Source organism: Rhincodon typus, chromosome 26 (assembly GCF_021869965.1).
Source record: "Rhincodon typus isolate 14 chromosome 26, sRhiTyp1.1, whole genome shotgun sequence".
Taxonomy (NCBI): Eukaryota; Metazoa; Chordata; class Chondrichthyes; order Orectolobiformes; family Rhincodontidae; genus Rhincodon; species Rhincodon typus.
In genome coordinates this window covers 31,157,868-31,229,956 of record NC_063357.1, presented here as the reverse complement: position 1 = coordinate 31,229,956, position 72,089 = coordinate 31,157,868, and the positions used below count along the sequence as shown (strand labels likewise).

General features: G+C 40.2%; 2 protein-coding genes across 5 annotated transcripts in view; both read right to left on the bottom strand.

Moving 5' to 3' along the window:
* The window catches only part of LOC109916765 (caspase-1-like), a 28,222-nt gene extending 26,334 nt beyond the window's left edge, over nt 1–1,888 (bottom strand). For 2 of the 3 annotated variants that reach the window (XM_048612683.1, XM_020516502.2), the window contains exon 1: nt 1,583–1,888. In XM_048612683.1, coding sequence (XP_048468640.1) covers nt 1,583–1,595 — 13 coding nt within the window. In that variant the 5' untranslated portion in view covers nt 1,596–1,888. The remainder of the gene's footprint in view (nt 1–1,582) is intronic. The other variant, XM_048612680.1, reaches the window with a different exon arrangement.
* Nucleotides 1,889–13,779: 11,891 nt separating this feature from the next.
* On the bottom strand, nt 13,780–59,675 carry LOC109916763 (nucleophosmin-like). 2 transcript variants are annotated; one of them, XR_007264826.1, is made up of 4 exons: nt 59,539–59,675; nt 31,058–31,131; nt 18,783–18,980; nt 13,780–14,186 (listed from the first exon to the last, which is right to left on the bottom strand). XR_007264826.1 is itself a non-coding variant. In XM_020516498.2 (3 exons), the coding sequence occupies exons 2-3, from the start codon at nt 31,107–31,109 to the stop codon at nt 13,858–13,860; spliced, it is 381 nt and encodes a 126-aa protein (XP_020372087.1). In that variant the 5' UTR covers nt 31,110–31,131; nt 59,539–59,675; the 3' UTR covers nt 13,780–13,857. The 2 variants fall into 2 exon arrangements, 1 of the variants encoding a protein (XP_020372087.1); XM_020516498.2 differs by lacking the exon at nt 18,783–18,980.
* Nucleotides 59,676–72,089: the final 12,414 nt, after the last annotated feature.

Here is a 72,089-nt window from a genome sequence, read left to right as displayed (position 1 = left end):
TCTATCCATCTTCTATCTGCCTCCCCCTCTCTCCCTATTTATTTCAGAACCCCCTTCACCCTCCCCCATTTCTGATGAAGGGTCTAGGCCTGAAACGTCAGCCTTTCTGCTCCTATGATGCTGCTTGGCCTGCTGTGTTCATCCAGCTCTGCACCTCGTTGTCTCGGATTCTCCAGCATCTGCAGTTCCTACTATCTCTCCTTATGAGTTGAGCAGGTTTGAGCAAAAAAGATTGTTTTCCTCACCCAGCTTCATAATAAGTAATGCATCAACAGACAGGCAAATGATTCCAAATCTCAGTCAGGACAAGGTGATCATCTTGGAGTGAATATCCCACCATGGCACCTTGGTTCATCAACTCTAACACCAGCTGATTCATCTCATGTTATTCCATCTTTGAGGTCCCTGAGGCAGTCCTGAGTGAAACAGGAATTTACTCATAGTTCCCTTTACCCAGTGCACAAGTGTTTGCTGCTCAAGGTGTGGTTTTCTACCAAAGGTAGATCAGGGGATTGCTATGCTGAACAACTCAATTTTTTAAAAAATTTCTAAAATATGCTTTGTTCATAAAATATTTCAGTTCTGTACAAAGCGTGTGAAGAAACAAATAAACAACCATTAGAGTTTGACTCTATCCAGCAAACAAACCAAAGGCATTTCTTAGACAACGAGGTGCAGAGCTGGATGAACACAGCAGGCCAAGCAGCATCATAGGAGCAGAAAGGCTGACGTTTCCGGCCGAGACCCTTCATCAGAAATCAGTAAGGCATTTCTTCCTTGTTCAAGCTCAATCCTGTCTGTAAGGATGACGCTTGCTCCAGTCGTCTGCTACGTTAGTTATCTGACATATGCCACTTCAACCTGCCCTCTTACAGTAAGGGTTATGCCTAGAAGTTTCATTCTTTCATATTTTCACTACTTTTGAAGATTTAAAAGATCTTTTATCTCTCTCAAATGCCATATTTATCTTTATTCCGCTTTCTATGCGTGATTTGACATTGAATTAACCGGACTAACGGGCACTTCTTGCTTCAGACTCTGCTGGATTTATTGGGAGCGCTTCAGCCTGAGTAGTAAAACAGTCACGTCCATCACTTAAGGCCAGCAGCATCAGAGGAGCAGGAAAGCTCAGCTTTCCATCAGAGGAGCAGGAAAGCTCAGCTCCTCTGATGCTGCCTAGCCTGCTGTGTTCCTCCAGCTCCACACTGTTTTCTCAGACTCCAGCATCGGCAGTTCTTTGACGTCCATCACTTCGTCAGGTTCATACATGTCCCAGCACAGCATACCTCCGTGGTTTGATGTTTTAGAATACATTACAGTGCAAAAGCCGATGGGAAGCCTGTACATAAATCTACCTGGAGTGCACGCCTGGCCAAGAAATCAGTCAGATTTCCTGCAGAATAACACCCACGTTCTCAATGAGATGCCCACGAATTTTCTCTCGGAGTTCAAAACAGCATTAACAGATCAGTGTTAGTGGGATCCGTGCACTTATATACAATGTACTAAACTAAGAAACGTGGCGGAGCTCGATTGGGAGAAATCCAAGACCGAGTATAGTTTCTACGCTCGTTACATTTACCTGCTGCCTCCATCCTTCTCCGTCAGCACACTTCGTACCGAGCAATTCGTCTCCTCAGCTCAACCTTTTCCGGTCTCGATGGACAAAGCGAACTTTCGATTTTGCTCCTTTTTCTGATTGGCTAAAAGTCTAATGTCTCAGCCCAAAATATCGGACTCGATCGAGGGCCCAGATTCCCCATTTGAAAAGCCAAACAGGTCACAATATGCGCAGAAGTTGCCTGTCTTTCTCAAAAAGACATTTTTACCACTTTTTTTATAAGCAAACTGTCGACAAAAGAGGGCGTTTACCAACCGGACAAATTTCAGGAAATGAGAAGGAACTTCCTACAACAAAAGCAAAATGAGCATGACTTCTTTCCTCCTTTATGATTACACAGCCCCACCTCCAACCCCAATTTCGCTGGCTTTGCTGGACCCATTCTCTCCTAGTCATTTACACATCTTTTACATGTCTATCGCCTTTACCTCCCTCTGCCTTTTGCTCTAAGCACCCTCACAGTCTGTTCCACTCGCACCAAACCTTTGCTCTCCCAATCAACAGCGTGAAAACACACAACTTTTCAGCCTTTTTAACGTCTAAAGTCGTCAGCCTCCAAAAGCTAACTTTGTTTCTCTCTCCTGCTGAGTTTCACCTGCATTTTTTCAATTTTATTCATGTTCCACAGGACAGTTGCCGATTGAATTCAAGGCTACGAGGCAAAACATAAGAACTAAGAGGGTAGAAAATGTAGCAGTAAGAGGCAATGCCACAGTGAGGCGCCCCAATGTCAGAAAATGCTATTTACCAGAAAGACACAATTTTAAACAGCATGGAAAAAAACCCTTTGACCCATCTATTCTGTACCCATTTTCCAGCACTTAGCCTTTAGGTTTGTATACTACAGAGTTTCAAATCCTCATCTAAATAGTTCCTATATGCCTTGAGGGTTTCCATCTCTATCAGCCTTTTAGGTAGTGAGTTTCAGGCACCCATATCCTCTGGGCGAATATTTTCCCCCTCAAATTCCCTTTAAAACCCAAAGGCACACAGTTTCCATGACGATCTAAGCAGCTACTGGCTGCAATCAATCCTGGATTGGTCTCTGCTATCTTATATATTTTACTGTTCAGGAAATTTGAATCCAGATTTAATCAAAATGTAGATATGTTTTTGACTGATCAGGATCACACGTAGGATTCTGACCCTGATCAGGAAATGTGAGCCAGTGGCTTTATGGAGATCTGACTTACTTACCTGGATAGTTAGCCAGGAAGTGTTAGAGGAAAGACATTTCTAACTCCTGAGTAACGTTTCAACTGAACAGGGACCCTATTGACTCTTGGCACCCTCTGAAAACTCAGCTTCACACCCCTCCATAACCCCCTACTAGTCCAACCTCCCATTCCTTCAAGCCAATTACTCCCCTGCTCCTGACCCCACCCTACCAATTTGACCCAACTATTACCCTGATACAATGACATATCAGCCTACCCTCTCATCCACTTACCATACAAACTTCTCTCCATAGCTTCCCAAAGAGGCTCCACGATACTTCAAACAGTAGAATATGTCAGCTAGTGCTATAAAAAGGGGGCATGGCTTCAACAAAGATTTTTGGCTTCTGCAAAAATCACAGATAAGTAACTGTGCATCCTTGAGACTGATCTGGGTTAGAAATAAAGATTTCAATTGACAATGGAAGATTTGGACCATTGTGTTCCAGAGCTTGGGACTTACACAACTGATGATGTATCTACCAATGGTGGAGCAATTATTAGAAACACAGCAGGAGGAATAGGCCATGAAGCCCATTGAGCCTGCTCCACTGTTCTGTTTGATCATAGCTGATCATCTACTTCAATTGCTTTTCCCATATTATCCCCATAACCATTCACATAATTAGTATTTAGAAATCTGTCAATTTTCAAACATACTCAATGACTGAGCTTACCAGAGAATTCCAAAGATTTACAACCCTCTGAGTAAAACAGAAGTTTCTCCTTATCTCTATCTTAAGTAGCTCCACTCATTTTGAAACTGTGTCCTCTCACCAAGCAAAACAGCTTATAGCATCTACCCTATCTGTCCTTACATATTTTGTAGGTTTCAATGAGATTACGTCTTATATTTGAAAAGTCTTGAATATACAGATCCTGTTTCCCCAATCTTCCTTCATTGGTGAGTCCAACCTTTCTAAGAACAAGTCTGGTGAACATTTGTTGTACTCGCTAAATGGCACTGAAATCATTCTGAAGGAAAAGGGTCCATAACTGTACACAATGTACTCCAAGTGTGGTCTACCCAAGGTTGTGTACCACTGAAGCAAGACTTCATTCCTTGTGCACTCAAATCTTCTTGTGATGAAGGTTAACATGCCATTGTCATTGCCTGCCTTACCTGCTTGTTAGTGTTTGTTAACTTATTTGACAAGAACACCAAGGTCCCTTTCTACATATGTATGTTCCAATATCTTACCATTTAAGTAACATTCTGCATAGCTGTTCTTCCTTTCAAAATGAATAGTCTCATATTTTCCACATTATATTCCATCTTCCATTTTTTTCTCTCTCTCATCTTCCATTTTTTTCTCTCTCACTATGTCTATCTAAATCCCTCTGAAGCTGCTTTGCATCTTTCCCACAGCACGTTACCACTTACCTTTGTGTCATCAGCAAACTTGGAAATATTACATTTAGTCTCCACATCCAAATCATTGATATATATTGTAAACAGATGGACCCAAGTACTGATCCGTGCAGGACCCATTAGTCACAGCCTGCCAATGTAAGAATGACCTGTCTAGTCCTACTGTATTTTCTGCATGTTAGCCAATCTTTAATCCCTGTCTATTACGTCCTATCCCATGTATTTAAATTTTGGTTATTAACCTTGTAGGAGTTTTTATTTAAAGCCTTCAGAAAATCAAAGTATATTACACCCACCAACTTGCCTTAATCAATTTTGTCAGTAAAATACTCAAAACACTGCAACAGGACACTCAAACACGATTTCCAATTCATAAAGCCCTGTTGATTGGACCCAGTCAGATCATTATAATCCAAGTGTTATTTATTATGTCTTTTATAACAGATTCTAGCAGTTTTCCTACAAATGATGTAAGACTAACAGGTCTGTCATTGTCAGTTTTCTCTCTCCCTCCATTCATAAATAGTCTGGTGATAATTGCTACCTTCCAAACTGCAGGGACTATTGCAGAATCTACAGAATTTTAGAAGATAATTACTAATGTGTCCACCATATCCACGGCTACCTCTTTCAATGCTCCAGGATGTAGAATATTATATTGCCCTTTTTAATTACACAGTACACGTAAAATAGCTAATTCTCTAGTTGGTTCTTCAACTTAATCAGAAATTGCTGGAAAAACTCAGCAGGTCTGGCAGCATCTATGGAGAGAAAGCAAAATTAACATTTCAGGTCCAGTGACCCTTCTTCAGATGTGACTGCAGCTCGGAAAAGGTCGGTACATGTGCTGGAGAAGGGGTAGAGGAGAGGGGGAAGGAGTAAACAATATGTGGAGATGGAGCTCAGAGAGGGGGGAAAACAGTTGGGCAGACATAGGAATTGTTAAATGTCAGCCTGGGAGAATGAATAAATGCAAATTGGGACCATGATATACCAACTATTTTCTAACTACAATCAGTTCTGAAACCGTAAAGGATACTGTGAAGATTGCATTTTCTTAATTTATTTTTGATTGTGCACTGAGTCAGGAAAAGGACTTTTTTTTACAAAACAGTGAGGAAGGAATTGCTGTACTTTTACAATGCAAGTTACTGGAATTAATTGTAAGTCTTGTTTATGCTGTTGCTCTGCAAACAGTGAGGAAGGAATAAATAGAGGCATGTCACCGAGGTGTGTATAAAAAGTAAGATTCAGCGAGTTTGTGAAACTGACTAGTTATGAATGGCAGATGATTACTCAAATTGGTTCCTGAGTAACTGAACAATTTATGGGTGTGAACAATGCAGGTAGAAGCCCAAGGACCCTGGGAAGGGCAGGTAGTATCTCTTTCTCCAACAAAATACCAAAGTTGTTTTCTCCCACCAGTTCCTCTAAACAATTGCTTTTAACCAATAAGTCTCAGTTGCTCTGTGCCTCCTGCAAAGAAGTGAAAGAACCCAAAGGAAAAGAAAAGGAACTCTTCCACTGAACCCTGGGGACTGTTAATAATGAACACTTTTTCCCTGGTATTTTCTTTTCCCTTCATCCATAACACCAATGTTTTTTGCCTGTATGTATAAGGCTGTAAGATACAGAAGCAGAATTAGGCCATTTGACTTATTAAGTCTGTTCAACCATTTGATCATGATTGATATATTTCTCAATCCCATTCTCCTGCCTTCTCCCCATAACCATGATCCCCTTACTAATCAAGAACCTAGCTATCTCCGTCTTAAATACACTCAATGACCTGGCCACCAGAGCCTTCTGTGGCAATGAGTTTCACAAATTCATCACCTTTTGGCTGAAGGAATTCTTCCTCGTTCTAATTCTAAAGGGTTGTCCCTTCACTCTGAGGCTGTGCCATCAGCTCCTCGTCTCTCCTACTGGTGGAACCATTTTCTCCACATCCACTCTATCCAGGCCTCTCAGTATTCTGTAAATTTCAATCAGATCCCCTCTCATGCATTGAAATTCCATTGAGTACGGACCCAGAGTCCTCAACCACTCCTCATATGACAATCCCTTCATCCTCAGGATCATACTTGTAAACCTCCTTTGGACCACCTCCAATGCTAGCACATCCTTCCTAAGATACATGGCCCAAAATTGATCACAAATTCCAAATGTGGTCTGCCTAGAGCCTTATACAGCCTCAGCAGTACATCCCTGCTCTTGCATTCTAGTCCTCTTGAAATGAATGCTAACATTGCATTTGCCTTTCTGACTGCCAACTGAACCTGGATGTTAACCTCAACAGAATCCTGAACTAAGACCTTTGTTTCAGATTTCTGAAGCCTCTTCCTGTTTAGAAAATAGTCTTCTTCCAACTGAAGTGCATAATCTCACATTTCCCACATTGTATTCTATCTGCCACTTCTTTGCCCCGTCTCCTAGCCTGTCTAAGGCCTTCTGCAGGGTCCCCACTTCCTCATCACGACCTGTCCCTCTACTTATCTTTGTGTCATCTGCAAACTTAGCAACAGAGCCCTCTGTTCCTTTATCCAATTGTTAATGTATAATATTGCGGTCCCAACACTGACCCTGCAAAACCTCTACTGGTTACCAGCTACCATCCTGAAAAAGACCCACTTTCTGCCTTCTGCCAGTCAGCCAATCCTCTATCCATGCCAGTACCTTGCCCCCAACACCATGGGCTCTTATCTTATTTAGCGACACCTTGTCAAAGGCCTTTTGGAAATCCAAATCGATCACGTCCACTGGTTCTCCTTTGTCTAACTTGCTCATCAACTCCCCAAAGAATTCTAACAGATTTGTCAGGCATGACCTCCCCTTGACAAAGCTGGGCTGACTCAGCCTTATTTTACCATGCACTTCCAAGTACTCTGCAATCTTATCCTAGAAAAATGGACTTATTGCCTCCATAATCTCCTCAGCTATCTCCTTCAGAACTCTGGGATGTAGTTGATCCAGTCTGGGTGATTTATCCATCTTCAGACCTTTCAGCTTCCCCAGCACCATCTTCTCAGTGATGGCCACTCTCAACCCTCTGACTTTCTTGAAGTTCTGGTGTGCTGTTGGTGTCTTCCACTGTAAAGACAGATGCAAAGTACCTATTTAGTTCCTCCACCATTTCTTCATTCCCTATTGCTACTTCTCGAGCCTCATTTTCCAGCGGTCCAATGTCCATTCTTGCTTCTCTCTTACCTCTTATATATCTAAAAACTCTTGCAATCTCCTTTTATATTACTAGCCAACTTACCTCATCTTCTTCCCAGTTACTGCTTCTTTAAATTATCCTGTTTGTGTGTGTGTGTGTTTATGAAGGGATTTTTAGAAGGGTTTACAGTTTTAACTAATGGAGTTATATATCAACAGTTCATTGTTGTTTACCTGTGATTCAAACCTATTTATTTGTAACAAATGGTAATTATTTTCAAAGTACAGAAACTTGGTCCATGTTTTCTGTTAACCTGCATCTATCAGACAGATAAATTGGCAATGTGTACTTCCAACAAAAGTTTTAATTTTTGAGATGGTGGATCTTTAGTTCCAATATGCTACCCCAGTGGAGCATAAGAGAACAAACGTAGTATATTTGGATTTCCAGGAGGCTTTCAATAAGGTGCCACAGAAAGGTTATTGCACAAGATACGGTATTGGGAATAATCACTGGGACCGAGGAATGGTTAACATAGAAGTGACAGTCAAAATTAATGGCTGTTTGCAGGCTGGAAACATTAATGACTAGCTGATGTGCTCAAGGATTCTGCAAAAAACAACCTACTTAGTAAGTGCCTCACAACTAACTTGGTGACATTCAACAAACAGGAATCACAATGTGCACAACACCGAGAGTCCTACAGTCATAAAGTATGGAAACTGAACCTTCAATCCAACTAGTCCATGCTGACCATGTTCCCAAATTAAACTAGTTCCACTTGCTTGTATTTGGCCCATATTCCTCCAAACCTTTCTTATTCATGTACTTATCCAAATGTCTTCAATGTTGTAATTATACCTGCATCCATGGTCATTCCACATACAAAACACTTTGTGTAAAAATATTGCCCCCATGTCCTTTTTAAAACTTCCTCTCACCTTAAAAATATGCCCCTAGTTTTGAACTCCCTCACCCTAGAGAAAAGACCCTTGCTATGCATCTTATCTATGCCCGTCATGATTTTATAAACTTCTACAAGGTCACCCCTCAACCTCCTACACTCCAGTGAAAAATATCCCAGCCTATTCAGCTTGTGTTTATAACTCAAACCCTCCATTTCCGGCAATGTCCTGGTAAATCTTTTCTGAATCGTCTCCATTTTAGAAATATTTTTCCTATACTAGGGTGACCAGAACTGCACACCATACTCCAGAAGAGGCCTCACCAACATCCTGTACAAGCTGGTTTGCTCTTAAATCTATTATAAATACCACATGCGAGGTGACTCGAATTCTCTACCAGGAAACATCAAGACTGATGAAGAGAACAACCAGGATATCCAGGAGCTACTAAATCACAAGGTGCTCCTGAACTAAAATATAAAAAGAAAGCAAGCAGGTCCACACCAAAAATGGTTGAGGTCCAACAAAAAAAATGAACAAAAGAAAGGATGGATGGTTGCAAGAGCACAGGAAACCATCAATTTGCTAACAGCCATCACGTATGTAATTTCTTCAGCACAGTCCGGACAATCTGCCACCTAAGAACATACCAAAGGGCCACTGCCTCAGCACAACACTAACCCAACATGTTTTACACACTAACATCCATATATAGAATGAGAAAGCAAAAGATTGTCTGGGATTTGCAAAGATTATTGTAAATCTATAGTACAGTAAGCAAAGTTGCTGTAGTCCCAAAGGAGCATAGAGTTGCACTCTCATTAAAGAGGCACAACTAGTGGTGAGTTTAAACTGAGGGTGACCATGCCTCAGGCAATACTTGAGGTTGAGAAGATGAGTCCTTCATGGTAACCTCAGCCAGTATGGGAATTAAACCCAGGCAGTTGACATCACTCAATATTGCAAACTAACTGTACTGCCAACTGAGCTAACTGACCCCCAGAGTCATATGCTGAAGGAGCCATTTTTTGCCTGCTTTTAAAATATGGTGACCATACAAAATGCAATACTGCTGCTGCTGTTTATATGAAATAACAGTCAATAACATTACATGGCTGTGACAGGACAGGTTGCAGGAAGCATCTGCATGTGCTAATAACATCACTGCATTCAGTGCACAATGAGTGTCATCAGCACATGTACGGTTGATAAAGGTTTAGAAAGGTGAAGGCTCGGGCCCCAGCTGGAACAGGGCAGAGTCCTGCATCAGGAATGCAGAAGAGGATCTGTGGAAGGAAGGCCAGAGTTGAGAGGCACTACTCAGAGCCAGGTTGAGTCAGCCCGTATTATTCACACTCTGCCATCCCAATTTCCTCGCGTCACTTTTGTGACATTGGGTCACGACAGAATGCAGGTGCACTCTTTGCTCCTCTTGGTGGTGGTAATCACAATAGATGCAACCTTTAAAATATGGAGTAATTACTACAAATGCCAAAATGGCCAATGGGCCCTCTGCATTCGCAGACAAGGTCAGTGACAACAACTGGCCATGAAAGTCACCGATTGCTATTCATTACAAGTAATTACACTCTAATTACAGGTAAACAATTATGAACCATCAGTACATAACTACTAAATACAGTAAATCTCTAACGCCTTTTAACTACAGTGCCCGCATACAGAAAGCCATTCAACCAGCTGCAAGTCAACTGAGCATCCACATTAATAAGAACAATACTTTGAAGTGGAAGTAGAAATCACCACACCCACAATCTGTTACAACTTCACGTTCATGAAGAACTAACCTCCCATAAATTCACCTACATAAAGCTGCACTGCTAACTGGGAATCTTCTGTTTTACTAGACCTGCATTTCAACTAAAACACTAAATGATTTCAGAAATTATAGGCATGCCACAATGGATACGGAGACAATCATAAACTGTTTTATCTTGATCTGTATCTGATCTTTTGTGTGTATTATAGGGTATTTGGGATGAATGAGAATAACAGTGAATTTTAAAAATTCAGCATACATGTGTGTTAACAATTAAACCGTCCATTTGAAAACCCTCAAGAAGCTTGCTGCTGGAAATTATTTGAGATAATCACTCAATGTACTGAACAAAAACTGACACATAGATATCGTCCATGACACTATCACCGTGCTCTGCAAACGATCACTCTGGCTATTAAGTCACTAAAATGTCGGTCATGTTATACATTACTATTTCAAAGTTTTCAATACAGTTAGGATATCACAGCATTTAGGAATGCTTCTTCCTTGTTCAGGGGACAGTAATAACAGCAGGATCTCCCAAGATCCCATTTTAAGATGCTTCATTCAATGTCATTTTAGTGTCACAGTTATAATAGGGCCTGTATGCACACTTAACATTGAGACTTCCATGTAGCATTGTTTTGCACCAGGACCAATGTAGCATGCATAACACAATCAAAAACATTTTGAAGCAGTCCCTCTGCTCTCCAACTCTCTGTTGTCAAAAAATTCCCATCCACTCACTGACTCTCTTGTACTTGCTGGCCCTTCTCTTTCCTCAGAGTTTTGCCAACATCCTCCAATCAGCAACTCTAAATGTAGTCCCTTAAGCTCTCTGCATGCTGGCTTCTCCTACTTCCTGACTTGCTCTCACTTTCTGGAATAAAGGAGGCAATGGGGCCCAGTCCATTGGCTGGAGCTCTCATCACTTCTTTTGGGAAGGTATTGTGCTAATACCAGCCACAGTAACAAGATACGTTTAGCTTGGCATTAACTGCTCACTTTTCAAGAATTCAACTACAGTCTAACCAAGGAGTCATGGTACTCAAGTTCCTGATGAGTTGGAAAGGGTGGGCGTGCAGGACATTAAAGAAAATGTTATTATTATTATTTCAAAAACTGAAAAGGTAATTAATTACACAGGTAATTTAAGTGTTTTGTTGTGAATTACACAATGTTATGTTTGTTGCCAAACTTTATTTTCACTTGTGCACAATACACTGCCTGCAGCCAGCCAGCTCGGAGTCAGTCCCCTCCACCGAGGAGGCCAAACTTATTTTTAAGCTTTATTTTGATTGCCTGACAAAACAAGGTATTTATTAAAATAATTTGTTGAGACATATCTTCTATAATTTCATTGGTTCCATTTTAATTGCCCAATTAAGTGGCTTAATTGGTGATAGGGCATGACCATAGTCTTTGCACTATCAGGGTGGAGACAGGCAGATGGCAGGGTTCCCACTTGACACTCTGCAGCCTGATTAATTTACCCCATGCACCAAACTTACTACTGGGGAGGGAATTAAATGCACGCACTGAACTCTTATGCTCCTCAACCCTCCCACTCACTGCTTGGCTTCCCAACCTTGCCTTGCTCATTATCTCCCACTTATCTCCGCCCATGGGCCGTCACTCACAGAAAAATTTCAAAAGAGGAGTGAGGCAAGAGAAAGGCTATAATCAGGATGGTAGGCCAGTAGGAGAGAGTCAGGTAGCAGGAAAGGAGGCAAGCAGTAGAGATGGATAGTGGATGATAATAGTGAATTTTTAAAAATATTTTCAATTCCATTTAAATTTAGCTTTAAAATGATTTTATTTACAGAAATAGAAATTTAGAAACGTACAGTATTTCAAATTAGAGGGTATAATTTCTTAAAGACTTTTTCTTTGGGTCTTAAAACCTGATTGTAGATTTTACCTTGATTGAAATGGGTAAATCAGATTCATTTATAGTTGTGTCACTTAAAGGTGCTCTTTTCAGGAATGCCATTACAAGGCTAAACAAGGAGTTACTACACTCACGTTCCTGATCCTTTGGGAAGTGTGAAGACACAGGTTTTAAAGAAAGTGTTATTGTTGATATTTCAAATACTGAAAAGATAATTATACAGGCAATTTAAGTGCTTTGTTGTGAATTAAACAATGTTTCTATGTTTGTTGCCAAACTTATTTTTAGTTCTAACACTAGACAAAAAACTGAAAGAATGGTGGATGCTGGAAATCTGAATCAAAAACAGAAATTGCTGGAAAAGCTCAGCAAGTCTGGCAGCATCTGTGGAAAGAAATCACAGTTAATGTTTCGGGTCCAGTGACACTTCTTCAGAACTTGTTCTCCAGAACTCCAGCAATTTGTTTTTGTTATTTTTAGTTCTATTTGATTGACTAATGAAACAAGGTGTCCATCAAAATATACCTTCTATAATTTCATTGACTTCATTTTTTCTTATTAACAGATACTTCTTTATTGGTTGGTTCAGCATCTTCTTGGTACATTTTCATTCAAAGCTTTTGTTCCTGCTTGACATCTGTTGATTTCTTACTTACTCATTTAATTTTTTCAGCCTTGAGAAAATGAACATCATAGGCCTGGACAACATTTATTATTCATCTCTAGTTATCTTGATAATGTGATAGTTTTGGAATTATTTTTTGATGCAAATGAGTAGCTTCCTAAGCCACTTGTGAATCAACCACATTGCAGGGGATTGTAGGTATATATATGCTAGAAAGCAGCTAAAAGATATTAAAGGACAATTTGATAGCTCTAATGTCACATTCACTGATTCGGTTTTTTATTTCCAAATTTTTAAAAATTTAAATTCTGACATGATCATTATGGGATCTGAAATTGTTTTCTCTGATTCATTACTTCATTAACAATCACAACACTAATATACTTGATTTGTTGCTGTCTCATAAATAATGTTTATCACATTTAACTGAGAGGTGCACGTAACATATACAAAATACCACTTGAGTGTGGTGGACTGGTCTGTATATTTTGCCTTCATCTCTGCATCATGCAGTTACTGTTACCATGGCTGTTGTTTCCAGACTGTGTTTTATTTAATTCAGGCAAAATTAACTGCTTTGATGTTTTTGCTTATTATGTGCTCATGAAAGGATTTGCTATTTAATATCAGGAAAGACTGTAGAAGTGATTCTACCATTACATTACACCAGCAGAAGGCTGTACCTGCAAGCAGGACTATCTCTGAACTCATCTAGTCTTCAAGTGTAGCTCCCTGGTGGCACAGGATAGAATTACAGAATTAACCTTACATGGAAATACACATGATGAACAGATTTCTGCCATATTTCTACCTAATTATGTTGAGATCTTCACCATCAAAAATGAATACATTACCCAGCAATCCTTTTGAATAATAGTACCTTACATCAGGGTTCAACAGCATCCTTGAATCCATTTTCTGTTTTGAGCAGAAACTTAATCGATTTCCAAAGTACCAAATCTTCCAAAAGAAAAATGCATCATAGATTTCTATAACATGAACAACTCAAGAGATTTTTGCCCGTAGATGCAGATTAAGGTCCGTTAAGCCTCTCAAGGTACACAACCTGAAATACAAGTACACTCAATTCCAAATGTGTTATCCAATAAAAGTGATCAATTCACCATCAACAGCAACCACTAAGCTTAGACAATTAAATTGTATAACTAAGAAAATCAAATGGACACATGTAGAAATCTTTATTCCCTGTTATTACTTATTTTAGGTAGACACTGTATGGACACGTACATTGTTAACATCTGACAAATCAATGACCACTAATGCTGTAACTAACGCACATAGTCATCAATATCCCTGGCAAATTTTCCACGAGAATAATATTCATACTCCCTTTTCTCCCTTTCTTCATCTAATGCTTTTCTGGTTCTGTACACACGTTGCTTAGATTTAATTTTTGTCTCCTCATAATCAATATCGGAATCTTCGTCTTCGTCATCATCATCCTCATCCTCATCCTCATCCTCATCATAGTCCTCACTGCCATCTAAATTCCTCTTTGCCTTCTCGTGATAACCACCAGCAGGAATTCTTTCATCAACAGCCCTCTTTGTCTTCTCAAAATAGTCTTCAACATCTTTTATGGCTTTCACTTGGAATACTAGAAAACAAAACATGGTGATCTAAAAAACTATAAACAAAGCTTAAATATATTTTATGATTTTAAAAAAATCCTGAAATTTCACATGATGCCGAACATATTTCAAGATATTTTAACATTATGTGTTAATTGAGGGCTTGCATGCTGTGGCAAAGTCCCTCTGTCTGTCAGCATTCTTATGTTCCGAGTCTTTCTCTACCGAAGATGCAGACTTTTAGCAGCTTATAGTTTCACAGGTACTAATCATGTTTAAGTGACAATTTTGACACTTGCTCAGAGTTGTTTTCAACTGGAGAGCATCACAATAAACATCAATCCTTCTCTCATTTAACATCCATACATTCTGACAAGTAATATTGTAATGTTTCAAAGCAGTATTCTGAAAAAGGGTTATCCTAACTTGTTCATACCTTTCTCTTCATACATATGGATCAACCTATAGTGTACTTCTAGAATTTGCTTTTAAGTTACTGAACACATATTCAAATATGCAAATAACATAAGGTCAAAGTCTTGCCACATAACACGAATGAACAATGGTTAAAAACTAAATAACAGGGCAGTGGAAGAAGCATACCAACTAAAATTGATGATGAAAACTGACATTTGACTGCAAAAAGGCTGAAGCGTTTGTAACCCCCTTTATCCAGAATTGCCAAATTAATGGTCCTTTGTTGCATGTTTCTGTGGTCTTCATCATCACAAATACCAGTCATCATTCAATTTGAGTAATCTTGTTGCTCATCAAGAAATAGCTGAGTACATTTGTCATAGAAAAGTCTACGGAAGCTGACATTACTATGACAACTTGCATTCCAGCATGAACCACATCATTAGTTAAGTTGTTCTAGTGCCAATACAACATTGGTAGAAAACAGAGAAATGAAAGACCCAGCCAGATATTTGCCTTCTGAAAAAACCTAACCAGATCAATCACCCTACTCACCACACTGATGGACCTGATCAAATGAATTCCAGAACATTGTGGGAAGCTAGGGAAGAAATTACAAGGACTGATTAGAGATAGCCAGCATGGCTTTGTGCTTGGGGAATCATGTCTCACAAACCTGATTGAGATTTTTGAAGAGGTGACCAAGGAGATAGATGAAGGCAGAGCGGGAGACGTTGTCTACATGGGCTTTAGCAAGGTTCCACATGGTAGACTGATTAGTAAGATTAGATTACATGAGATCCAAGGAGAGCTCGCCAATTAGATACACAATTGCTTTGACAGTAGGAGAAAGAGGGTAATGGTAGAGGGTTATTGTTCAGACTCGAAGCCTGTGATCAGCAGTGTGCCACAAAGATTGGTGCTGGGTCCACTGTTATATAGGAGGCATGGTTAGTAAGTTTGCAGATGATACCAAAATTGTTGGTATAGTAGACAGAGAAGAAGGTTTTCGAAGAGTACAACGTGATCTTGATTAACTGTGCTAGTGGGCCATTGAATGGCAGGTGGAGTTTAATTCAGATAAATGTAAGGTGTTGCATTTTGGTAAGACAAACCAGGGCAGGGCTTAACACAGTTAATGGTAGGGCCTTGGGGAGTTTTGTCGAAGAAAAACCCAGGGATACAGATACAGACTTCCATGAAAGTGGCATCACAGGTAGACAGGGTGATGAAGAAGACATTTGGCACGCTTGCCTTCATCGGTCAGAGCACTGAGTACAGGAGTTGGGGTGTTGTATTACAGCTGTACAAGGCATTGGTAAGACACATTTGGAGTACTGTGTACAATTCAGATCGCCTTGCTATAGGAAGGATATTATTAAATTGGAAAGGGTACAAAAAAGATTTACGAGCATGTTACTGAAATTGGAAGTTTTTAGTTATAAGGAAAGACTGGATAGTCTGGGACTTCTTTTTCCTGGAGCGTATGAGGCTTAGAGCTGACCTTATAGAGGTTTATAAAATCATGAGGTGCATGGTTAGGGCAATTGGTCTTTTTCCCAAGGCAGGGGAGTCCAAAACTAGTGGGCATAGGTTTAAGGCGAGAGGAGAAATATTTAAGCCGGACCTGAGGGACAATGTTTTCACACAGAACGTGGTGTATACATGGAATGAGCTGGTAGAAGCAGGTACAATTACAACATTTAAAATACATTTGGACAAGTACACAGGATAACAAAGATTATAAGGATATGGGCCAAACGCAGGAAAATGGGACTATTTCAGTTTAGGAAGCCTGTTCGGCATAGACAAGTTGGGATGAAGGGCCTGTTTCTGCGCTGTATGATCTATGACTGATCTTCAGCCGTCATTACAGTTTTTATTCAGATATGGATGCAAGCCGAGTTCCAAATGAGGCAAAAGTTTTTGTACTTAGTATTAAGAACAAAGAAAATTACAGCGCAGGAACAGGCCCTTCGGCCCTCCAAGCCTGCGCCGATCCAGATCCTCTATCTAAACCTGTTGCCTATTTTCCAAGGATCTGTATCCCTCTGCTCCCTGCCCATTCATGTATCTGTCTAGATACATCTTAAATGACGCTATCGTGCCCGCCTCCACCATCTCCGCTGGCAATGCGTTCCGGGCACCCACCATCCTCTGTGTAAAGAACTTTCCACGCATATCTCCCTTAAACGTTTCCCCTCTCACCTTGAAACCGTGACACCTAGTAATTAAGACAGCATTCTACCAACTGTGGCACCAAGAAACTTAGTAACACTGAAGTCAGTCAGTAAACTTTATAGATGCAGAAACTGAAAATCAATTCTATCAATCCCAGACAATTGTTCCAGGTGTTCTTCACAGCCTGGTCCTCGTCCCAAATATATTCAGCATGCTTGATGGTGACATTGTAAGGATATATTTGGGGCTGTTCACTGATGAATATAGTTAGGCTCCATTCACAATCCTTCACAACGAAACAGCACATTTCTACATTTGCAAGCCTGGGAAAATGGTGGCATTACCAATGGCAGGCTTCCCATCAACATCCTGAGATTCAGCAGCGGCCAGAAATTCAGCTGTTTAAATGCCCTTACTATATGACCATGGCCTAAGGCTGGGTATTTTGCAGGGTTTTTCTTAACTCCCCAGAGCATTTCTATCAGCTACAAGACACAATTTTTAGGTATGGTAGGGAATTTTCTTCACTTGCCTTGGTAGGTGTGGGACAGATGGACAGATTTACACATTCTTTCCCAATCCTTTAAACAATGATGAGTAGGCATACAGAAAGGAGATAGAATGCTTCGTGTCGTGGTGCAAAGATAACAATCTCTCCCTCAACGTCAGCAAAACTAATGTCAGCTAATTATCAACTTCAGGAAGAAAGACGGAGGACAAGTCCTTATCTATAACAACGAGTTAAGTGGAGGTTATCAAGAGTGTCAAGTTCCTAGGAGTGACGATAACCAACAACCTGTCCTGGTCCTCCCATGTAGATGCAATGGTCAATTTGGCACAACAATGCTTCTTCTTCCTCGGGAGGCTGAGGAAATTCAGCTTGTCCATAAAGACCCTCACCAATTTTTACAGATGCACCATAGAAAGCATTCTGTCTGGGTGCATCACAGCTTGATATGGCAACTGCTCTACCCAGGACCATAAGAAACTACAGAAAGTTGTGAACACAGCCCAGACCATCAGACAAGCCAACTTCCCATCCATGGACTCCATCTATACTTCTTGTTGCCAGCTAACAAGAAAGGCAGTCAACACCATCAAAGACACCTCCCACCTTGGTTATTCTCTCTTGCAACCACTTCCGTCACGCAGAAGATACAAAAGCTCAAACACACGTACCAACAGGTTCAAAAACAGCTTCTTCCCCACTGTTTTAGACTGCTGTATCGACCTAATTTCAAATCTAATGCTGATCTTGCTTTTGTGCACCTTCTGTGCAGGCGTAACCTTTTATGCCTCACTCTGTTTTAACACCCTATGATCTGTATGTCCTTGTATGTTATGGTCTGCCTATACTGTATGCAAACAAAACTTTTCAATGTACTTAGGTACATGTGACAACAGTAATTCAATAAATACATCAATGCCAACACATGATTGATTAACTGTATAATGAAATGCCAAGCCTACAGTTATTGTCTAAGGTTTTGTTGTAACTCAGAAAAAAACATCAACTCAATTGGTTGAGGCAGTGCCATGGAGAGTGCACCAGCTAACCATTTACCCTCTCCTTTTATTTAACTGAAAGAGGTGCAATGCCTGCAATTTATTTTTCATTTGTGTGGGACAAAGCCCTGTGTATGAATATGTGTAGCTTCAAGCAAGCATGAGTGAGCCACTTTGTGGTAAGGATCACTTTGTGAGGTCAACTTTTGATTTTAAAGTGGCTTTTTGGTGTAACTGGACGTTCAGACATTGTGCCTTTTTCAATTAAACAACAATATAGGGAGAATGGTTCCCTGGCATGTTTTCCATTGCTACACTTCTGTCAATCAGAGTCTGTTTGCCAATCGATCAGAACCTTCTTCTCATGCAGCATAATTATTGTTCACTTTAAACTTTGATATTCTTGCCTCTTTCCTGATGAATGCAGGATGGAAAGCATTGATATCATGTCCCTTTTTTTAAGCAATACAGTAATTAATTTTTTTTGTAAGCCATGTTTGCCCGGGATAGTCACTTACTTGCCTGATAAAGGTGCTTTGTAGAGAATTGGGCTTCATTAATCCCATGTCACATTCATTAGCGCAGATGGATGCCGGACCCCAGCCTGAGAAAGCAGGCAGTTAAGTTTGATGATCTCACCAATTGGTGTCCCATAATCCCTTGTGGTTTGTTCATGCACCAGCCTCGAACCTTTCTGCAGCATTTCAGTTAGTGATCTAGAAACCAGACAAAATAATCTAGGAAGGAAGATATTAGGCCAACCAGAAGAAAGAATACTGCAGTGAAGGGTTGGGACGGTATATAAGGAATAGTGACAAGCAAAATTAAAATTGGTGTACTCCGGTGAGGAACTATTTTCTTTTAAAATGTTGGTGCTTCACTAATTCTGTAACATCCTTTTCAGTAGGTGATGCAAAGTAAGGCAAAATAAACCAGGCTTGGATGAAGAGCAAATGGATTTTACAGCTGAGATGCAGATGATTATGATATACTATTTGTAAGGAAATTGCTTGCTTGGATGCCGCAGAACTCTTCAGTTTGAATACAACAAACTCTCAGAACATCAAAACAATTGCTTGAAAAGTAATTCACAAGCCAAGACTGAAACTTTAATTCTAACCTGAATAGTAAAAGACAAGCAGAATATAGGTAATGAGTATGACTGTGAGGTACATGGAAAAACCTACCTAGAGAACTGGAAATAAAGTAATTTGATTGTAAGTGCATCTATCTCAACACTGAGCTAGAAATTACTCTAAGGTCATGTCTGAGTGCCAAACATATGCAGGGACAATATTTGTGTCTATAAAGAGACTCAAGAAGATATCAACCTAATAACAGCGATGCTGCTTACTAAGCAAGGCTATACAGATTTACTCTGGTTTGAATGCCATCCCTGTCCGAAGCAATAACTTAAAAACAGAAGAAGCATTCCCGCATCCTCTGCCTCCAAATTGAAGTACGCAAAGAATAACGTTTTTGATTTTTTTGATGGACTCATGCAATTCCTTGAAGATACTCAGGTTAAATTGCTGTATATCTGAAGAAATTAGTCAGAACTTGAGTCCAAGCTGCAACTAGTTTTTATAAATTCAGAAAATGGATCGTGAATCTATTGCAGGATCTTCATTTAAATATAGGACACAAATTCGGTACAAATTCTTGCACTACAAAATATGTCACTATTGTGCCCAAAACTGGGTAGAAAGTATTCTAACTTCTCACTTATTGTCTCAATGCATCTGAAAGACATTGAGAATTCATTTAAGGTCTCATAAGTAGAGAATAGGATGCTGGATTCCATACAGGAATGGAAACATTTTAATGCCAAGCAGATACAGGTCAAATGATGTCTATTTCTAGATATTTAAAGAACTGAAATTATTTTTTTTAAAGAATCTACTAAAGGAAGATTCCTTGCAATTTGTCTATTTGCAATTTTTAGAAAACTTGTAGTTTTGTACTCAATATTTGTTGGACAGGATAAGTTGTTGATTTCAATCATACACTAAACAATATCGTAGTTCTCAATATTATGCTCAGTGGAGCTTCAAATAAGCAGGAATATGCCTGAATAAGCTCAAGTTACTTTGGAGTGGAAGTGCTTGCGACAAAGATAACAATAATATTACACCAATGTAAAGGAGCAACTGGTAGTCATCAGCAGTACCAAGTCCTTGCCTTTTCTTACTTTCTGCTCTGAATGGAAAATAAATCATGAAGGTAAAACAGAAAAGATTCATGGTGAACTTGACCTCCTCAGTTGACAGCTGAAAGCTACTGACAACTCAAAATCAGTAGCAGTATCAGGAATAAAGACTGTTTCCAGGCAAAGGTTTAAATTAGCAGAAAAATATCTTTCTGTCTAAATCATCAGGATAAGAAATTATGACTTGCTCAAAGGATGAATAATAAAAGGCACAGCATAGTTCATTATAGAATGAGATACCTTGAGATTCAAAAGATTATTAGTAATTTGGTACATGCTGCAGTAAACTATTTATGTTGAAATTAAAGAAGTGCCAGGTTGCCTGGTTGAATCTTAGGGGAAATGTGATAATTATTGAGAGGACAAGCATTAACGAAAAAATTAATCATAACCTTGAATCAATATTATCGTCAAGTGTTTTTCCAATTTCTCTTAAAAAATGCATTGCCACATAGCAAAGCATTTACGCTTTAAGAACAAGCAAGAGGCAGTTTTCAATTTGTGAAATACTGGCAAACCTCGAGTTTTTAATCTTTGAAAGTAAATGCTCAAAATGTAAACTCAGAAATATAAGAGGTAATAAATTGTATGTAATAAGTAATTCTACATTAAATTAAACTGAAAAGGTAAAACAGGGGAACATGGCTGCAAACTAATAAATTACAAATTTAGAACTTCCCATGTGAGCTCTTAATTCATATAGCGACCAAAATATGTGATAGGTTCTGAGATAGAGTCATGGAGACTAAAATTCTGGAATTATTTATGGCTGCTCCTATGAGTAGATGACAATGCAACATTTTCTAGAAAGATGAGTAAAGTGCCAGATGTCATTCCTTTTTTATAATTATCTTGTCAACTATGGACTGGTTGGACCATAGGGTCTGTTTCCGTGCTGCATGACTCAATGACTCTATAATTGACTGTCCACAGGAAAGTCGTTTCCTATTAATCTTATTAAAATACTTGCCAATTTTAAAAACATGTAAGGAATCTCCTCAGCCTTCTTTGCTCTAATTGAATGGTCCCAAAACCAAATTTCCTCCTCATAATATAGTTTTTGATCCCTGATTTCCTTTTGATAAATCTATACCATATACATCCTCTTGCTTTAACATCCTGTCTAGTAATAGTTTGATTTTCCATTCTTCCCACCAAACTAAAAAATTACATTTCATCTGATATTTTCCCCACTCATTTATCTATGACATTTTTTAGTTTCCAAGGCAGACTTGCAACTTGCTTTTCCACCTATCTTTATTTCAGAAACTTCAGCTCCATTACATTTGGTTCATCCATCCAAGTTAATTTAGCATGTAAACATTTGAGGTTCTCTGCAACAAACTAGTAGTTACAGTCCGCCAATCTGAAAATGGCCCATCTATTCCAACACACTATTTTCTGTTAGTTAACCAATCTTCTAAGCTTGTTGACATATTACCACCAACACCTTGGGATTTTATCATATAGCAATTCTTTATGGGGCACTCACTGAATGCCTTTTGAAATGTAAATACACAATATTTCTCCTTCCTCTTTAACAACACTGTTTAAAGCATCCTCAGAGAGCCCAAATTAAACTATCAAACACAATTTTTCTCCATTATTTTATGCTGACTGTGCTTGATTATACTTCGTTTCAAAACCAGGGTGGCATGATGGACCAGTGGTTAGCACTGCTGCTTCACAGTGCCAGGGACCTGGGTTCGATTCCACCCTTGGGTGATTGTCTGTGTGGAGTTTGCACATTCTCCCCGTGCCTGCATGGGTTTTCTTCAGGTGCTCCGGTTTCCTCCCACAGACCAAAGATGTGCAGGTTAGGTGGATTGGCCATGATAAATTGCCTGTAGTGTTCAGGGACGTGTAGATTAGGTGGGTTATAGGGGGACGGGTCTGAGAGTAAGTGTGGACTTGTTGGGCCAAAGGGCCTGTTTCCACACTGTAGGGATTCTGTGAAAATGCCCTGTAACTACTTCCTACACTTTCCCCATGAGATGTTAGGCTTACTAACCTATAGCTTCTGTCTCCCTTGTTTCTTGAATAGGAATCTTTTATTAGGGGCTTTTAATCCACTGGGATCTTTCCTGAACCTAGGGAAGTTTTGCAAGATTGCTACCAATGAATCAATTAACTCTGCAACCTCTTTTTTTAAGAGCTGAAAATGCAGGACAGGTCTGAATGACTTGTCAGCATCTGATTCCAAAAACTGTCGAGTACTTTATCTCTAGTAATAATATTTAACCTTACTCCTCTCTTTTATACACGACTTGCTATTATTTGGGTGTTTTTAGTCTATTCTATCATGAATGCAAATGCACCGCTCACACTTGCAGGTCACCCCTCACCATGTGTCAGAGTAGTGAGCCTCAGAGTGCTAATGGAAAATTGTTGAACTGTGCTGCTTTATTACTGGAATTAGCTTGCTATTCATTGAAGATAATCAAAGGTTGATTTTAGCTTAGAAAAGGGTGCATTTCAGATTAGAAAACCTAGAGATTGAATGTTTTTGGGCAGTTTGGAGGAGACCTGACTTAGGTCAGAAGCAAATATATTTTCTCTCCCAAAAAAGTAATATAGATCACCAGTTACATCAGGGGAAAAGTTTTGTTGGTGTTATTTTCTTACCAGGAGTGTTTGGTTCAAAATCTGCAGTTTATTAAAGAGTTGAGAAAGTCTAAGCTCTTAGTTTTGTGAGTGTTTGTGTAAGGAGACTTCACAGTTCACAGAAAAGAATGGAAGATCAGTTACGTTGAATTTAAAGATTTAATCTTTAAATGTCGTAGAAGGGTAATTGCTCTGGATTTGAATTGCTGCAAAGTAGTGGTATTGCAAAATGGAGTGAAATGTTGTTTTGCTGGGTATTAAGATGTTTTTCTAACTGTTTACCTTGGGTTTTTTTTTGTCTTTTGTGTGATAAACTGTTGTTAAAGAAACTCTGCAACTACACTTCAGTAGTAGTAACAAAAGAAACGTGTATGATCTATCAGATGAACATTGGCAAAGAAACCTCTGGCTGATTGCAACCGACTTGCCACCTTAGCTGATGAATCCTCTTTGTCGAGCACCAGATAGAAGAAGAACTGAGGGTGGCAAGAGCATGGAATGTAGTCTGAGTAGGGGTTGTAAATGCCTATCTCCAGGAGTGACTCAGTAGTACCACTACTGACTAAGCTGTCTGAGTCTCAATGGACACAGCTGCTAGTCTGGCCCTGCAGCAGGAGTTAACAGAACCAACAAGAGGGAAAAACCTACTTGATTCGGACGTTCCTAACCGAATCTGTCCATGTCATTATTGGCAGGAGTGATCACCACACAGGCTTTGTGAAGACAATGTCTCATCTTCACATTGAGGATACCTCCACTGTGTTCTGTGGCATTATTACTGTGGTTAAAGGGGTAGATTTAGACCAGATCTAGCAACTCAAAACTGTGATCTGGAGGTGCCGGTGTTGGACTAGGGTGGGCAAAGTCACAAGTCGGACGACACCAGGTTATGGTCCAACACGTTTATTTGAAATCACAAGCTTTTGGAGCATAGCCCCTTTGTCAGGTGAAGTGAGTGTGCTTCTCTCTCACTTCGTCTGACAAAGGGGCTACGCTCTGGAAGCTTGTGATTTCAAATAAACCCGTTAGACTCTGACCTGGTGTCGTGTGACTTCTAACTCAAAACTGGGCATTCATGAGTTATTGTGGGGCCATCAACAGAAGCAGAAATGTATATGATCACAATCTGCAACCTCATGGCTGGCATCTCACCTCATTCTACTATTACAATGAGACCAGAGAATCAAGCTTGGTTCAAAAAAGAGTGCAAGACTGCACGCCAGAAAAAGCACCAGGCATACCTAAAAATGAGGCATAACTGAAGCAATAACACAGGACTCCTACCAAGTCAGACAACAGATGCAGCATGTGATGACAGAGCTAAGCAATCCCACAACAAGCTCTGTAGTACTGCCACATCCAGGCATGGAAGGTGATGGACAATTAAACAACTAACTGGTGGAGGAGGCTTAACAAATATCCCCATTTTAATGGGGAGCCAAGCACATTAGTGCAAAAGAGGAAATTGAATCATTTGCAATCATGAATGGAGGATCATGCTCAGCTTTCCAGCAATTCCACATGATATCAAGAAATATTGAAGGCACTGGATACTCTAAAGGCTAGGGGCCCTGATAATATTCCAGCAGTAGTACTGAATACATGGCATTCAGAACACAGCAACAACACTAACCAACAAGATGGAAAACTGTCCAGGATATCCAAGTTACAAAAAAAAAGAAACAAATCCAACTTAGCCAATTGCATCAGTATTCTCTCCATCATTAGCAAGGTGATGGAAGGTGTTGTTGACAGTGCAATCAAACAGCACTTATACGCCAATAACCTGGCCACTGAGGATCGGTCTGAGTTCCACCAGGGCCATTCAACTCATGATATAATTACAGTCTTGATTCAAACATGGATCAAAGAGCTGAACTCAGAGCTAAGGCAAGAATGATTGCCTTTGACATCAAAGCAGCATTTGGCCAAGTGTGGCATAAAGGACTTCTAGCAGACTGAAAGTCAAAATTAATTAATGGATGCAGTCATATCTAGCACAAAGGTGGACAACTGTGGATGGTTGAAGGCCTATCATCTCAATCCCAGGACATCACTGCAGGGGTTCCTCAGTGCAATTTCTGAGGTCTAACCATCTTTAACCACTTAATCTTTTCCTCAATCATAAGACCAGAAATGAGGATGTTCTCTCATGATTGCGCAATGTTCAATTCCATTTGCAACTACTCAAATATTGAAGCAGTCTGTGTTCCTTTCTTGGAAGTCCAAGAAAATGTTCAGGCTTGGACCTGAAGTAACATTTATGTGGCTTATTGCCAGGCAATGACAATCTCCAATAAGAGAGAAACTAATCATCTCTTCTTGACTTTTAATGGTATTTAGATCATTAATTTCCTGGGAGTTTTCATTGACCAGAATCTGAACCTGACTGACCACATAAAGACTGTGGCTAGAACAGCAGGTCAGAGACTGGGAATTCTAAGACAAGTAATTCACCACCTCGCTTCCAAATCCTTTTCACCATCTTCAAGACACAAGTCAGGAGTGTGATGGAAATCACTCCACTTGCCTGGATGCGTGTAACTCCAACAACATTTAAGAAGTTTGACACTGTTCAAAACAGAGAAGCCCACCTTAAACAGTCATTCCCTCTACCACTGATGCATAGTGGCAATATTGTGTACGATATTCAAGATACACTAGCAACTTATCAAGCTTCCTCTACAGCACGTTTCAGATCCGTGATTTACTTGGAAATATATTACTGTTCCTTTGGTGTCATTGGGTCATAATAGGAACAGGCAACAAAGACTGGCCTGGCCAGTAACACCTACATCCTGTGAAAGAATAAGAAGTAGGTATACGATTCAACAAACAGAATGCACATTTAGGCTATTATGTTAAGATTTTTTTGTACTTTATCTGAGAATCTTTAATATTTAGGTTTCTCAGGAGGTTTTGTGTTTCACCTTTAAGAATTATAGTTCAAGAAAAAAACAGAGTTGAAAGCTTATCAAACGCAGAGACTTCCAGGTTATGGTGCTGGTTTGAGAAATTATAGAAAGACTGTCATTGCCAATTAAGATGTAACTGAAGGGGTCTACTTTGATCAACATGTGGAGGGGTAGGGAAGGGAGTAAGAGGGAACTGTGATATTTCTCAACAGGAGACAAAGAATTCCATAATAAAATATTATGGAACATGCATTTATGATGTAATCAAGCTCTTCAACTGCCTTCTGTCTCTGGTGGGGTCCAGCATCCATCTACTGTAAAGAATAGGACAGGATTAGTGAGGCACCAATATGAATACCAAACAGAAATGGCAGTGGTAGTGGTTTACAGGGTTTGCTACTGAGATGTTTCTGGAAATTCTTGTATATATTTAAATATTTTCTATGAATCTTTGCTGTTAGTCTGCTGCAAAAAGCTGGACAAAGCCAGAGGATTGGAAATATTATAATTTTGATGTCAATTTGTTCAATAAATAAATGCCATCTGTTAAAAGTTTCATAAGTAAATTATTCAAACATTAAATATATGTTAAAACACAATTAATGTAATACAAAATGCCACAACAGTTCATTAAAAATTCAGTTTGGAGCCAAGGTTGGTGCGTATGTCTGATTTATTTGCTCATCTAGAGGCAAATGTGATTGGTTAAGCTAGAAATAAACAAGAAATTCAAACAATGATCCCAGAAATGAAAACAAACAGAACTTCACTTAAATACATAGCTTTGAAATGCTCAAAAATCATATCTGAGCAGCAATTATTTTTATGCTTTTAATAGATGTAGTTGTCTGTGGGCCAGGTCAACACTTTATCACCCATCCCTAATTGACCAGAGGGCAATTAAGAGCATTATTGAGAGTCTGGAGTCACATAGAGGCAAACCAGGTAAGGATCGTATACTTTTCCTTCCTTAATAAATATTTGTCTCAGGTTTTGGATTGCTATTACAGTGACATTGCCACTTTGCCACCGCCTCAACATTAAAGCACTGCAAAGACCCCAACCGTATGAATATTCTGCCTAAGTATTGGCTGGTGTTCTCCTGATGTATCCTGGCCCATACTGCTTTTCAATTCACTTCTACTTCCTCTTCAAACCCACTTCAACTGAACCCAATGCTGTTAATAATTCCCATCTCAGTACTAAGGGGATTCAGTATTTCATTGCCTCATTTTTTTCTAATTTTATTTATTTTGCATTAAGTTACAAAGCACAGTAATGCACGTTGTTCTATGAAAGGTGTTATTAAAATAGAATATTGAAATAAATGTCACAATAATTTTACAAATATAGCAATCATCCAAGGAGGTTCTCAATATATAAAACTAGTAGACTCACTTGTACTCACTAGATCTTTACATATTTTCAAAAGTTAGAGTTGTTCTTACCCTTCAAATCAAGTGGTATGTATGTGGACAGGGAGACAGAGCTACTACTTACAATAACAAAACAAATTGCTGAAGAAACTCAGCAGATCTGGCAGCATCTGTAGAGAGAAAGCAGGGTTAATTGAAGAGTTATTGGATCCAAAACACTGACTCTGCTTTCTTTGCACAGACGCTGTCAGACCTGCTGAGTTTCTCATGCAATTTCTGTTTTCGTTTCAGATTTCCAGCATCTGTATTTCTTTGTTTTATACTATTTAGAATATTTGGACTTGTTGGTTAACACCTAGTAACTATTACTGAAAATTTATTTAGTGTAGTTTGTTGAATCTACGAGATTAAATTATGTTGGGAGTCACTGTATTACATTGGTGAAGATGCTCATCTTTAAGATCATGTTTCAAAAGGAATAGGAAAAAGGTTGGTTTGCCAATGATCATACAAGTAAGGAATTTAAAACATAGTTAACACTAGAAAATCAAAACCCATTAATGATTCCAAATCTCTATTCTCAATTGAGAACAACTTTTTAAACTTGGGATTTAAGTCAATCTAATTTACAGCTCATTATATAACATTATTTGATGAAAACATTACCATTACTTTACTTCATAACTTCTCAAAATGTAATACGCACTTACTTAATCGGTTGTGTTTTATTTATTGGCAGATACATTATTTCAAGGGTTTGTGAATTTGATAATTAAACAAAGAACATGTACCAACACAGGAGTTCAAGTGCGAGTGAAACAAGGCCATTCAACCAATTCACTCATGACAGTAAATCAAAATTATTCACAGGAATTTACCCACCCCCACCACCTCCCCACTTCCCGATGGTTTCAAGGTCTTTGCTATAAAATATTGATGATATTTTGTTTGGTTAAGATAAAGACTAGTTTAGCCTTAGTTTTACCACTGTATTAAATATGAACTTCTCAGTTGGGGTTCGCAGCAGGTTAATATCTTGTCCTTTTAAACCTATATTTTAAGAGGTAATCTATCTCTAATACACAAAAAAGTCACCCACACATATAAAATGACTTAATGAATTTGATTTGAGCAGTTTCTTACAAGCTGTGTGTTTACACTGAACCAGAGTGGCATTTTGGCTTGCTTTTCCAGAAGGAAGTTAGCATGTCAGTTAGAATAATGTTTAGATAGAGCTTTGAGCTCTTTAATTGTTGAAGCAGAAACTACTAAAATGAGATTCAATAAGTGGATGAAAGAAAAGAGGGTAGAGAATTTGGGAAAATATGTTTTTACTTGCTTGTTAGGTTGGAATAAAGAGTGACATTGTCTGCCTGTCCCAAATGGCCTATTTCTGTGCTGCTTATTTCTATCTTTACTTGATATGAAAGAGCTGCCCAACACTTGTAATTATCAGTGACTTTAATTTTTGTGCTTTTAAACTTGTGGACTGAAATGAGAAAGAACTGTTTTAAAAACAGTTTGTAAGGATTTGCAAGGACTGCTGCATGTTTTGAAAAGCAAATAACCTGGCACTCATTGCCAAGGGGCTGTGCACAAATGGAGCACTGATTTGCGACAAGAAGCTGAATGGTTTGTGGGCTAGTGATCTGTTATCAATGTCAAAGGTCTTCTGCCTGCCAACCATGTGATTGGTTGTCAGGTAGTTGAACAGCTTGGAGCTACAAACCAACACCAGCCCAGGTGTTGTACACTGTAGAAAAACCTACTTTATGCCTGAAGAAAACCAGTTTACCTTTCCTTCAACAGTTGTTGTATTCTGTAACTTTTACTTAATAAGCCAGAGATATCAAGTAAGACTGAATCAGTCATCAGGAAATAGCAAGAACTACAGATGCTGGAGTCAGAGTCAAAACAGTGTGGAGCTGGAGGCACACAGCAGGTCAGGCAGCATCAGAGGAGCAGGAAAGTCGATGTTTTGGGTTTACACCCTTTATTAACTATGATTTCCCCTTCACGAAGCCATGCTGACTCTGCTTGATCATATTATGTATTTGTAAATGCTCTGCTATTGAATCCTTTTTAACAGACTTGAACATTTTCTTAATGACAGATGCTCAGCTAATTTGCTGATAGTCATATTTCTTTGTCCACTGCCCTTTTAGAAGGTCAAAATGTCCACCCCAGTCCAATACTGGCATCTCCATATCATGGCTTCCCTTTTATAAGTAAAGGTGTTAACAGTGACAGTTTTCCATTCGCCGGATGTTTTTCAAAATTGAAGGATTGTTATAAGAATACCACTAATATATCCACTCCCTGTGTAGCTATTTCTTTTAAAGTCCACAGATGCATTCATAGGAGCATAGGAACAGGAGTAGGCATTCAGCCCCTTGAATCTGTTCCACGATTCAATGAGTTCATGGCTGATCTGTGGCCTAACTCACAAACCTGTCTTTGGTCCATATCCATTAACTTTGTTTAACAAAAATATGTCTATCTCAGATTTACAATTAACAACTGATCCAACATCCATTGCCATTTGTCATCATGTCCATGGGACTTATCAGTCTTTAACCCAATTAGAAGGGTCCAGACCTGAAACATCAGCTTTCCTGCTCCTCTGATGCTGCCTGGCCTGCTGTGTTCATCCAGATGTACACCTTGTTATCTAGTTTCCCTGGTACATCTTTTTAAGTGATATTTCTTGAATTTATTTCCTCTCCTCCTTGGTCCCTTGATTACACATTTTTGGAATGGTATTTGCATCTTCTTCTCTGAAGACTGACTGGAAACAATTATTTCAACTACTTTTTTCTTGGTTCCTGATTATATCCCCAGTCTCCTTTTCTAAGGGGCCTATGTTCACTTTGGCTTCTCCCTTCCTTTTTATATATTTAAAGAAGTTCTTGCTGTCCATCTTGATATTGCTTCCAAGTTCACACTCACAGCTTATCTTCTCCATTTTTATTTTTTTTTATTCCTGCAGAGAACTGGAAGAATTTGAGTGATGTCTATTACATTCTATAAGATCTTCTTACCACATTACTTCTTTGATGCATTCCAAGCATTTATATAGTGTTCAGAGTTAGCAGCTTGGAAGCTGTCCTTGCTTAAGACAGGCATTGTTGTAATGGCAAACCTGCCGAATTAGACACCCAGAGGACCAGACTAATGCTGTTGGGGACAAATCCGACCAAAGCAGCTCCCTGCAAGCCATAAACTATTCTGACTTGAAAATATACTACCATTCTTCCACTGATGCTAAATCAAAATCCTGAAACTTCAACAAAAGCAGTTTTTATACCTATGCCGTTTGGACACCAATGATTCAAGAGGGCAACTCACAACCACCTTCTTAATCACAATAAGGGACGGGTAAGAAATTTCTGACCCAACCAGCAGTACCCAAATCCTGTGAAAGAATAAATTTTAAAAAGATAACTGTTTAAATAATAGTGTAATCTTTCCTAAATATTGGATGAGAGTCTGTGAAACCATATTCATTTCTTTATAAAATGAATTTAAACTTGAAGTTGTGCAACTTAATCATTATAATACATATGATGTCACATTTAATTTCTCCCTGTGTGATTACATTAAGGAGTTGCACAGAAAATATTATTGCACGATTAACAGTACTTCAATATATAATCATAAAACTGCAACAAAACTCGAAAGTGACCTACCTGCTATAGATAGTAGCTGCATTGTCAAAAGGAATTTCACATGTTTCATCATCACTTTCACAGGAGGATATAAGCTGTGGACATAAATGCACAGTTGTAAGCACTATATATTTTATTTGATATAGAAACTGGAAAATGAGTTTTGAATGTTGTGCCGTAGGGAAAGAACTAGTTGCTTCTTTGAATGACCAAGTAAAAGTGGAACAATGTGGAGCCACTTATTGGGTACAAACAGCATTTGAGAAGTTGGGTTTGATATTTTTATGGGATACACTGCCAACAGACATTTTTTGGATAAAGTACTATTCAGCAACAGCTTTTGCATTAGTTTTAAGTCACAATTTTGTCACAAAACTGAGAGAAGAGGGCAGGGTACTCAAACTTCCAAAAGCTTGCAAGAAAGCCGGATCTGAAAGTGGAAGAAAGCAGCATTTAAAAGACTTGCAAAGAGAATTTTCCGGCTACCAAACTGAGGATCACTGTAACGAGCAACAATATCTTACCACAAAAAAAAGAGCAGTGAGAAAGTCACATCATTCTCCTTGTGGTTTGACTCATGATCTACAAACTCTTTTCCTTTTCGCTTATAATTTCCACCCACAATCTTCTTGCAAACTGTGTCTCTCGTCCATCCTATATTTGTGAATGAATGTATGTGCATGTTTGGATTTAAAGGTATCATGGTTTAAATTTGCTTATTATTATTACTGATTCACGTTGATACATGTTTAAGGATAAGTTTGATATGAGTCTTTGATTTTCTATTCGTTAATGAAACCTGGTGCGAATTTATTTTATCTTTGATAGTGGTCAGCATCAACTATAAATAATCATATTTCACATTTGTAATGGCTCATGGAGTAGTGAGGCTTGATTTTCAGTGCACTCGTCCCATCAGCGTCACGACAAAGATTTGGGACCTCATTTTGATTCTTTGAACAGAGACAATATGAGACTTAATGTTATATCGCAAAGGATAAAAGGCAGATACCAGATTTCTCATACAATAAATAATGGCATTGGAAGTAGCTAAAACGATCCTCGAGAAGGTGGAGGTATCCCTGATTGTTTAACAAGATTTATGAAATCTGAATTATCAAAGGAGTTTAAAAAGGGAATTTCCTGTAAAGCTAAGAAGGCAGATATAATTAACAGGGTTCAAGACAAATAAAAACTGCATATACTGGAATCCAAGGTGAACAAACAGGAGGCTGGAAGAACACAGCAAACCAGGCAGCATCTGGAGGAAAGCAGCAGTCAAAGTTTTCGGTAAAACCCTTCTTCAGGACTGGGTGTAGGGGTAGGGGGAGCTGCAGATAAAGAGAGGGGTGGAGGCGGAATGGTAGAGATAGGTGGACCCTGGTAGTAGGTATGACCTGTTTAGTCAATGGGAGGGATGAATCCAGTTGGTGGTTGGAAGGCAGGGTCAGAAGGTGGGATGGAAGAGTGGAGGTCGGGCTGGAAGAGGAGCCAGGGGATGGATGGGAAGGTTATTTGACATTGGAAAACTCAATGTTGAGTCCTCTGGGCTGTAGGGTGCCCAGTGGAAGATAAGGTATTGTTCTTCAATTTTGTGTTGCGAGTCGCTGCAACAATGGAGGTGGCCAAGGACAGGCATGTCGGAGGTGGAGTGGAATGGGGAGTTGAAATGGGCAGTGACTAGGAGGTTAGGTTGGCTGCTGTGGGCCAGGTGAAGATGCTTGGAGAAACGGTCACCTAGTCGACATTTGGTCACACATACGTAGAGAAGACCACATCAGGAGAACTGAATGCAATAGACAAGGTTGGAGGAGATGCAGGTGAAGCTCTGTCTCACCTGGAAGGACTGTTTAGGGCCCTGAATGGAGGTGAGGGAGGTGGTGTGTGGGCAGGTGTTGCATCTTTTATGGTTACAGGGGAAGGTGCCCGGCAGATTGGAATGGTTGGTGAGGAGTGTGGCATAAACTAAGGAGTGGCAAAGGGGAATGGTCCTTATAGAAGGCAGAGAGGGGTGGGGAGTGGAAGATGTTCTCGGTACAGGGGTCTAATTGAAGTTGGCGGAAGTGTTTGAGGATGATACCTTGGATGCGGAGGCTGGTGGGGTGGAAAGTGAGGTCAAGGGGTACCCTATCTTTATTATTATTGGTGGGGATGGTGGTTAAGAGTCGTGGAGCAGGGAATGGAGGAGGTGCAATGCAGGGTTATCTGGATGACAGAGGGAGGAAAGAGCATTATTTGAAAAAGGCAGACATCTGATGCTTGGGAGTGGAACGTCTCCTCATCACAGCAAATGCGACAGAGACAGAGGAATAGGGAAAACGTGATGGAATTTTTGCAGGATACAGGGTGGGAGGAAGTGTAGTCTCCCAAAAGGAGCAATGGCCTAGTGGTATCATTGCTGGACCGTTAATCCAGAAACCCAAATAATGTTCTGGGGACCCAGGTTCAAATCCCTCCATGGCAGATGATGGAATTTGAATTCAATAAATATCGGGAATTAAGAATCTAATGATGACCGTGAATCCAATGTCGATTGTCGGAAAAACCCATCTGGTTCACTAATGCCTTTTAGGGAAAGAAATTGCCATCCTTACCTGGTCTAGCCTACACGTGATTCCAGACCCACAGCAATGTGGTTGACTTTAAACTGCCCTCTGGGCAATTAGGGATGGGCAATAAATGCTGCCTCGCTAGCAACACCCTAATCCCATGATTGAATAACGAAAGAAAAGGCTAGGTAGCTATGGGAATCTGTGGGTTTATAGTAAATGTCGGTCCGTAAACTGCCGCCAGAAATGGAAATGAGGAGGCCAAGAAAGGGGAGGGAGGTGTCTGAGTTAGACCAAGTGAATTTGCGGGCAGGGTGGAAGTTGTTTGCAAAGTCAATGAACTGCTCCAGTTCAATCTGGGTGCAGGATGCAGCACCGATGCAGTTATCGATGCAATGGTGGAAGATTTGGGGAACAGCGCCAGTGTACGTACTGAAGACAGACGGTTCAACAAAACCTACAAACAGGCAGGCATTGCTGGGGCCCATGTAAGTGGCCATAGTAACCCATTGGATTTGGAGCAAGTGGGAAGAATTGGAAGAAAAGTTATTGAGGGTGAGGACTAGTTCAGTGAGGAGGAAGAGGGTATGGGGGGGGAGAATCTGGATGGGTCTATTGGAGAGGAAAAACTGAGGGTCTGTAGGCCGTCCTTGTGGGATATAAATGTGTATAGGGATCAAATGTCTATTGTAAAATGAAGCGCTGGGGGTCAGGGAACTGGAAGTTACCAAAGAGGTGGAGGGCGTGGTTTGTGTCCCAGATGTAGGTGGGGACTGCCTGGACCAACGCGGACAGAATGGCGTTGAGGTAGGAAGAGATGAGTTCAGTGGGGCAGGAGTATGCGGAGTCGATGGGTTGGCAGGGGTAGTTGGGCTTGTGGATCTTCGGGAGCAGGTAGAACTGGGCAGTGCAGGCTGGGGCGACTATAAAGCTGAGTTTGGTGGAAATCCAAGAGAGGCCAAGTAATCCAACCAGCAAGTTAGTGGAGATAGTTATGATTAAATTACAAATAAAACACCTTGAACGTGAAAGGGAAATGGAGCAGCTTGAGAGGGAGAAAAAACAAACACTGAAATTGAAAAAGATGGAGGTGAAAATACTTGAACTTGAGGAAAAAGTGAGTGAGAGAAAGAGGATTTAAAAGGCTAAAATTGCAGACTCATGAGACAGAAAAGGATAAAGACAGGACTATGAAAAAAGCATACCGGCTTAAAAAGCCACTGGTTGAAAAAGGAATCCTCAGATTCAGAGGAAGATTTTGATAAGGAAAACCTGTGCTATAATCTAAATGTCAGTAAGAAAATGTTTAAATTTGTGCAGTTCTAATCAAAATTTCAGGACAAGGATGTGCCGGCATACCTTGTTGTTTGAAAAGTAGCAAAACAGATAAAAAAAACTGAACTGAACTGGAAGTGAAATGAAAACTGGATACTGCCCAAGTAAAACAAGTTGACAGAAAGAGCACTTGAAATTTATGCATTACAGTCACAGAAGGTTTCTATGGATTATGATGCCATATAATAGGCTATTCCGGGTGCTTATGAGTTAGTCCCTGAAACATAGAGGCTAAAATTTTGTAACTTGAGGAAATAGCCTGGGAAAAGTTATTTTGACTGGTGGATATGGGTATTGGAGCAAATACCACATATGAAACTCTCAGAAAGTTAACTCTCTTAGAACAATTAAAACAAATTTATAGAAATGCTTTAGATGTAAACATAGGAGGTATGGTCAGTAAGTTTGCAGATAACATCAAAATTGGGGGTGCAGTGGACAGCGAAGAAGGTTACCTCAGAGTACAACGGGATCTTGATCAGATAGGCCAATGGGCTGCGGAGTGGCAGCTGGAGTTTAACATATATAAATGTAAGGTGGTGCATTTTGGAAAGGCAAATCAGGGCAGAACTTACACACTTAATGGTAAGGAGACCTTGGAGTGCAGGTTCATAGTTCCTTCAAAGTGGAGTTGCAGGTAGGCAGGATAGTGCAGAAGATGTTTGGCATGCTTGCCTTTATTGGTCACTGCATTGATTATACGAGTTTGGAGGTCATGTTGCGGCCGTACATCTCATTGGCTAGGCCACTTTTGGAATACTGCATGCAATTCTGGTCTCCCTGTTATAGGAAGGATATTGTGAAACTTGAAAGGGTTCAGAAAAGATTTACAAGGATGATGCCAGAGTTGGAGGGCTTGAGCTATAGGGAGAGGCTGAATAGCCTGGAGCTATTTTGCCTAGAGCATCAGAGGCTGAGGGATGACCTTTAGAGGTTCATAAAATCACGAAGGCCATAGATAGGGTAAATAGACAAGGTCTTTTTCCTGGGGCGGGGGAGTCCAAAACTAGAAGGCATAGGTTTAACGTGAGAGGGGAAAGATTCAAAAAGGACCTAAGGGGAAATTTTTTCAAGCAGAGGATGGTGCGTGTATGGAATGAGCTACCAGAGGAAGTGGTGGAGCTGGTGCAATTACAACATTTAAAAGGCACCTGGAAGGGTATGTGAATAGGAAGTGTTTAGAGGGATATGGGCCAAATGCTGGCAAATAGGACTAGATTTATTTAGGATATCTTGTCGGCATGGATGACTTGGACCAAAGGGTCTCTTTCTGTGCTGTACACCTCTATGGCTCTATGACTCACTACCTTCAGTAATTACAACACAGGTTGGAGACCAGAAGGCTGTAACTGGTAAGCATCAGGAACGACTGACAGTTATGGGCTGATCCATGAATTAGATATTGTTCCATAAACCCAAAAGGATAAAAGGTAAGACAGTGAAATGATGGCAAGTAACAAGTGAGTAAAGAAGGGAAAGCTGGGAATGCGCCAAGATCTCCTCCGCAAATGAGAAAGGAAGGCACTGAAGTTCAAAGTGAGAGTTATGGGCCTAAAGTGGGGTGCCTTCATTCAGAATACTGCAAATTATGTGAGAAGGCCATGAAACCTGGCTGGAGCTCATAACAGTCCATAAAGGGGAGCCATAAGAAATGTAATACAGACCAAATTGCTTAATTACAAAAAATTAATTACAACAAAGAACCGAACGTTAACATTGTTTTGAATGTAATAGAGTTGAATGAGATATATAGAGTATTTTTGTCAAAGGAAATGATACATAGTCATTAAAGGATACAGGAGCTACACAAACTCTTTTGCTTAAGAAGGACATAGTTCTTCCTCCAGAGAATGCATCAAAAACCAAAATTTTAATAAAGGGACAAGGTGAATATATAGCAATGCCTTTATATAAAATGCACTTAGAATGTGACATAATGTTCAGAGCAGTGGTAGTAGGAATTGTTTAGAAATTACTTGTGGATGAAGCTGGCATCTCCCTAGGTAAATAATTGGCTAGAGTGAAAGTAATAGTTTGCCCTATAGTCACAGAAATTCTGAGTGAACTTAAAGAAGTGGAACAGTTGCAGGAACAATTTTTCTATCCTATATGGTGACCACAGCAATGGTTAAACAAGGTCACTACCAGAGCACAAAGTAATACCACAAGCAGATGTTAGAGTACCTGAAACTTTCTTCAAGGTTGGGCATAATTCAAAAGAAGTGTTTAGTATGTCTTCTTTAATTGAAGCATAGAAAGCAGATCCAGGTAACACAATAAGCTTACACTGCAGCCAAGGTTACAGCAGATATGGAGTATTGCAGTGCAATGTTAAAAACAGAGCTCTTATCAAGAAGTGAAGACATTCGCACAAACCTGTAGACAAGGATGATTCCCAATCAGATATCAGTACTGCCCAACTTTCATAAGAGGATATTGTGAGTAGTAAATTAAATTTCCAAGGTAGGGCATGTATGAATATGGAAAATGCAAGCATCAATAAATAGACATTTCACCTGGTCCAAACTTCATAAGGACATAGTGCCATCCTGTTACACATTCCATAAATGTTTTTCATTATTTTGTTCCATTACATGGATCTTTGAAGCTGCACTGCATGAACTTACAGGAAATATTGATGTCAAATAGTAGGAAAACCTCAGCGTGTACCAATCCAGAATCTCCGATACCCATACTAGTATTTGAAGAGCCACTCAGTAGAATGTTAGTAAACTTTGTAGGTCCATTATCAAAACCAAAGGATATCCTTACAGCTATGGACATGAGAACATGATTTCCAGGAGCTATTCCTTTGAGCCAATTAGAGCTAAAGTACTGGTGGAAAAATTAACTCAGCTTTTTCTTTAAACTCGTTATGAATATCCAGGAAATTCAGTCTGACCAAGGTTCCAACTTTTATGGACAGGATGAATAGAAAGCAGTTGTTCCTCTTAATTGAAGAGCCAATAACAAAGGGTCATAATTTTAAGTTGAAAGGCAGGAGGTTAGAAGGGATCTAAGGAAATATTTCTTTCACCCAGAAATTGATGGGAATCATGAATGACCCTGGGAGGGTAGTTGAGTCAGGATGCCTCACAAACTTTAAAAACATACACAGATGTATATTTGAAATGTCATAGCATTCAAGGCTATGGGCCAAATGCCGGAACGTGGGACTAGTGCAGATTTACAGCAGTTTTTGTTGGTGATGACCTGATGAGCCGAAGGCCTTTTCTGTACTGTATGAGTTATTCTATGACTCTAAATGTTTACAATGCTGAGTTTAGGACAAACAGAGCAAACAGACCAGTGTCACTACTTTTGTTTTGATTTCAGTTCAGACAATTCAATGATTAGTTCACAAGAGAACTTTCCTTGGAGCAGAAGAATCAAGTTAACAATTCAGGAGAAAAGTGACCCAAGCAAACAGGTTTTAGATTGTGAAACTAATTTCCAAGCCGACAGAGTTTGTAAACAATCTTCAAGTTGTCATAGTGAAAGAAGTCATAAAACTGTCTCAGCAGTCTAAGGAGGAGAACTGGAAAGACTCTTAAGTAATAAATTGAAGAATTCAGACAGGAGTGATACTTCTTTAGAGTTGAGTATCTTATTGTCAGGCATAGGTTGAAATTTTGTCTTGCCATTTAAGATTTTCCTAAACTGTCATTCATATAGCTTTGTTTTTTCCCCTTGTGTAATAGACTTGTGTTCTTTAATTAAAGAACATTTGCCACCTTGAGAGAATATATTCAGTGATTAACCAGCATGTAACCAAGTGGAAACATTAAACGTATGATCTAATGAGCCAGGTTTCACTCTGGGATCTGATTTGCCCGGTAATATCATCAGCTGTGACTTTTTAAAAAATTCATTAATGGGATGAGAGCATCACTGGCTACGCAGCATTTATTGCCCAGACAGCAAATCAGAGTCAACCACATTGCCGTGGGTCTGGAGTCACATGTAGGTCAGACCACGTAAGGATGACAGTTTCCTTCCCTAAAGGACATTAGTGGACGAAAACAACATTGCATTCATGGTCATCATTAGATTTTTAATTCCAGATATTTTTAATGAATTCAAATTCCAACATCTGCCATTGTGGGATTAGAACCCAGGTCCCCATTTTATCTGGATCTCTGGATTAAGAGTCCAGCGATAATACCACTAGGCCATCGTCTCCCACTCAAGTTGTTAAATTTAAATCAGAGATGCAGTAAAAAGAGTTGTTACTGACTGGTTAAAATCTTCCAGCTTTGTGCAAATGCAATGCAAACACATTAACTATAACTTCACTAGTCTGGGAAAAGTGTACTTAAAATGCTGGCTTTGTGTGTGTAGAAATATGCATCAGCTGCTTTGCAAAAAACAAACCCTTTCGGCTCTAAGATATGACTGTTATCATGTCAAATTAAGCACTGCGGTGTCAAAGAAATCAATGCTTTCCTAGTTCATTGTGTCTTTAAAATTAATGGAAGATTAACAATTATTGAGGACATTGATGAATTTTCTAATTGTGTTTCTGTGTGAGAATACTGCTTATGTCAACAAAAATACAGAAAGTATTGTACTGTGTGGCTGCATTACATAATAAATGATGAGCCAGAATGAAAAAGGAACACTTAAAAACCAACAAAAAAACCCTTCAAGAAAATCTCCAGAAGAAACCTCTTAAAAAAAATGTTATTGAGTACCCTTCCTATCATCCATCACAGACAGGTCCATTGTCCACTGAAACAAAAGTGAAGGCATTTGATTTACTGCAATGGCCGTATAGGTTAATGGGCATTGATAAATGGTCACGTTATCACCTGCAGAACCGTTCAGCTTGATGCCCTCAGAGAAGCAAAGGAAGGTGGTATTCCAGAATACAAAGCCAGCACCAGGTGACGCACAACATTAATAAAAAGACCAAATTTAAGACTGAAATTTTATTTTCTGACACATCTGACACCATAGTTCAATGATAACAAAATCAAATTCTACCACTTTTCATCTGCTATCAAGAGAAGAATGTTTAATTAGCCTATGTGGAAATATGAATGAAGCAATGAACCCTGATATATGAGCAAACAACATCATTCCCAAGATAGGTGAAAATACCGAACTTGTAATGACAAGTGGCCACAGGAGGAGACAGTTCACATCAGTTCCATCTTGTAAGGCAGATGCTACAAAAGGAAAGCAGACCGTGATATTCAAACGCAAAACTCTCCGCAAAGAGAAATTCTGAAAGTGACTGTCATCTATGTTCACAAGAAAGGCTGCATTGATAATGACAGTTGCAAGAAATTGATCAAAGTGATACAAAATTAGAGAACAGGAGGATTACGCAAAATGAAACTGTTAGTCTGGGATATGATCTAATTCTATCTTGTTAACAAGATAATGTGTGATGTGAGATCAACCAACAGTAACATGGCAGTTATCCCTGGTGGTTTTATGAATGTTGACTAACCCTTGGATAAGCACATAAACCTCTCATGGACAGTTTCCAAGAAATGTAGAATAAACGAATGTTGAAACGCAAAAATAAATTGCTAATGTCGAAATATGGCAACCATCTCTACTAGCAACATTGTGGCAATAGGCCATAGAAACATGAAATGAATTTGATCCTTATATTGCCAAAAATCATTCCTGAAATGTGGAATATCAATGTGCTCAATGTTACAGATGATGCTAAAGTTATCTGTACAACCAATAATGATAATAAAAAGGAAGAAGATTCAACTGACGATGGTGTTGTATAACCAAGCTTCTGGAACAAATTGTTCAGTGATTCAAATGACGGTACAAGAAATTTTGAAGGCGTTCAATGTGAAGCATTGTGGTTAATTCATTACTCCACATATTTATATTAAATGGATGAAACAAATACTTTACAATGTTAAAAGTGTTAGAAAATTAATACAAGTTTTTCACTTATTTTATTCCACAGCACTGATCTTTCTTGAGCCCAAATCAAGCACAAAAATCCAAAAATGGACAAAAAGATGAATTCAAGAGATGAGATGAGGACGATTACCCTTGATAGCAAGGCAATGTTTGCCCAAGTTTCACAGCAAAGAGCGTGAACAAAATGAAATCAATGGAAATCAAGGAAAAACTCTCACTGATTGGGAGTTATACCATACACGAAGGAAGGTGATTGTGGTTATTGGAGGCCCATCATCTCAGCCCTAGGACACTAATGTAGGAGTTCTCAGGGTATGTATTTTCTCATCAACCTCTTCAGAGATGTTATCACACACCTCTGGAGCTGGCAGACATGAACTGAGGCCTCCTGGTCCCTAGGCAGGGGCATTACCACTTCACCACAAGAACCCTAGTTCCTCAGGGTAGTGCCCTTGGCCCAACTACCTTCAGCTGCATCATCAATGGCCTTCCCCAGCCCCCAAGCATCATAAGATGAGAAGTGGGATTGTTCACTGCTGATTGCACAATGTTCAGCACCACTTGTAACTTTTCAAAATCTGAAGCAATCTTTGAGTCCATATGCAGCAAGATCCTGACAACATACAGGCTTGGACGGTTCAGTGGCTGGCAAGACCCATGCTATGCAAGTGCCAGGCAATGACCATCTCCAACAAGTAATAATCTAACCATTTCCTTTTGACATACAATGGCATCACTATTGTTAAGAGCGAGTTACTCACCACCAGACTCCCCAAAGCCTACCCACCATCTACAAATCACAAGCCAAGCGGGTGTTTGAATATGCTTCACTTGCCTAAATGCTCCAGCAACAGACAAAAGCTCACCAAAGCTGGCCGAATGAATGACACTCCATCCACCATTTTAAACATTTGTTCCCTCCATCGGTGATGCACAGTGTATGACATTGATAAGATGCACAGCAGCAATTCATCAAGGCTTCTTTTATAGTACCTCCTTAACGCATAAACTCTGCCACACAGTACGAGAAGAGAAATAGATGCATTGGAATGCATTCACCTGCAGTTACATTCCAAACTGTTTCTCCATTCCTTCACTGTTGCTGGGTCAAAATCCTGGAACTCCCTTCCTGTTAGTATTTGGACCACTAAATGCCAAACTATGTGACTTACAGCAGTTCAAGAAGATAACTCATATTGGATAAACATCAACAGTATTCCATCTCTACTGCAGTAGGCAAACAAGATCAACTCAAGCACACTTACCTGACTACTATCTCCAAATAATCTGAAATGTATCTGGGTCATAAGCCCATATGGCATACTTAGCAATTAAAAAGAGTGTCAGAAAAGCCTGACAACATTTTCCTTCAAAAGCCGACTGAAGAAAGCAATAAAATTAACAAATACCTGGTAAGTTGCATTTTGACTACACAATAGTTTTATCACCTTATTCTGTATTCATTTTGTTTTGTTTCTAAGTCGTGTGCTCCTCGCTATCATACTTAACATCACATCCATTTTTTGTTTTGGATACAGGTTAAGAATCATTTACCTGTAAACCTCAGGACAAACGTTTTGGGATAAAGGATACTTTCGGTTTTCGAATACACCTAAGTCAGTTTGGCTGCAATAAAAAAATCTTCACTTTTGGGTTTGTTTGGGCCATGTGAAGTTTTTTTTCCCAAAGGGCCCAAACTCAGGTTCAAAAATACTTCATGTTAGTCTTTTTGGTTTTCCAAGAAAGGATAGACAACCTGTATTATTTAAATGATTGTAGTATGCTTATAGCATTTATTTCTTGAATGTGTGCTTTGGAAACACTGCTAAAATTTCACACATTGACATCAAATGGGAGTTTGTCAAACCAGCAGCAGACTCCAGGATAGCCACATTTTTTTGTTTTAATACCTGCAATTCATACTCCTGCAAACATGTTTATTTTAACAAAGCTTAGTATCATTGGAGTAGGAGGAGGGTATTCAGCTGATTGAACTAGCTTTGCAGTTCAATACGATCATATGGCTAATCATCTAGTTCAATACCTTTTCCTCAGATTATTCATATTCATATTCCTCCACATTCATTTATGTCATTGATATTTAGAAATCTGTCAATCTCTGTTTTTAATATACTCAATGACTGAGTTTACACAGCTCCCTGGGTTTGATAATTCCAAAGATTCACAGCAGTTTAAGTGTAAAATGCCTTCGTATGTGTCTCACCCCCACCCACCTTGGTTTGAAATTTTGTGTTGGATTCTAGACTCCCCAGCCAGAAAAAAAACATCCTACCTGCATTGACCCTGTCTATTCCTTAAGTACTTTGTAGGTATCAAAAATGCCATTCTTCAAAATCTAGAGATTTTCCATTCTCTCTTCATCGGACAGTACCACCATCCCCGGAATCAGGCAGGTGAACCTTCAGTACACTCACTGTATGGCAATATCTTCCTAACAGGGTTAAAACTGCATTCTCGAGGTCTGGCCTAACCAAGGTTCTATACAACTGAAGCAAGACTTCACTACTCCTATTCTCGTGTCTTCTTGCATTATAGGTTAAAATTTGCCTTCCTAATTGCATGGAGCACATGCATGTTTGCCTTCAAAGTGGATAACCTCACATTTTTCCACATTGTATTCCTTCTGCCATGTTCTTGCTCAGTCACTACATCTGTCCAAATCCCATTGAACCTGCTCTGCATTTTCCTCACAGCACACATTCAATTCAAACCTAACTTTATGGCATCTGCAAACATAGAAATATTACAGTGACTTGGAGACAATAAGGACTGCAGATACTGGAAGCCAGAGTCTATAGCTGAAAGGCTGGAAAAGCACAGCAGGTCAGAAAACATCCGAGGAGCAGGTAAGTCAATATTTCGGGCCGAAACCCTTCATCCACATCATTGACATATATTGTGAACAGCTAAGACCCAGGTATTGATTCATGCAGTACCTCAGTAGCAACCATTGACTGACCGTTTGGGTTTTTCTGCCTTGAAGGAATGTAGAGTTCCTGTAAACTATGTTGTAATTTTTAAGACTATCCATTACCCATGTACTGTCAGAATTTTACTGTATTTTCCCAATCCATCTCAATCAATTTGCTGTTTATATCTTTATGATTTCCTCTGCTCAAATTTATCACCCTGGCCCCACTTGAAGTACTTCACATTCAAACATAATGTAAAATTCTGAAGTTACAGTCACAAATATGGACGGCACAGTGGCTCAGTGGTTAGCACTGCTGCCTCACAGCACCAGGAACACAGGTTCAATTCTATCTTCGGGCGACTGTCTGTGTGGAGTTTGCACGTTCTCCCCGTGTCTGCGTGGGTTTCCTCTGGGTGCTCCAGTTTCCTCCCACAGTCCAAAGATGTGCAGGCTAGGTGGATTGGCCATGCTAAATTGCCCATAGTGTTCAGGGATGTGTAGATTAGGTGGGCTATAGGGGGATGAGTCTGTGTGGGATGTCTGAGGGTCAGTGTGGACTTGTTGGGCTGAAGGGCCTGTTTCCGCACTGTAGGGATTCTATGATTATGATATCCCTAAAGGTTCTTTTGCTACAAGGTTAAGTAGCCCTTTCTTGTTTCATAATACTGGATCTAAAATAGCCTGTTCTCTGTTTCATCTGGGTCAGTTTCTCAACTTACTGCTTTAGGAAACCGTCCCCAGCATGATCCAGAAATTCATCCTCCACAGTGTTAGTGCTTATTAGTTTTATGCAGTCGATATGAAGATTGAAATCACATTATTGCTGCATTACCGAAACTGCTTTCTTCTTTATCTCCTGATCACAAACCACGTTCCATTCTGCCACCACTATTTGGTGGGCTTTAAAATCCTTTGCTGCCCCTTGCTGATTCTTAGCTCCACCTAAATAAATTCCACATTTTGTTCTTCTGATCTGACATCATACTGACCTCATACCTTATTATCAGCACAACACCAACTACTTTTCCTTTCTACCTGTCTCTCCTGCATGTCAAGTATCCTTAAATATTTAGTTCACAGTCTTGGTCACCCTACAGCCATGTTTTTGCACTGGCAATTGGATCAAATCCGTTGACTTCTTTGCCTTTAAATCATCTATATTGTTGCAAATACATTTAGGTAGGATGTCTTTTGGCATTATTCCATATTCCAAGTTTAGTTGATGCTCACCCTAACCTTATCTGCTTTCTAATTTCACTTGCTGCATTTTTACTCCCTGTTACTGGCTTTACTTCCTTCCAATTTGAGCAACACCTCAAGTTGCCATTCCTCTGCTAAAACCACTAGCAAATCTCCTGGCAAGGTGTAACCCAATCAACTTCAGTTGGTATCAGCAAAAGAGCTGGAAATGATTTTTTTGTTGGAAACATTCATTTGACTAACTTTTGGTCATCAAGTAAAATTTACAAAATTTCAACTAATTTGTGTTAACGTTTTGGGTCGAGTGACCCTTCCTCAGAACAGTCCTCACTCGACCCAAAAAGTTAACTCTTTCTCTCTCCACCGATGCTGCAGATCTGCTAAACTTTTCCAGCAATTTCCATTCTTGTCTCTCATTGACAGCACCTGCAGTTCTTTCAGTTTTTTACTCAGCTAACTTGCCACTGAATAGCAGAGTGTACTTCATAACAACATAAGAAATACGATTGGGGTAGGCCATTTGGCCTCTCAGGGTTTGCCCCGCTGTTCAACAAAATTGCGGGTAATCTGTCCCAGGCCTCAACTTCTCTTTCACGTCAACTCAGCATAGTTGTCAACTTGCTGGTATATCAAAAATCATTCTATCTCTTCTTTAAATACTTTCAGTGATGTTTCAAGGTACATTTCTGGGATTTTGAAGTTGCGTGGTAATTTGGTACAGAAGGGAAGAGGTGCTTTTTGCTAGCTTTTTTGGCTCATAGTTTGTAAGATCTTTGGGGCACAGCACAAAAGAAACAGTGACATCACAGGAAAACCCTCGTTTGTTGGTTGATAATAGCTGCTAATTTGGCTATTATTGGTTACTTTCAGATTAAAGGTAAATAGAGAAATAGTTTACAGGTTCAAAACTAAAAGACTTCTAAGATTTTTAAATTTCTACAAGATTATTTTAAGATAGAACTAAGTACATAAAATAGAGATGCAGGGCCAAACAATGTGTTGTACCTCCATGATATGGGAGCTGGTGGACCCCATTGTGGTTCATAGTGATTATATCTGTAGCAAGTGATGGTTGCTTGAGGAACTCTTGCTCAGAACTGATGAGCTAAAGTCTGAGTTTCAAGCATTGCAACATATCAGGGAGGGGGATAGTTACCCGGATGCTGTGTTTCAGGACACAGTCACACCCGTTAGATTAACTAGTTCAAATCTGGTCAGTAATCAGAGCAGGAGGGTGTCACTATGAGCAAGACAGGTAAAGAAATCCAGAAAGTAGTGCTGCAGGAGCCTCGGCCCTTGAGCTTGTCTAACAGGTTTGAGATTCTTGCTCCCTTTGCGGATCACAGCGGGGCGTAGGGAGGATGAACAAACTCACCATAGCATCATGGTACAGGGAGCCATTCAAGAGGTGGAAGAAAAGAGAAATCTAGTTGCAATTGGGGATAGTACAGGCAGGATATACACACTGTTCTCTGAGCTGTTTCAATAAGGTGGGCCCCACCTGAATCATGCTGGGATCAGTGACCTGGTGAATTGCATAGACAGGGCTACATAGTGGGAGTTGCATGGAAAATTAGAAAATCAAAAATAAAGGAGAAGGTAAGGTTGTAAATTATTAATGGGGCTGATTGTTGCCCAGAAAACAAAAGGGAGGGGCAGAATGTGTGAATGCCATATTGAACCAAGAAAACATAAAATTGTAGGGACATTTGATAGAACAAACTTAAAGGCTTTATGTCTCAATGCATGACGAATACAGGTTCAGAAAAAGGCAGAGAAACCGATGTTGCAAAACAAGTTAAATGAATATGATCTCATAGCAATTACAGAAAACATTGTTACAAGGAGATCATAACTGGGAACTTACCATTCAGGGATATTTAACTGTTTGGAGAGACAGGAAGGATGGAAAAAGTGGCAGGGTTGCATTGTTAATAAGAAATAAAATGAGAACAGTTGTGAGAGACAATCTTGGCTTGGATGATGTGGGGTCCACTTGAGTGTAGGTAAAATACAGCAAGGGAAAGACTACATTGTTAGGATAGTGAACAGACCTCCTAACAATAGCCACTCTGCAGGAAAGGTTATAAATCAATAAATAATAGCAGCATGCAAAACGAATACAGCGATAATTATGGATGATTTTAATCTTTATGTTGACTGAGTTAATCACAATGGAAAAGGTAGCTATGACAATGAATTCATAGACTGCATTAGGGATACTTTCCTAGAGCAATATGTCATCAAGCCAATTGGGGAACGGGCTACCTTGGATCTGGTTCTGAGTAATAAGGCAGGCTTAATAAGTCACTTCAGAGTAAAAGATTCCCTAGGAAGTAATGACCATAACATATTAGAATTTAATATTCAATTCATGAGAGAAACTTGGGTCAGAAACAACTACATTTGTCTTAAATAAAGGTAATTACAATGAAATAAGGATAGAGTTAACTAAAGTGAACTGGGCGGATAGATTAGCAGGAATGACAGTAAACAAGCAATGGCAGACATTTAAAAAGATAATTCATGATTCTCAGCAAAAATACATCCCAGTGAGGAGAAAAGATCCTGAGAGAAGTGTAATCGAACCATGGCTAAACATGGAAAATATGAGGAGTATCAAGTTAAAAGAAAAAACATAAGGAGGCAAAATAGCCCCAGAAATTGAGATAAATTCAGAATCCAACAAAGGAGGACTAAAACAAAAATAAAGAAAGAGACAATAAACTACAAGGGCAAACAGCGATGTAAAAGCTGACAATAAGAGCTTCTTTAGGCATATAAAAAGGAAGAGAGAGGTTAAAGTGAATATAGGACCCTTAGAAAATGAATCTGGGGAGACAGTTATGGGGATCAAAGAAAGGGCAGAGGAATTAAATAATTTTTTGCATCTGTCTTTAGAGTGGAAGATACTTCAAACGTACCATTACTAGTAAAAAAAAATACAGGGGAGATATTAAGTATCATCACCATCCCTAAAGAAATAGTAACAAACTAATAGGGCGAAAGGCAGATAAGTCCCTGGCCCTAATGGCTTGCATCCTAGGATCGTAAATCAGGTAGTGACAGAGATAGTGTTTATAATTTTCCAAAAATCCTTGGATTCTGGAGAAGTACGACAGGATTGGGAAACTGTCAATGCAACATCCCTGATCAAAAAGGGAGGAAGGCCTAACATCTATTGTCTGAAAAGTATTGGAATCAATTATTAAGGAAGTAATAGAACATTTGGAAAATGATAATCTCATCAATAAGTGTCAGCATCGTTTCCTTTCTGACCAATTGAGAGTTTTTTGAAGAAGTCTCAACAATAGTGGATAGAGGATAACCAGTAGATGTGATAGGACTTCCAGAAGGCACTCAACAAGGTACCCCACAAAAGGTTAAGTCATAAGATAAGACCCCACAGTTTTGGAGGTAATATGTTGGCATGAATAGAGAATTGGCTGATGGGCAGGAAACAGCGAGTGGGGATAAGGGGTTCTTTTTCAGGTTGTGATCAGTGGGGTTCCACAGGGATCAGTGCTAGGATCGTAACTGTTTACAATACATATGAATGACTTGGAGGAAGGAAGTGAACGTACTGTAGCCAAATTTGTAGAGTACACAAAAATAGGTGGAACAGCAGGTTAAAAGAGGGATACAAAGAAATATTGATAGGTTAAGTAAGCAGGCTAAGAGAGGATAATGTGGAAAACTGTGAAGTTATTCATTTTAGAAAGGAGAACAAAACAACAGAATATTATCTGAATGGAGAATAACTGCAGAAAGTTGTAACACAAAGGGACTTGAAAGGTACTTATGCACGAAAGCTAGCACACCGCAGCAGGTAATTAAGAAGGCTATAGTTGACCCTTATTTTGAGGGCTTGGCAAATTAGAGCAAAGAAGTCTTACTGCAACTGTACAAGGTGCTGATGAGGCCACATTTGGAGTACTGCGAGCAGTTTTGCTCCCCTTATTTAAGGAAAGATGATTTTTATTGGAGGCAGTTCAGCGAAGGTTCAGTAGGATGATCACAGTGTGGAGGGAATGTCTCATGAGCAAAGGTTAAGCAGGTTGGAATTCTACTCACTGGAGTTTAGAAGAATGAGAGGTGATCTCATTTGAATATAGGATTCTTAAGTGGTTTGACAGAGTAAATGCTGAGAAGACGTTTCCCCTCAAGGGAGAGTCTAGGATCAGAGGGCATGAACTTAGAATTAAGGGGGCTCAATTTAAGATTAAGATGAGGAGGAATTTATTCTGAGGGCTCGGAGTCTTTGGAACTCTCTCTCACAGAGAGTTGTGGGGGCACTGTCCTTGTGTATATTTAAGTCTGAGATAGATTCTTGATCAGTAAGAGAATCAAAGGCTCTACGGAAAGGGCAGAAAAGCAGGCATAAGGAGTGTCAGTTCAGTAGACTCAAGGGGTGAATAACCTACTCCCGTTCCCATTGTTTATGGTCTTATTATCTAGCCTTCAGAACTCTTTGGGGTAGAGAATTCCAGACATTCACTACTATCTGGCAGGAAAAGTTCCTTTTTATCTCAGTTTTAAATGAGCATCCCCTTATCCTGTATCAATAATCCCTAGCTTATGATTTCCCCCTCAAGGAAAAACTTATTCTACCCTGTCAAGCCCTCGCAGAATCTTTATGTTGCAGTAAGATCATCCTTCATTCTTCTAAACTCTAATAAGTGTAGCACTCTTGATAGGTAAATCCCTTCATCTCAGGAATCAGCCAAGTGAATCTCTTTTGAAAACCCTTCAATGCCAGCATATCACTTTCAAGTATGGGGATTAAAACTGTCCACAGTACTCCAAATGCAGCTTCATCAACACCCTGCATGTTTAAAAAGATTTCTTTGTTTATAAACACTAATCTCTAAGCGATAAAGGCCCAAATTCCATTTGTCATCTTAATTATTTGGTGCACCTGTATGCTAACTTTTTATGTTTTCATGCAATGGAACACCCAAATCCCTCTGCACTGAACTTTTTCCGTCTCTTTCCATTTAAATTATAGTCTGTCTTTTGATTCTTCTTACCAAAGCGCACGAACTTCATATTTCTCTGCATTAAACTATATCCTTTATTCATTAACGGGATGAGGACTCGCTGGCTAAGCAGCATTTATTGTCCATCCCTAATTGCCCAGAGGGCAGTTCAGAGTCAACCACATTGCCAGACCAGGTAGGAATGGCAGTTTCCTTCCCTAAAGGATATTAGCGAACCAGGTGGGTTTTTCCAACAAATGGATTCATGGTCATCATTAGATCCTTAATTCCAGATATTTTATTGAATTCAAATTCCACTATCTGCCGTGGCAGGATTTGAACCCAGGTCTCCAGAGACCCAGAATAATACCACTAGGCCATTGCCTCCCCGGCCAAGCTTTTGCCCATTCACTCAACCTATCCTTGCAAATTCCTTATGCCTTCATCCCAAGAGGCCCTCTCGAATATTACTGCATTGTCAGAAAATATAGATATATTACACTTTGTTCACTCCTCCAACTGTTTTGACATAGATAGTAAATATTTGAGGCCCTCAGACTGATCCTTGTCGTACTCCACTAGTTACATCATTTGACCATGAAAAAGACTTATTAATCCTAATAGCTGTCTCTTTTGTGTTAACCAATGGTCAATCCATGCTTTTACATTACCCCAAAAGCTCCTTTCTTGTACAATAACCAATGTGTCACTTTATCGAATGCCTTCTGAATATCCAGATACACAAGTATCAGTCTCCTTGATCAATTCTGCTTGTTAAATCCTCAAAGAATTCTAGCAAATTTGTCAAACATGATTTCCCTTCAACAAAACCATTTTCTCTGTTTGAATGCATTGAGTTTTTCTGAATACCATGCTATTTATTCCTTAATAATGGATTCAAGTATTTTCCCAACAATGTCAGGCTAACAGGCCTATTAGTTCCTGCTTTCCGTCTCCCTCCCTTCTTGAATATGGCTTCTCATTAGCAGTTCTCCAATTTGCTGGAACTCACCCAGAATCCAGTGAGTTCTGGAATATTTCGACCAAGCCTCCTTTATCTCTGCCACCAATTCCTATAAAACCCTTGGATGCAGGTCATCAGGTTCAAACGACTTATCTGCTAAAGTTCTATTAGTATGTCAAATGCTTTGTCCCTTGTGATAGAAACTGATATCAGATCTTTCATCCCATTAGCACTTTACATAAACATCTTTGGGATGTCTACAGTGTCCGCCACCATGAAAAGCAATGCAAAATATTGCTTTACAATTATCTACCCTTTCCCTTTTCCATTATTAATTTCCCAATTGTGACCTCCAAGGCTTCCATGCTTATTTTAGCTCTTTTATTTAAATACAGTAGCTCTTGCTCTCTGTTTTTGCATTTCTTGCCAATTTTTTAATAGAATGCTCACAGTGTAGAAATAGGCCATTTGGCCCAACAAATTCATGCCAACCTCTGAACAGCATCCCATCCAGACCCTTCTCCTTACTCTATCCCTGTAACACTGCATTTCCCATGACTAATGCATCTGACCTACAAATGCCTGAATACTATGGGTAATTTAGCATGGCCAATCCACCTAACTTGTACATCTTTGGACGATGGGAGGAAACCAGAGCACCCGGCGGAAACCCACGCAGATATGGGGAGTACGTGCAAACTCCACACACACAATCACCCAAGGATGAAATTGAATCCAATTCCCTGGCACTGTGAGGCAGCAGTGCTGACAACTGAGCCACCATGCTGCCATGATTAATCAACTTCTTCTTTATTAACTATTTAGTCATCCGCTGCTGGTTCCTAAAAGCTTCCCAATCCTTTGGGTTACCACTTCTCACCACTTTGTATGCCTTAGTTTTTGATTGGATTTTTGTTTGAAGTCCTGTCCCTATGGCCAAATACTTCTCATATAATACCAATAAAGTATAAAGCTTCAAAATTCTAGGGCATTTTCTTTTTGCTCCCAGGTGTTCAATTCTAAATAGTGATCAACTGTTTAATTTAATTTTTGGGTCATCTATTTGTCTATGCATTCACAGATTTAATTATGGATTTAGGTATCTAGAACACACCATTGATGAAAATGAAAAGTTTCATTTATCCACAATTTTAAGTGATGGAGACAAAAGACAGCAGGAAAAAAAGACTTGCTGACATCAAGAAAATCATTATGGGGAGTCAAAAGAATGCAAACAGTTTGAAGATAGCATTCCTTTATGAAAACCAGCAAAGAAAAAGGTGAAAATAAAATTGAGTTGCCACATCAGATACACTTGTGAAAGCTTCATACAAAATAAAAAAATCAAAATATACCACAACATTGTCACACTTCACCATTGTGAGTATTTATAAAACAAATTCAATCCACATTGCTCTTTCAATAAAACACCTTGAAGCAACATATGAAAATGCATGTGGGATTCTTGGATCTGACAATGCAGAAGGTTTCAACTTGACTCCTGAAATAACACATCCAGATGATATGGATGAATAGGCTTTGCACACCATCTGGTACATTCCTATTTATTTGACATTAAAACAAAACAGATGTCATGTTCCACAACTTCTTGTAATACTGCCAGTCAATTAATTAAAATGATAAAAACCATATCATTTTACATGGAAATCATATTGATTTAAAATATATGGAGCAGTTCTGATCTGTTCTCAAGTTGAGAAATACTGGGAGAATGAACATCAAAATAAATTATCAAGTTGTAAGAACAATAAGAAATTAGAAATTACATATTGCTGAAGTACTGTATAACCATATTTTGTTTAATAAATGACATACCTCTATAGTTATTGATAGTTTTAGTCTTTCTTTTGTTTCCGACTAGTGATTAGAGGCAGTTTGGAAGCAAACTTCTGAGAAAAACTCTTCCTCTGTGAATCATGAAACAGAACAATTGATTGTGGGTCTACTCCCTACTGTGGCATCATGAATAAGGACGGAATACCCCATTCATGATGTCAGAGTAAAAGAAGTTCCACACAAAACCCAGCTCTTATAACTGCATAAAACAGGATAAAGGAGCCAAAATATATGTAAGTACAGTATCGTTTGAAATATTTTGGATTGTGCGGCAAATCAGTAGAATATCAAAGGTGCAGAATGCAAATGATAAGCCAACAGAGGAAACTCAGGATGCAACAATGGAGAGAATCAGAAGAGAGGCTTGTAGTTTTATGAACACAGAATCATATGGCAATATCTTCAGAACGAACAGTAACAAGGCTTACAGTGGAACACTTCTTCATCTGATACAGCTGAACCACTTTCCATACACTTAGCTTAGGCATTGACTTTACCTTTCAGTGTCACAATCAAAGTTAAATCTAGTCTCCAGATAAGTAATAAGGAATTAGGGTGATGCACTGAAAAGATGAAGTTTATTTTGAAAATGCAACTGATGCTCAAACAATGTTCAAGAAGTTGACACCCCATCCAGGACAAAGCAGCCCACTTGATTGCACAGATAACCACTCCCTCCATGCTCAGTACCAACAGTATGTAGTAGCTATGCACTGCAGAACTTCACCCAGGATCCTTAGACAACACCTTCCAAACACACGACCACTACCAAATGGAAGGAAAAGGGCAATAAATACAGTGGAACACCAATACCTGCAAGTTTCCCTCCAAGCACTCACCATCCTGACTTGGAAATATATTGACGTTCCTTCAGCGTCACTGGATAAAAATCCTCGAACTCCCACCTTAGCAGCATTATGGGTGTACCTATACAAAATGGACTGCAGCAGTTCACAAACGTAGCTCACCACAACCTACAGGGCAAAGAGATTGGCAATAAATGCTGACTAAGCAGCGATTTCCATTTTCCATGAATGAAGAAAACAAAATGTAGGTCACGTTGGACAAATTTCTTTGCAAACTAGACATAGTTGAATAAATACGTTTCTGTCAGTTCTCCTGTTGCAGCGCTCACAATAAATTAGTGAGATAAATTCTTTCACAGTAACATTTATCATATTTTTTTCTATTTATTCAACAAAATGATGTTGGCATAACAGGCAAAGCAGCATTTACTGCCAAACTTAAAGTTAACTTCACGGCTTGAGCTACCTTTATTAAGTGCTACAGTTTCATGTAGTTTACTCCAAAGTGGTGTCTGGAAGGGAATTCCAGGATCATAGCATAGTGACAACGAAGGGGAATTTGCAGGTAATTGTAGTCCTGTACTCTTTGATGTGACAGAGGTAATAAATTTTTGAAGTGAAAAGTCGCTAGAATGTGCAATACACTTTACATGCTACATGTGGTCATTTTGCGTCAGTAGTAGAGCATGTGATGCTGATATAGTGGAATGTTTTGCCATGCTTGCTAACATGATGTGCCCTGCCAAAGGATACTGTTCAGTGTGCCACCAACATTCCAAACACAGGAAGCAGAAATGAAAGATTCTGTAAGGAGTCCCTTCTCCAAATAGAGGACATTTATTTCCCGTGTTCGCTGCAGATAAGTTCACTGATTGAAGTGGAGGCAAGCAGTGAAATTTATGATCATTGATGCAAAACTGCAACATTCAACATTTGTAACGGAAAATTAGAGGTGGCGCAACTACAGAAGCACCCCAAGCTCCACCAATGATTGCATTAATTGCCAGTTCTGTGAACACGCATGCTAATCTTGCATCAAGCTCTTCAGTAATGACAGAATCCATTGATGATGAAAATTCACTTACAGCTTGGAGATACTTAACTAACAAAGAATCTACCATCACAACTTAAATTTCCCCAACTTAGAAAAAAGTAAATTTTGAGGTTGAGGAGAGAATAGATGCACTGGTTTCATTTTGTTGGGCTGTCCCACTGATGCTTTGAAAACTATAGTGGTCACTTTAATTGTTACTAAAGCCATGTAACTTTGTTCTGACTGGTATATAACAATATGTAATACAACTACTCTGCTTCCCAGGTTATATAAACAGGTCCCTCTAGACTGCTTACAGTTTATTGCAGGAGACAAGAAGGGGGAAATGTAGAGGAGTGCAAAGCGAAAGGAAAGTGGAAAAATAGCTTGCATTCACATTGTCCTCTTTGTGTACAAAAGTCCCCTGAGGTCCTCCACAATGTGTGAAAAAAAGCAATGGATTTGAAGGAAGGAAATATTAGGAAGGGTGACCAACAACTTCGTCAAAGAGGTGGCTTTTACAGAAAATCTTAAAAGGAAGAAAGATGGAGGGAAATACAGTCAGTGATCAATTTAGCTGAAGGCACAGTAATTAATGTTGTAATAAAGGGAGGGGGGAGGTGCTTAAATTGAGAGTTGCAACAAAATGAGAGTTTGACTTTGCAGGAACATGGGAGGGTGTTGATATGAACTTCTAGAGAGAATTTGAGGTAACTGAGAAACTTTGGGAATAGGATGACCACTTAGGTCAGATAATGTATAGGATTTGGTAAAGAATAGGATACCAACATCAGAGGGTTAGGTTAATTTAAATTTCCTGGTTTGGAGGATTGGAGTTTGGTTTGGAGAATATCAAAATAGCCTCTTTGTTAATAGATGCATGGTGATGCAAGCGGACAGACATGGAGGCTGCCAATATTCTGCAGATGAGACATGATAGAAAGGACATGCACTAAGAGCTTAGCTTAGATAGGATACTGGGGTATTTAGCAGTCCTGTTTACCCTGAGATAGTGGCCAGCAATCAAAATGGAATTATTCACAGGGTTGTTCAGTTTGTGGTTATGTTATTTATGGGGCCAAAGTTTTCAGTCGTCCCATTGTTTAGCTGCAGAAAAAAATGCTAATCATTTCAAACTGAATGTTAGACCAAACAGAAGAGTTCAGGGAGAGAACGTCAAGTTCATCAGGAAGCCTACAGTAGTTGAACAATTGCAACAAGCAAGGTACTGATCATACCTGAACAGCCCAACTTGTCAAATGCAGAGTGTTCAAGCAGCATTCCCTCTAATTTCCTTACTGGCTGCACAGGCCACGGAGGTCTGTGTGCAGCAGTGACTTCTGGAACTGGAAGTTAATGCCATGATGGCATGTTGATGTCAATCACTGTGCACACAGCCTTGCAGCTTAGAGGGAACATTGTGTCCAATCATATTCAAGGCTGAGATATACAGATTTTTAATCAGTAAGGGCATCAAGAGTTTTAGCGAAAAGGCAGGAAGTGGAGTTGAGGATTATCAGATCAGCCATGATCTCATTGAATGGTAGAGCTGACTCGATGGGCTGAATGGCCTACTTCTGCTTCTATGTCTTATGGACAACGCTTGGGTAATTCTGAATGTGCAAAGAACTGCACTGACAATTACGCCAATTTAGAATTGCCAGTCAGGCTCACAATGCATACTAGGATCTTATTATATTAGTACACCGGGCCCTGTTCTTTGTAGACAGAAAGCACAATTGCACTCACTGTGCCTGTTTCAATTCAAAATAACTGACAGCCATTTGCCAGTTCACTTTTCAGGGTACTTCCCTTACCAATCAGAGACAACCTGCTTAGTTTAAAGTTTGAACAAGCCTGCCCATTAATTGTTGCATTCTCATGGAAATGTCTTTACCAATCTTGCCAATAAATTAGTGCCCTCCCTTTATGCAATACAAATGTTGGTTAGCTATTGAACTGGCACCATCCTGACACATTGCAGGATGAGAAACTTCAACAAAATCTATCCTTTATTCAGTGATTCTCAAGTTTTGTCCCACCAACAGACTAATTATTATTTAACAGCATTCAATGATAAATCTGTAGGAATGCTGCAAATTAGCCATATAACCCTATTTGTTACTCTGGGTATTGATTTAGCTCAGTTGGCTGGATGGTTGGTTTGAAGCAGTGTGGTGCTGACGTACTGTGGGTTCAGTTCCTGCACTGGCTGAGGTTACTATGAAGGACTGTCATTCTCAACCTCTCCCCTTGCCTGAGGTGTAGCAGCCCTCAGGTTAAATCACCACCAGGTGCCTCTCTCTAATACGAGAGCAGTCCAATGGTCTGGTAAGACAATGTTGACAACTTGATTTCTTACTCTGGTTGACAGCCCCAACTCCTCCATTCAGCTGTCTTCAAGGCCAGCAACCAATGAGTTGTTGGCACAATCAGACCAAGAACTGACATGAATTTCAGGCCCTCAAAGATATTAGTCATATATGAATCAATCCCCTTCTTTTGCCTTAGCATTTGGTCTCAAAAATGCAAAATTTTCACAAATCTTAATGACATATTACATAAAGAAAAAATATTTAAATCTTTGAGGAAGAATCTCAAATTTTAAAAAAAAGTATCCTAAATGTTATGCTTTATTTTGAAAGAATACAATGGATTTTTTAAGTATGTAATTTGAGTTGGCAATTACAAAAAAACAGAAGGCAACAGAACAAAGAAACCCATAATTTTCACCATGATTATAGGGCATCAAAATTTATTGTGCATTGTAGAAAACATTAACATTTAATAATATTTGGTATATAATATGTATTTAATAATATGAACTAATGATCTTTCAAAATGCTATACCTTTCGTTAGAATCAACAGGAAAATGATGCCTTTTGAATTTCAAAATGATGGATTACGAACTACAGAATACGGAGAACTGATTTCTGATTCTGAATCATCTAAATAGCTTAGCATGTGTATGCTAATACTAATTTCCACTCACAACACAGTTATTTCATAAAATGAGTGATATACAGGAATTAGGAACTTCATCACCACTCTCCTCCTCATATCATGAATTATCCATCAAAGAATTAAATTAAAGAAGTTAACAGAACAATGCCAAGAAAACAAGTTGGAAAACCTGTGACTTCTGATTCTGAATAATCGAAATAACATTGCTTGTACATTCTTGCATTTAACTAATGACAGTTACCATGCATTTACCTTAGAGATATGAATTGGCTGTGAAAGGCACATTCAGAAGTTTTTTTTCCATTTGGAGGAAGCATCATATATTTCCCATCCCATATTGCCCCAAGGAACGTGACCGCGAACTATCTTTTTGAACCACTGACATCCATGTGGTGTAGGGACACTCAGTGTTGCTAGGGAGGGAATTCAAAAATTTTGATGGAATGACAGCGAAGAAACAGCAAGATAGTTCCAAAAAAGGGTGGTGTGTGGCTTGGAGGGGAACTTGCAGCTGGTGATTTTCATGTATCCACTGCCTTTGTCCTTCTAGGTAATAGAGGTCAGAGGCTGAAAGATATTGTCTAATAAGCCTTGATGACTTGCTGCAGTGCATCCTGTAGATGATACACACTGTACATCGGTGGTGGAGTTAGTGACCATTAAAGGTGTTAGATGGGGCATAAATCAATCTGGTTGCTTTTCCTGTATGATGTCAAATATCTTGAGTGTTGCTGTTCCTACACTCATCCAGACAATTGGGAAGCATTCCATCCACACTCCTATGCCTTCTTGACAGTGGACAGGCTTTGGGGAATCAGGTGATTTTACTTGCTGCAGAATTCCAATAAAGACCTGCTTTTGTAGCTACAGTATTTATGTGGCTGGTCCAGTTCAGTTTCTATAAATATAAGCCTTCCCCCAAAATGTTGACAGTAAGAAAGTCAGCAATTATAATTTTGTTTCATCCACTATTAAGGACTGACAGAAGCAAAGTGACCTGTAGACAGGTAAAGACCAACAAGCATCGTCAGAATGGGAGCAGGATGAAGAACAGAAAGTACAACACACATGGTTTAGGGTTACATTTGGCCAAAGTACAGCAGTATCTATAATCTGATCTTCCCAAAAGACATCACAAATAAAGTATACTGGTTTGGTAAAAGCAGATACTGTGGATGCTGGAAATCCAAAACAATCGCAGAAAATGCTAGAGAAAGTCAGCATCTGTGGAGTAAAACAGTTGACATTTCAAGTCTGGTATGGGTCTTCTGAACTGACAGTTTAAAGGGTTGGGGGCTGAACTGAAGAGTAATACGTAACTTGAATTGTTAACACTGTTTCTCTTTCCACAGGTGCTGCAAGTCGTACTGACTTTCTCCAGCCTTTTCTGTGATTGATACTAGTTTGGTGAACACACAACAAATTACTGTGTCACCAATGAATGGCCTTTGAAGCCCTGAATGATGGTGTTGAACAAAGGCAAAAGATAGATATTGGAAATCAGCAAAGACGGGATTATAATTAATATTTCCAGTCAAAGAAATGCAACTACGTGAAGTGTTAACTCTCCTTCTCCACAGATGATGCTACTGCTGTGCATTTTGGACATGTTGTGGTTTTAGTGCATTAGACAAGGTGTTACATGTGCTGTTCACGCTTGGATAAAGTTGGAAGACCATACTGTGTTTTGGGATTATTTACGTTCATTTTAAAGGGCTAAACATGCAGGGGAATTTCCAATGACTGCATTAAATGTTTGTCCCTTAAAGGTCTCATGTAACTTGCTTTTAGCATCATTTTGGTGCTCATTGGAAAAGAACCAAAAGGAATAGGATCATCAAGTTGATCAGACTCCTCCAACAAGACAGCCAATTGGTGAGTGAGACAGATACCCACTATATTGGGGGAGGGGGGGGCACAAATTTCAAGATCTTGCCATATTTGTCAAGTACCTATTTGGGACATTCTCCCAACTACTCACAGGTGCACTTCTACCCTGGGTAAATGTGCAATTCCGAGCGTCCCTCCTTCCCCGCTCCGCTTCCACACTCTTCAACCGTCTCCTGGCCCCAGCCGCGGTATTCAAACTCAGCGCGAGAACCGCTTCAGAGGGTGAAACACTAGCCCCCGCCGGCAACCTCCAGAGACACCACCCCCCAGCGGTAACTCCCGAAAATACCATTAATATTCGCCCCTTGTCAGGCAACATCCAGAAATAACAAGGTGTAGAGTTGGATGAACGCAGGAGGCCAAGCAGCATCAGAAGAGCAGGAAAGCTGACGTTTCAGGCCTAGACTCTTCTTCAGAAATGGGGGAGGGGGAAGGGGGTTCTGAAATAAATAGGGAGAGAGGGGGAGGCGGATAGAAGATGGATAGAGAAGAGGATAGGTGGAGAGGAGACAGACAGGTCAAAGAGGCGGGGATAGAGCCAGTAAAGGTGAGTGCAGGTGGGGAGTTGTGGGGGAGATAGGTCAGTCCAGGGAGGACGGACAGGGAGCGGGATGAGGTTAGTAGGTAGGAGATGGGGGTACGGCTTGAGGTGGGAGGAGGGGATAGGTGGGAGGAAGGGCAGGTTAGGGAGGCGGGGATGAGCTGGGCTGGTTTTGGGATGCGGAAAGGGGAGGGGAGATTTTGAAGCTTGTGAAGTCCACATTGATACCATTGGGCTGCAGGGTTCCCAAGCGGAATATGAGTTGCTGTTCCTGCAACCTTTGGGTGGCATCGTTGTGGCACTGCAGGAGGCCCAGGATGGACATGTTGTCTAAGGAGTGGGAGGGGGAGTTGAAATGGTTCGCAACTGGGAGGTGCAGTTGTTTATTGCGAACCGAGCGTAAGTGTTCCACAAAGCGGTCCCCAAGCCTCCGCTTGGTTTCCCTGATGTAGAGGAGGCCACAACGGGAACAGCGGATACAGTATACCACATTAGCAGATGTGCAGGTGAACATCTGCTTGATGTGGAAAGTCTTCTTGGATCCTGGGATGGGGGTGAGGGAGGAGGTGTAGGGGCAGGTGTAGCACTTCCTGCAGTTGCAGGGAAAAGTGCCGGGTGTGGTGGGGTTAGAGGGGAGTGTGGAGCGGACAAGGGAGTCCCAGAGAGAGTGGTCCCTCTGGAAAGCAGATAAGGGTGGGCAGGGAAAAATGTCTTTGGTAGTGGGGTCGGATTGCCGATGGCGGAAGTGTCGGAGGATGATGCGTTGGATCCAGAGGTTGGTGGGGTGGTACGTGAGGACAAGGGGGACTCTGTTTTGGCTGTTATTGCGGGGAGGGGGTGTGAGAGATGAGTTGCGGAAAATGCGGGAGACATGGTCAAGGGCGTTCTCAACCACTGAGGGGGGGGAAGTTGCGGTCCCTGAAAAACGAGGACATCTGAGATGTTTGGGAGTGGAGTGCCTCATCCTGGGAGCAGATGGGGCGGAGGCGAAGGAATTGGGAATAGGGGATGGCATTTTTGCAGGAAGGTGGGTGGGAGGAGGTGTATTCTAGGTAGCTGTGGGAGTCGGTGGGCTTGAAATGGATATCGGTTTCCAGGTGGTTGCCAGAGATGGAAACAGAGAGGTCCAGGAAGGAGAGGGAGGTATCAGAGATGGTCCAGGTGAACTTAAGGTTGGGGTGGAAGGTGTTGGTGAAGTGGATGAATTGTTCGAGCTCCTCGTGGGAGCGCGAGGCAGCGCCGATACAGTCATCAATGTAACGGAGGAAGAGGTGGGGTAGCTACGGAAGAGGGATTGTTCCACGTAACCTACAAAGAGGCAGGCATAGCTTGGGCCCATGCGGGTACCCATGGCCACCCTCTTTGTCTGTAGGAAGTGGAAGGAATTGAAAGAGAAGTTGTTGAGGATGAGGACGAGTTCGGCTAAGCAGATGAGGGTGTCAGTGGAGGGGGACTGGTCGGGCCTGCGGGACAGGAAGAAGCGGAGGGTCTTTAGGCCATCTGCATGGGGAATGTAGGTGTATAAGGACTGGACATCCATGGTAAAGATGAGGTGTTGGGGACCAGGGAATTGGAAGGTTTGGAGGAGATGGAGGGCATGGGTGGTGTCACGGACATAGGTGGGGAGTTCCTGGACCAAGGGGGAGAAAATGGAGTCGAGATAGATGGAGATAAGTTCGGTGGGGCAGGAGCAGGTGGAGACAATGGTTCGACCACGGCAGTCAGGTTTGTGGATTTTGGGAAGGAGATAGAAGCAGGCGGTGCGGGGTTGGGGAACAATGAGGTTGGAGGCTGTGGGTGGGAGGTCACCTGAGGTGATGAGGTTGTGGATGGTTTGGGAGAAGATGGTTTGGTGGTCGGGCGTGGGGTCATGATCAAGGGGGCAGTAGGAGGAGGTGTCAGAGAGTTGGCGTCTGGCCTCGGCGATGTAGAGGTCAGTGCACCATACTACAACTGCGCCTCCTTTGTCCGCGGGTTTTATGGTGAGGTTGGGATTGGAGCGGAGGGCTGCACATTCTGTGGGGGAGAGGTTGGACTGGGTGAGAGGGGTGGAGAGGTTGTGGTGATTGATGTCATGATGGCAATTGGAGATGAAAAGGTCAAGGGAGTGTAGGAGGCCTTGGGGTGGTGTCCAGGAGGAGGGGGTGTGTTGGAGGCGGGAGAAGGGGTCAGTAGAGGGACGGTTAGGCTCACGATTAAAGAAGTAAGCGCGGAATATCCAGAGACACCATCAACTTCCTCTCCCTGCCAGGCAACCGCTAGAAACATCACCACTAGCAGCGACCTCCAGAGACACCATCAACACTCTTCCCCCAGCCAGGCAACCAGAAGCAAACAAGCCTTTTTGAAAACTGAACAGAGATGTTCTGCAAAGCTATTACCTCGTCTTAAACCAAATTTGAGTTCTTTTAATTGGGATAAAATAGTTGAAGGTGTGAAGACAGAATTCCAAAAGGCAGTTGATCAAGTAAAAACTACAGGCCTTTCAACAATATGTTATAGCTGTTAGGGGATAGTTGTAAATATGATCTACCAGATTCAACACACATAATCTGATTCTCTGCAGATGAAGCACAGCATAAATACACCTGTTTGCAGCCAGATGGGTTGATCACTCAAGGATAGATTTCCTGTTTGTGTCCCGAACATTCTTAGTCAGATCCACCAATGTCAAACTGGTGGTTCTTCTCTGACCACTGCCTCCTTCTGACCAACTGTCACCTACAGGACAACCAAGGGTTGGCAAGAGAACGTGGAGGCTGAACGTGAAACTGTTGACCTCAGAAAACATTGAGGATCAGCAAAGCCTTTTATGCCAGATTGTATGACGTGAATTCTGCAGACAGCGTGGCCTCCCAGCCATTCCTGTCCTCTATTACAGAAACCTTAGGTGACTAAACTGGACCAACTGTTATTTCTGGATGAGCTGACCAAGTCCCTTGAGTCCTTTGAGAAGAGTAAAACTCCCAGAAGTGACTGCTGGCCAGAAGCATGTATGAATCCAGGGCATCATTACCCTGATCTACAAGCAAAAGAGGGAGAAGGAGGAAATCAGAAATTGGTGAACAATTTTTTATGGACCCCCTCAAAATATATTAAAATGGTAGCCTAGACCCTAACTTTTTTATTTTAAAGGCAAATGTAAGGTGCTGTATTCCAGATATAATTTGATTTGTCAAACTACTCAACATTAAGCAAAACACAATTTATTCATACACCAAAGTTAAAATACAACGACAGTAACTATTAGTAATTACATGTGCCAATACAGCAACGTTCCATAAACACAGCATTGGCAAAATGCAGGTTCAGAAAAAAGATTGTCTCACATGCAGTTCTCCCATCCAGGAGGAAAGAACATCAAAAGACAATTCTGAGAGACAGTGTAGCAGTTGAGAGAGATTCACTGCCTTGTAACTCTCCTGAAACTCCAACAGAAACTATTGAAAACTAAACCTAAAATCCTTGGTTCTGTGGGTGGGAGTTTGTTAGTGTAGTCTCAATCAATGGGTGGCAATCAGAAAGCTTCCAAATTTGGTCTGGAGTCAGATATGGATGCCCACTCTCCCTGCTGCCTTCTTTGTGTGCTGTATAGAGCCTTGTGCTAAATCCATCAGGAAGGATACAAACCTGAAAGGGGTAACTATTCCAGGCAGCAAAGGCCTGCACTGAAAACCTCCCTGTACATGGATGATGTTGCTGTCGTCTGCTTGGATACACTGTCAGTGCGCAGAGTCATAAGCAACTGCAACCAGTTTGAACAAAAGCAGAAGTCACTGGAAAAGCTCAGCTGGTCTGGCAGCATCTGTGAAGAAAAAAAATCTGAGTTCACCCTTCCTCAGAACTGCAACCAGTTTGAACTGGCCTCAGGAACCAAGATAAATTGAGGCAACAGCGAGGCCATGATCTTTGAGAGCTAGAATGACCAATCCTTTATGTCCCCCGCCATCAGATCAGATTCGCCAAAGGTGCAGGGAATATGTTTCGGAGAAGCTAGGCGTGTGCAAAAATCTTAGGAGGACTGTGTCAGCAAGGTGAGGCAGAAACTGGGACTATGGGAGCGCCGGTTCCCCTCCATTGCAGGTAAAAGCCTGGCCATCAGGTGTGAAGTACTGTTGGTGCTGTTGAATGTGAAGAGGTCTGGCCCATTTCCAGAACCTGCATCATTACAGTCATCCAAGCCATCTTCCACTTCATCTGGACCGTGTCCGCAGGAATACCATGTACAAAGCTCTGGATGGATGGGGTGAGGGGACATGGGAAAGATGTATCTAATGCCACCCTCATCCTGATGGCTACCTTTGTATGTGGCTGCATCAAGCTGTGCGTAGACCCTCGGTATGCAAACACTAAGTGTCACTACATACTGAGGTTCTACTTGTTTCTGGTGTTCTGAAGGCTTGGCCTGACCTCGGCGTCATGCACCTCTTCAAATAGTTGGACCATTCCATAACACCTGTCCTTTATGGAGAAATTTGTAAAGAAACACACCTTGGACCACAAATCCATCAGGAAGTGGTCAGTATATACCATCCTCAAGACCCTGCAGGAAAAGGAGAGGGTTCATTCTGTCAGCTGGTTCCCTGAGCAGACTATCAAAGACATTTGGCAGAAAGCCGCATCACCAGGTTTTCCAACAAGTACCAAGATGTAGCTTGACTGATAGTGAGAAAAGCAGTGTCCGTCAGATCCGTCGTGTGTGCACGGACTCTCTGTGCCACTGGACGCTGACCGCTGCGCTGGACAAGAGCCAGTCTTTCTTTCATGGGTGCCCCTGGTAAAGCCAGCCTCTGTTGCCCATACCTGATTGCCCTTGAACTGAGTGGTTGGCTCAGCCATTTCAGAATCAACCACTGAATACAGGGGCTGAAGTTACAGTGGGAGGAGCATGATACAGCTGTTACGGTCTATGTAGGCACTGGCAATACATCACTGAAGAAAGGTCACTGGACCCAAAATGTTAACTCTACTTTCTCTCCACAGATGCTGACAGACTGGCTGAGCTTTTTCAGCAATATCTGTTTTTGTTTCTGATTTCCGACCCTCGCAGTTCTTTGTTTTTTTCTTTCCTTTTCAATGTATTCCAGTTTTGACCTTTGGAAATCTGGTCTGTGAATATGAAAGATATGGCAAAATTCAGAAATCCTGGATTTGTTGTGAATTGTTAGGACTTCAATGAGTGCAGCTGAAAAGCTGAGTATATACCAAAGTGTTTGGTTTGGGGAGTGTGGTGGGGAAGAGAGGTTGAAGTCTTGTGAAAGACAGAGTAAGGAAGAAAGTGTTTGTTTCAGTTTGCATATCTGTTTTTTTTTCCATACTTTTTACCCTACAGGAATTGGTTAATGGCAGACAAACAGGAGGCTGGAAGAACACAGCAGGCCAGTCACCATCTGGAGGAAAGGAGCAGTCAATGTTTCGGGTATTGCCCTTCTTCAGGACTGAGTATGGAGCATCAAAGGTAGGTCCAAATTTTGAAGTGTTAAAATGTATCTGTAGGCCTTGAGGGAGGAGACGGTAGCAAAGACAGGAGCTGAGGATAGTCATGTGGCTGTAGTAGCGGGTTTGTTTCATGGTGTAGTTGAAGAGCTGAAGGGCTGAAGAGATCACAGCAGTGTGGCTGTGAGAAAGAGACTCACTGAGTTCACATCTGAGGGAGGCAGAGAACTTCTTCAAAGTGGGCATCTTTTGATGAGACTTCACAGTGGTAAAAATTTAAGTTAGAGACACAAAAAAGCTGCAGACGCACGGATCCAAGTTAGACAAACAGGAGGCTGGAGGAACACCACAGTCCAGGCAGCATCTGGAGGAAAGGAGCAGTCAACGTTTTGGGTATTACCCTTCTTCAGGTTAATGCTGTACAATGAAGGGATGGTGAGTATCTGATAAGTAGCTAAGATCTGTTCTATTCTTAAAATTTAAAATAGTAAACAAATTGGAGCTAAAGTTAATAAAATGTATAGAAAACAACATAATAAGTGAATGATATAATTTATAAATTAATTAATTGGGATGATGCGTCACTGGTGCTGCATGTTGGAGTTCCTGAATACAATTGTGATCCAGAACAATGTGGAGTCAGTGTTTGCAGTCAAGGAGCATCAACTCAGTCTCATTGTACTGGAGGCTGTTAGTGTAAACTTTGCAACACAACAGGGATGGGGCAAGTTACCTGGATATTTTATACCAGGAGGCAATGACTCTGCTTAGGGTAGGGTTTTCTGATTTGGTTAGTGGTAAACCTAGGCAGGTAAGGGGAAACTACAGTGTGGGAGTGTTAATATCTACAATCGTACAAGTAGGTTTGAGGGTCTCTCAGCTTGTCTGGATGAGAGTGGGATCTGCAAGTTAGATAGACGCTTTGACAATGGCACTGTATGACCATAAGATCAGAAGACATAGGAGCAGAAATTAGGCCATTCGGCCCATTGAGTCTGCTCCGCCATTCAATCATGACTGATAAGTTCCTCAACCCCGTTCTCCCGCTTTCTCCCCGTAACCCTTGATGCCCTTGATAATCGAGAACCTATCTATCTCAGTCTTAAATGTACTCAATGACCTGGCCTCCACAGCCTTCTGTGGCAGTGAATTCCATAGATTCACCTCTCTATGGCTGAAGAAGTTTCTACTTATCTCCATTCTAAAAGATCTTCCCCTTACTCTAAGTCTGTACCCTTGGGTCCTAGTCTCTCCTACCAATGGAAGCATCTTCCCAACATCCACTCTGTCCAGGCCATTCAGTATTCTGTAAGTTTCTGTAGTACAGGAAGTACTGAAGTGCAGTAAGTACTGTAGTACAGGAAGCCATTCAAGTTAGGGAAATAATAAGAAATGTAGGGTAATTGGGAATAATAAAGTAAAGGGCATTAACAGTGTTTTCTGCAACAAAGAGCAAGAGTCCACACAGCCCTGTGTCAGGATTCAGGACACCTGCTGAACAGGAAGTTACAGTAGGAGGGCTATAGAGACTGGATCCATGTAGGGACTGCCAACTTAAGTAGAACTAAAAAAAACATTTTGCATCAGTGACTGAGGAACTAGGTAAAAAATCAGAAAGCAGAACCTCAAACGATATGATCTCTGAGCTGTGTGCAAATTTGCATAGGATGTATAAGATTAGAGAGATGACCATTTGGCACAAAGACTGGTGTGGAAGAAGGGAATTCTAGTTCATGGGCCACTGGGTCCAATACTGGGGAAAATGGGAGCTATACACTTGGGATAGTCTTCACCTAAACTGTGCTGGGACCAGTGTTTTTATGAACTGCAAAACTAGGAAAGTAGAGAGGGTTTTAAACTAAATAGTAGTAAAAAAAGTCAAATGTAGAAAAATGTGGTAAATCAAAGAGACAAGGGAGGAGAGGAAAAATTTAACATGGGAAATGATGGTCAGAGAATGGCAGGAAGGAAGAGAGAAATAAAATGAAGAACGCACCATCAATCAAGACTAGATGTTACAAATATAAAAAGTCAAACAGGGGTTCTGTATTTGAATGGACATAGCTTCACAATAAAGTAAATGAATTAATAAAGTGGATTCAAATAGATAAATATGATATGAAAGCCGTTAAGCAGATGTGACTACAGGATGATGAGGATTGGGCCTTGATTATGGGAGGTATATGACTTTCAAGAAGAATGGGAAGGTAGTAAAGTGGAGGAGCAGCACAGTTAATCGAGGATGGCATTTGTGCAATAGTTAGAGATAACTTAGAGAACAGGATGTAGAAATCATTTAAGCGAAGATGAGGAGTTGTAGGGGAAATAAGTCACTAGTGGGAGTGGTCTACATTCCTTTTATAATAACCATAATGTGGGACAAGGTATTCAAGAAGAAATATTGGTTGCTTGTGATAAAGGGAAGGCAGTAATCATGGGTGATTTTAACCCACATATACCCTGGAAAATCAGATTGGCAGTAGGAGACTGGATGAGGAGTTCATGGAGTGGTTTTAAGACCATGAGATATAACAGCAGAAGTAGGCCATTTGACCCATCAAGTCTGCTCTGCCATTCAGCCGCTGATCTGATAATCCTCAACTCCACTTTCCTGTCATTTCGCCACAACCTTTGATTCCCTTACTGATTAAAAATCTATCTCAGCATTGAATATCCTTACTGATGCAGTCTCTATAGCCCTCTGCAATAAAGAATTTCACACAGATTCAATACGGTCTGATAGAAGAAATTTCTCCTCTTTCTATCTTAGGTATTCGAACCCTTATTCCGAGATATGCTGTCTGGTCCTAGACTCTTCCACAGAGGGAAACAACCTTTCCATATCTACCCTGTCAAGTCCCCTAAGAATCTTGTATGTTTCAATAAGGTCATTCTATATTCCAATGAGTAAAGGCCCAATCTATTCAACCTCTCCTCATTAGGCAGCTCCTGGTATAGTCTAGTGAACCTTCTCTGGACTATCTCCAATGCCAGTGTATCTTCCCCTAAGGGGCCTAAACTGTTCACAGTACTTAGCTGTGTGTTTTTAAAATATATTCACTTGTGGGTTGTGGGATGGCAATAATATCACTGGACCACCAGCTCCCCTGTAAATCCGACTAGGTAGTGCCTTCTATAGTTTTAATAAAACATCCCTACTTTTTTACTGTATTATCTTTAAAATAAAAGCCAACTTGTACATTTCTTTGAGCAGTAAGTCTAGAACCAACAAGATAATAGATTGCCTTAAAGCAGGTTCTATTAAAGTGTGTAATATGACAAGATTAATTAATGACCTCAAAGTAAAGGTACCCCTAGGTAGCTGCAACTGCAGTATGACTAAATTTTATATCTGGTTTGGAAGGAGGAGAATGAATTTAGGACTAGTATTTTAAACTGAAATAAGGGCAATTATGTGGGCATGAAAGGTGAACTAGCTGAAGTAACCGGCACTGCACATAGTTAAGGCAATCTTTCAGAATACCCAGAAGAAGAACACTCCCACTATAAAGAAACATTCCAAAGGAAGGAGACAACAAGGTGCAGGGCTGGATGAACACAGCAGGCCAAGCAGCATCATAGGAAGGGTCTAGGCCCGAAACGTCAGCCTTTCTGCTCTTATGATGCTGCTTGGCCTGCTGTGTTCATCCAGCCCTGCACCTTGTTGTCTCGGATTCTCCAGCATCTGCAGTTCCTACTATCTCTGTTCCAAAGGAAGGATTTACGTTTTGTGGTTAACTAAAGACATTTGTGAAAGCATCAAAACTTGAGGAAAAAGCACCTAGTACACAAAAATAAGTGGCAGGCCAGATGACTAGTCAGAATGTAAAGAATGGCAGAGAAGGACTAAAATATTAATTAGGATGAAGCAATTACACTAGAGATGAGAAATATAAGAATGGACAGTAAAAGTTTCTTCAGGTATTTGAAAAGGAAATGAGTAAGTAAAATGAGTCTTGCAGAGAATAAGAATGGAGAGTCTTTTTTTGTATTCTTGCAAGAGAGGTGAAATTTGTTGTCCATCTCAAATTGTCCTTAAGTGACTTGCACAGCCAATTCAAAGGTCAGTTAAGAGTCAGCCACATTGGTGGATTGGCACTAGGCAAGAGTGAGTATGGGTGATAGATTTTCTTCCTTAAATGTATTAATGAAACATTATTATTAGCTTTTATAATAATAAATAAATAAGTAGGGGGTGGGGAGTGGAGTCGGTGCAAACTAGACTAACAAAGATAAATAGAAAAAGAGACCAAAGTTTAAACTGGTTTTGAATTATTATTTGTCAGAAGGATTGTAGCTTCAAAGCTGCAGGAAGGAAGTCTGATTGCTCTCTGGTTATCCTCCCATTATCGACTTATGAAAGTTTGGAGGATAGAATCTCAGTTATAGGTCTTAAGTGAGTATTCCTTGGAGTCTATCGGAAGCTGTTTTAGCCAGTGACTTTTGGAACCAAGGAAGATACAGTCTCACAATAATACGAATCATGGAAACTGCTCAAGTGGACTGGCCAGTTACATCTCTTTTATTTTTCTTTTGAGTTATCCCTTAAATTTGTGTTTGTCTGTCTTTGTGTGAGTGGAGACTAGAATCAAAGAAGATTGCATTGAAATCATAGACAGTAACCAAGTTACCTTGTTGTTTAACTTTGCTCTGCAAAAGCTACTGTATTATTAATAAATTGATCATTTTTTGTTTAAGCTATAAGATTGGTGTCTGTTATTGGTTATTCAAAATTTGATTAGGAACCATTGGAACAATTTTGAGGATGATTGAATGCTTTAATTTTACTGTGTTGTGAATACAGGGATAGGGAAACTGATTTGATTTCGCTGTCTGTCTCTGTGTTGTAACACTCATGATTGCATGACTGATGAAGCTGCAGCCTGACAAGTCTTTATAAGTCTGGATAGACTTCATCCTAGAGTCCTAAAAGAAGTGGCTAATGAAGTGGTAGATGACTTGGTGTTAATTTTCAGAAGTTTCTGAGATTCTGAAAAGGTTCTATCAGGATCAGAAAGTAGTAACTATAACCCTTCTCATTCTAGAAGGGAATAATGCAGGAAACAATAGGTCAGTTAACTTAATTTCTATTGTAGGGAAAGTGTTAGAACCAATTATTAGAAAGGTTATAGCTGGGAACTAAGAAAAATTCAAGGTAATCAGAAAGACTCAATGTGTTTTCAGAAGGAAAGATCATGTTTAATCAATTTATTGGAGCTGTTTGTAGAAGTAACATGCGCTGTGGGTTGTGACAATGTAAATTTCAGAATTTTAGTAACTGTTCTTGTATTGGAAAAATTAACAAAGATAAACGGTTATACATGGATTGAAAGAATCAGCAATAACTGTTTTCTGGAATAAACTGTTTCTGGAAATGAAAGGAACAGCTAGAAACTGTTATAAAAAGGAATTACAGCAACATGTGAATTAGCCATCCCTGGGAAGAAGGAGCTACAGAAGCAATGTAAACAAACTGTTTCCTCGGGGAGAGGAGATAACACTTATAGTCATTGAGTCATAGAGTAATACAGCATGGAAACAGGCTCTTCAGCCCAAACTGGTCCATGCTGACCATGGTGCACACTGAGCTCATTCCAATTGCCCATATTTGGTCCATATCCCTCTAAACCCTTACCATCCATGTTCCTATCCAAATGTTTTTTAAATGTTGCTACTGTACCTACCGCACCACTTTCTCTGGCAGCCCACTCCATTTATGCATCACTCTCTGCGTGAAGAAGTTGCCCCTCAGGTCCTTCTTAAATCTATTCCCTTCTCACCTTAAACCTATGCCCTCTAGTTTTCAATTCCCCATCCCTGGGAAAAAGACTGTATGCATTCATTCTATCAATGATTTTATACACCTCAATAAGGTCACCCCTCAATCTCCTACATTCTAAGAAATAAAGTCTTATCCTGGCCAACCTCTCCCTATAACTCAGGCCTACTAGTCCTAGCAACATCCTCATAAATCTTCTTTGCACATTTTCCAGTTTAGCTATGTCTTTCCTATAACAGGGTGACCAAAACTGTATGCAGTACTCCAAGTGTGGCCTCGCCAATGACTTATACAACTCTAACATAGCGTCCCAACTCTTATACTCAATGCCTCGACTGATGAAGGCCAGCATGCCAAATGCCTTCTTCACACCCTGTCCACCTGTGACACTGCTTTCAATGAACTATGTACTTGTACTCCTAGGTCCCTTTGTTCCACAATACTCCTCAGGACCTTACCATTTACTGTATAAGTCCTACCTTGGTTTACAGTTATCTATATTGAATTGCATTTACCAATCCTCAGCCCACTTCCCCATCTGATCAAGATCCCTCTGTAATCTTTGATCACCTTCTTCACTATCAACGATACCTCCTAATTTTGTGTCATCCGCAAACTTACTAATCATGCCTTGTACATTCACATCCATCTCATTTATGTAAATAACAAATAACAAAGGTCCCAGCACTGACCCCTGTATTTTAAACAGACAGCTAACCCCAAATGTAACAAGGAACAAAGGAGCTAGTTTTGATGAGAAGGCAAGCTGCAAACTTGAGGTTTCTGAAAGTGTAATCAATATTGGGGATGAAAGAATTTAAAGGATATCAATAATGTCACATCACAAACTTGAAAGAGAGAAAATTGCATAAGAATCCAACACCAG

Bases quoted from the DNA above. Each gene is read 5' to 3' on its own strand.
- LOC109916763 (XM_020516498.2), bottom strand. From the start codon at position 31,109: ATGATGAAACATGTGAAATTCCTTTTGACAATGCAGCTACTATCTATA. The intron at 14,187-31,057 runs GTAGGTCACTTT...TTTGTTTTCTAG, and splicing joins GCAGCTACTATCTATAGCAG to TATTCCAAGTGAAAGCCATA.